Raw genomic sequence first — 62,171 nt, forward strand, 5'->3', positions numbered from 1 at the left:
AACTGAAGAACCAGCTCTAACAGAGCCGAACCAACTGGTTTGGTCCGATTTTTCTGAAAATTTTCGTTTACTCGGTTTAAAAAGTGATAAAATCATTATTTTTGGTTTGGTTTGGTTCATGATTTGGTTTGTTAAAAAAATCAAAAGAAACCCAACTGAACCAATAACAATAAAAATTTAAATAAAATAAACATTGTGAATAGTAATACTCACTGAGGTAGTCTCTCTTTTTATGTAAAGTCAGAGAACACTACAATCCATGTAAGAAGTATTTTCATAGGACTTTTCTGGAATTTAATCAATACATGTTTTGGCAAATAAATATTAATATTCTCAATTTTCTTTTTCATTTAGGACAAATAGTTTTAAAACGTTCCTATCATAACTATAGTTAATTTATTTGAAGTTACCTTTTGTTGAGAAAGAACCACTGTGAGGGGAAAAAAAAACTCGTATAGATTGGCTCGTTTTTTTTCATATAGACACTCTTATTTTTCATTCCTTTATTCAATTCTTGCACCATTTTTCATTTTCAGAAACCAAACAGATTCCAATACTTCAAGTTAAAACATAAAATTTCACAAATTTTCAAAATTAAAATCTCTCGTTAAGAAATGATGAATTGCCAAATACAAAAATGACCAACAAAAGAATATCATCTTTGATCTTAATTGATTATAACAAATAAACTAACTTAAACTGAAAAAATGGATCAACAAAATCTTTCATCACTACAACTTTGGTAATGCACATGTATTTTTCCCTCCTGGTTGTTGTCAAAGTTATGGCCTGAATTATCAACATATCTCCTTCTCAAAATAATAATAATAATAATCAACATATGTCTCTTTTTGTCTACTAAACTTAACCGAAATATTAGCACATACTTAACTACTAACGTATAATATTGTAAGAACATTTAAGTCCTACCATTCTTTGGTAGTAAGAGGGTATTGAAGATGATATGGGAAAAATAGAAAGGAAAGTGTTAGGTAATAGATTGAAGCGGGGGAGAGAAAAGAAATGGAAGGAGGGGTGGCGGTGTGGATAAGAAATATTTGTTCGAGCATGCTTATTTTTCTTTCTTTTTTTAAGGGTTGGTTACATAAATAGCAATCATACCTGAAATATTAGCATATGTAGCACAATGATAAAAATATTGTAGATATAGCCATAGTTTAAAATTTTGATTGAAATCTTGAAATTTTGAGATTTAGATAGGCTTGAAATTTCAGTAGGGGAAATTTCGATTTTCCCCCAATTTCTTGAAATTTCTCGAACTTTTAAAATTTTCATCGATTTTTTTATAATTAGCTACGCTTTTTCCCCTCTCTTACCATAAAAAAATAATAAAAAATAAAATTAAGTTAAAAAAACTCATATTTTTCATTGAATTTTCACATCATTTTACCTCAAACTTGAATGGACGTGAGTTCTTTAATATTCCTCTCAAAGTCTATCCACTTTTAGAGTTTTCTTTTTCTCTATTCTTTTCCATTCTAATGTGTTAGGTTTAATGTTATGCTTTTTATATCTCTCTTAAGTTTAATGTTACGAATTTTCTATCTTTATTATATTATATTAGTTTAATGCTATGATTTTTCACTTTTGTATCTAATTCATTTTATAACAAACAATTTACAATTGTTTCCTATGCAAATATTTCATATTCTTTAGTTTTGTAATTAGTTTTGATATTTGATATTATTTTGTAGTTATTTTTTCATTTATTTTATAAATTTCTGCTATCGCATCGACATTACACAGATATCTTACAATATACATATAAATGTTGTCTTACTCTATAAAAATGATTGTTGAAAATAGTTAATTATAGTCTAATTCAGTCACAATCAAAGCTTTATTACCTAATTATAATAATTTTTATAAAGTTTTCCAAATTTTCCATCATTATCTAGATTGTCAATGATATTTCCACAAAATCGAGATCTCAATATTTCCATCAACATCGATATTTTCAACCTTGAATATAGCACCTATATTTGAAAAGACTAAAAAGCCCAAAGCCCACGAATTATAACCAACCCAGATAAAAAACGAAATTCAAACAAAATTTAAAAAAATAAAAAATGGTCGACCCACAATCTTTAATTACGGGGAAGTTGCATGAATATTTATTTTACAATAAACATTAGAGTTTATGTAATAAGATAAAATATGGATTTTTTATATTAAAGATTTAGCCTAGAAAAAGGAAAAAGACTAAAATGGACATGAGCCCATATAAAACCGTTTGGCCACAATGTAAAGGACTATTTTATTAATTATAAATTTCATTTCAAACCTTCATCTTCTTTCGGAAAACGCGAAAAACACTTCCAACCCTTTCGAGCTCCGACAGTGTCATCTCCTTCCGATTTCAACCTTTCGATTTTGACAATGTTGTCTTCTTCCGCTTCGACAGTACCGTCTTCTTCCCCATTGATTTCGCTCCAAACTTCAAAAGGTACGTTGTTCTTCTTCATTTCTTCGTTTCTTCTTTTTCCTTTTTTCATCTCTTCATCTCTAATGGCAAGAATTTGAAAATGTAGGGCTTCATTCTTCTTCCATTGACAGTTTATATAAGAAGATAAATAGTTATTTCAAATTAGGGCTACATGCATTCTCCATCATTTTTAGGTGTTTCATTCAGTGTTTTATTATGCATTTTGGTCACAGTGTAGTCATCACGGTGTAGTCATCACAACGTAATCATCATAGACTAATAGTCATCAAAATGTTGATTATCTGTAGATTATTTGTAATGTTGATTGTGATTTGCTAGTTTTCCGAGGAATATGTTGATAGTTTATTGTTGACTGTGCTTGATTACTGATTATGTGAAGATTAGTACTATGTTTCGTTGTGATTTGTTGATGTTTCAGTAAATATTATGCTAATTTAGTTATTTATTGTTGTTTAACTAATGCTTTAAGGAATATGTTAACAGTTCATTGATAGTTGGATTTATCTATCAACAAACTATCACTGATGGATGCTATCATTTATGCTAATTTAGTTCCTTGTACTATGATTTGATGATTGCTTATTCATAGGAAAAGTATCTATTACTATTATTGCTATCAATGATATGAATGTAATGGTTCCACGTGTTTGTTTTTAGGATAGAAGTTATCACTGATACTTTAGGGAATATGTTGGCAGTTCATTGATAGTTTGTCGATGGATTTATCTATCAACAGACTATCACTAATAGATGTTATCATTGATGCTAATTTAGTTCCCTGTACTGTGATTTGATGATTGTTTATTCCTAGGAAAAGTATCTATCACTATTATTGCTATCAATTATATGAATGTAATGGTTCCACGTGTTTGTTTTTAGGATAAATTGAGAAAGGAAATAGAAAAACAATGGAAGGATCAACATCTGGGAAAAAACACAAGAAGATCAAGGTCACAATCTAATGATATTTTATAAATTTATATAGATTTTTGGTTGATTTTTTCTTACATTTATGTTATTGTTATATATACAGGAAAATGTATTAATTGTTCCAGAAAGTGAATGGACAAATCCATTAAAAGTCAGCTCCTTCATAAGTTTAGATGTTTTGTCTAACATAGGAAAATTAGATGGGCCATCACTCCAACTATTTAAAGAAGGTCCTTTTGGGTACTTCTTAGATATGAAAATGAAAAGGGTGCCCAACCAACTCATATCACACCTTATTAGAAGGCGATGCACAACTACCAAGCAAAATATATTGGCCTTTCATTTAGAAGGACATATTTCAGAATTTGGCCTTAAGGATTTTTATTTAGTAACATGTTAAAATTGTGATGATTACCCTATAGATGGTATCCATAGTGAACAGGAATCAATGGACAACACAATTAGGAACTTCTTTTTCAAAACAAATACAAAAATTATAAGAATAGAGCTCCAACCTACTTTTAATTTGTCTGGTTCCAATGCCTACATACCCATTGATATAAAGGTCAAACTTGCACACTTGTATTTTCTAGAAAGTTTCCTAATTCCTACACAAGGACATAACAAAGTAAGTTGGAAGCATCTAAAAATGTTGGATGACGAAGAAAGGTTTAGATCTTATCTATGGGGCAGGGTTTCCTTTGAACTAACTATAGAGTTTTTTAAGAAGGTTGTCATCAATAAGCCATCTTCCATTTTCCTCCAAGGATTTCCACTAGCTTTGGTATATTGGGCTTTTGAAATTATACCAAGATTATCTAACCCCCACTATTGGATTTGCACGAAGAATAAAAAGTGAAGACCTAGACTTACTCAATGGGAGTCTCAAGAACCTAATGATTGGCAACACATCAACAACAATATTTTCAAAGCCACTGGTGTAAGTCTTTTATCACTGTTATTTCCTTTATTTATATATCTTATTAGCATGCTATCAAATGATAGAAACTATAACTGATGTTTCAGCTTTTATCGCATAGAAGATACCACTATCAGTGATAGCTTCTATCAGTCATTTGGAACTATTGTGATATCTTCTATCACTGATAGCATGTTATTGTAGATAGAAGCAATCAGTGATTGTTTCTATAAATTAGTTGTATCACTAACATCTTTATTAAACTTTTTTTACTGTTGCTTCATTTGACACAACTGAACAAGAATTGCAATCTAACTATTATGCCTATTTTATGGAGCTGGAAACCAATGAGATGGATATTAAAAAAGACAAAGAAGAAAAACAAATGTCGATCGGGAGAAGAATTGCATCATTACAAGAGGCAATTGAAGAATTAAAAAGAGGACAAGAAGATATTAAGAAGGACATCAATGAAAAGTACAAGGAGATTCTTGATATATTGGGCCACATAAAAGAAGCTATCAGTGATAAACTGAAGGTGGTGAAAAGCAATCTCAAGAATCTCTTGAGAAGAACAAAGTGTCATCATCTAGTATGGAGCTTTTAGATGCAAGTTTGGAAGTTCTAGAGGTAAAACTTGTGATTTTCTTTTTCTGTAAAGAAGTACAATAACAAAAATGATATATGCATGCATGCTGAAATTGACACTGCTAAGGACGAGGAGGCTCAAGATGATCAAGAGAATGACCAACAAGTACAATTGTATGATGATCCTGAAGATGAAGAGGAAGATCAAGAAGAAAAATATAAAGAAGATATGGCGAAAAAGAAGGTAAGTATTAGTTGATTGACGATCTCAATTATAACATCAGCATGCTATCAGTGATATCTGAAATCATTGATAACCAACTATCAGTGCTAACACGCTATCATTGATAGTTTGTTATCAATGATAGTATAAATAATAGGAAGCTTTATCTACTTGACTGATACTGATAGCACATTGATACTGATAGCACATTGATGTCATATTATATTTGATTCCATGATTTCAGGTGATTGAAAAGACTCTTAAAAATAGTCCAAATAAATATCGACCAAAGGTTGTCAACGAAAATATAGAGGACAACAAGAGACCAAAAAGACAAGCAAAACCAACCAATAAAATTTTGGAGAATGCAAAGAAACAAAAAAAAGACAAAAAAAAGGTCTCTCCAAATGTGTCTACCAAGGTATCTCCAAGCAAAGCTATAAGGCAGTCTCCAAGGTGGAATGACGGCGCTCCAAGCTTTGATCTCAAAATATCATAACTTTGATTGACAATAGATAGACTTATTTATTGACAATAGACTTCTGTTTGATAATAGTTTGGAAATTATTTTGACAATATATAGTGATTGTTATGATTTTGGAAATTACATTATTATTTTACAAGATCAATGATAGTTAGATTGAATCAACATGAATCCTTCATAAATGTGATTGATATAGTTGCAACTTTCAATTTATTTTAGGGGTTGTTTGGTTGGAGGGAAAAAAGGCGATCGTATAGTATAAATGTGACTAATTCATAAATGTGATTGATATAGTTGCAACTTCGTATAGTATTTTGTTACTTAGTGATCGTGTAGCATAGCTAAGCAATGTTTAGCCGAGCTCAGCGATCATATAGCATTTAGTACACGATCGTGTAACATTTAGTAGATGATTGTCTAGCATTAGGTGGGCGATCATATAACATTTTGTTAATCAACGATCGTGTAACAGAGCTAAGCGATCATGTAGCATTTGGTAGACGATCATATAGCATTTTGTTACTCAGCGTTGTGTAGCAGATCTAAGCGATCGTGTAGCATTTGGTAGGCAATCGTACAAAATTTTGTTACTCAACGTTATGCAGTAGCTAAGCGATTGTGTAGCATTTGGTAGGCGATCGTGTAGCATTGGGTAGGCGATTGTATAGCATTTTGTTACTTAGCATTGTGTAGCAGATCTAAGCGATCATGTAGCATTTGATAGGCGATCGTATAATATTTTGTTACTCAACGTTGTGTAGCATTTGGTAGGCGATCGTGTAGCATTTGGTAGAGATCGTATAACATTTTGTTACTCAGTGTTTAGCAGATCTAAACGATCGTGTAGCATTTGGTAGGCGTTCGTCTGGCATTGGGTAGGCGATCGTATAGCATTTTATTACTCAGCGTTGTGTAGCAGATCTAAGCGATCATGTAGCATTTGGTAGGTTATCGTATAGCTTTGGGTAGGCGATCCTATAACATTTTGTTACTCAGCTTTGTGTAATAGATCTAAGCGACCGTGTAGCATTTGGTAGACGATCGTGTAGCATTTTGTTACTCAGCATTGTGTAGCAGATCTAAGCGATCATCTAGCATTGGGTAGGCGATCGTATAATATTTTGTTACTCAGCGATCGTGTAGATAATTTAAGCGATCGTATAGTATTTGTTACTCAACGATCATGTAGCAGAGCTAAGCGATCGTGTAACATTTAGTTGGTAATCGTGTAGCATTGGGTAGGCGATCGTATAGCATTTTGTTACTTAGTGTTGTGTAGCTGAGTTCAGCGATCGTGTAGCATTTGGTAGGTGATCGTATAGTATTTTGTAAACGATCATTTGGACCTATTAAGCGATCGTCTAGTCTCTGGGTCGATTCTTCAACAGGTTATTCAGTGTTCTTCAACAGAGTTGTTGCATTGATCAAACTTTAAACACAAGCTGCATAGCTTCTATCACTGATAGTATGGTATCAGTAATGCTATACGATCGTGTAGCATTTGGTTGGCGATTCTATCAGTGATAGAATTTATCATAGATGGATTTTCTGCAAAAATGCTTATCTACTACCAGTGATAGAATCTATCACTTAATTGTATTAATTGCTGACATACGCTATTACATGTAGCTTGATATCAATTGTTGTGGCTAAAGGAAAACGAAAGCTTTATAAATAAAAGCATCATATTGACTAAAGAATGGATATATCAACAACAAAGTTTGTTCCACTAACAAAACATTAGTAACAAGGTCTCTAATATATTTATGACTAGGGGTGTTCAAATAACTCGACAACCCGAACAACCCGGACTACCCAACCCAAAATGTAAGGGTTGAGTTTGGTTAGTTTTGTTTTTGGGTTGGGTTGAGTTGAATTTTTCTATTTTTATTGGGTTGAGTTGGGTTGTGGGTTGGCTAAAAAAAATATGAGTTGACCCAACCCAATCCGAATTATATATATATACACACACATTCCCCTTTATTTAAAGTTTGATTTCTTTGTATTGATTAATTTTTGAATTTTTAATATTTTTCTTTTAAAATTGTTATGATATTTGTCTTTGTTTAAAGTTTACAATAAATATCATAGATATTTGGTATTTAGCATCTTAATTTTATGAGATTTTAGTTATTAATCATGTGTTGTATATAAATTTACATATTTTTCATTAAAATTTAAAAAAGAAAAGTTATAACCCGATAACTTAACTTAACCCAACCCAACTCGAATTTTAAGGGTTGGGTTGGGTTGGGTTGGAAACTTTATTTGAATCATTTGGGTTACCAATTAAACCAACCCGAATTTTCGAGTTGATCCAAAAAATACCTTCAACCCAACCCAACCCATGTGCACCCCTATTTATGACAAACATCAATAACAAATTGTCTCACCATCTAATGGTTAAATTGATGACAACAAGCAATAACTACAATCTAATTGACAAATTGGTGAAAAACATTGGTTGTCTCACTATCATTGATAAATTTATGACAAAAATCAATTACAAAATAAGCTTCTTCATTACAAACATCAATTACAAATCAAGCTTCTTCATTAAACAACTGGTAAAAATTTGTGTGTCATACAATTATGGCCACGGCGATGACATCGACTGCACTTCGAGCTCCTTTTCTTTTCACCAATTGGTAATATTCTTTGTTTACGTGGTCATCTAGCCGGACATTTAACTATTGGAGGTAATACATTCACACCAACATCAACAGATCTCCAATCACAATGATTTCCAATATGATAAACTGATCCTTTATAGGTTGATAACAATGTACTGCAAAAATAGTAGTCCGATACAAAAGTATATGTCTAAATTTAGCTCACGAATAACAACACAAGTATGAGCACATGGAATCTCCACCAAATCCCAAACACGACAACTACATGATTTATATGCCAAATTTACCAAAAAGTGATTGTCCCCATCAACTACTTTATATTCTTCATTGTTAATAGGATCAACCTGAAAAATAATATAGTCAATGAAATGTAATCAACTAGGTGGACTAATGGAATGTCACTAAAAACTAAAATATAAACAAAATGTAAGTGATACTATTCCTACCTGAATAAATATTTTCAAGCTATCAGTGAAAACAAAAACTGTTAGTGATAACTTCTATCAATGATAACATGTTATCAATGACAGAAGCTATCACTGATAACGTGTTATTAATGATATTTTCTTATAGTTAAGGTATATGTACCTTGAAGCTTCTTGACCGATTGTGTTGCTCTCGCAACTCATATTTTGCCCAACTAGTCAAAACAGTCTTCATGGATAATGATGATTGACCTTTTTCATAAAATCAATTTTGAAGTATTTCTTTAATATAATCAAGTAATGATGCATCGGAGAACTCTCTAGGCTCTTTCAAAATATTATTCAAGCACTCTGAAATATAGTAGTCATCATATTATACCTTCTTCTCCTAGAATGTGCACGTGCTCACTTCTCAAAACCAACTTTACTGATATATTCCCGAATTGTAGGATATATTGATTCCATCGATTTCATATAAAACTCGAACGTATCAATTGTATAAGTTTTTGCACAACTATAATATATGTCATCAATTAAAGAATTCTTATAAATCAACTTCATATTTTGCAAAAGGTATCGTAGACAAACACAATACTCAACATTTGGAAAAATATTCATAACACCTTTTGGAGGGCTAAAATGCCGATTAGAAATAATGACTAATCCTTCTCGTTCACCAAAACTTGTCTTTGAATTCTCAAAAAACCATCTCCAGGATGCATCATTTTCAGAGTCAACAATACTAAAAGCAAGAGGAAAAATTTGATTGTTACTGTCAATTGTTGAAGTCGTCAAAAGAGTCCCAGTGTATTTACATTTCAAGAACGTCCCATCAATTGATATATTAGGTCTACAATGCTTCCAACCCTCAATTGATGCTCCAATAGCCATATAACAATACTTAAAATGCCCATTTATGTCAGCCTTATAGGCAGAAAATGTACCTAAAAGAAGAAAATAAACAATTAAGCCAGATTACAAAAGGTATATAATTGATTGATGCCTACCACCAATAGCTTCTATCACTGGTTGCAATCCATCACCAATAGCTTCCATAATTTTCATGTTATCAGTGATGGAAGATATCAGTGATAGACTCCAATCAGTGATAGAAGCTATTATTGATAGATCATATAATAAGTCAGAAACAAGAAACCTGGATTCTTTTCTTCTAACTTCATCAAAAACTCTGGAATCAAAGCATATGATTCACGTGCATTGTCTTTAAAAGACTTCATTATTTGCTATTTTTCCCTCCATGCTTTATAATAGCTAATAGTTACTCCAAATTCCTTATGGACTTTATTCACAATATCACTAGGAGTTGAGGTATGAGAAGAAGTAAACCTAAAATCATTTCTCAAACATTCAGCTATTAAGGATGAAGAAACTCGCCTATGACAAGTTTGAATGCTTTTTATAGAACAATCATGAATATCAACAAACTTCCTAAGCATCCACAGAACACTCTGCTTGTAACGGGATGCCCTCACATATCACTGACAACCATCTTGAACACATCGAAATACAATTGCTCTTGAATTTGACGTTACAGTTTTAAATTCAAAATTCTTCTTAACCGTTATCAAGTAAAAACAATTTGATAAAATCTCTTTACTAGCAAACACATCTTTTTCTTTCAAATCACGAACAATATGTATATCCATAATCACTTGGAAATCACCATCATCAATCCTAGGCTTATAAGAAGGAACGGTAGACAAATAATTCTCAACTCCATTAGAAACAACATTAGAAGATACTTCCAAACATGACTACTGGCAAGAGCAACCAAAGAATGTCGTGTATCGTGTTCCTTAACTAAAGCCAAAAACCGAGTTATATCCTTATCTTCACGAATTTGAACTACATTTTGAACCTCATTCATAAAAAAATCTAATAAAACTGAAAGTTCTATGGAAGAAGTAGACACATCCAAACAAAACTCCTTAACTATCAAACCCATAAAATCTTTAAAAACCATTATACAATCTACTAAAATTCCAATAGATTTGTAATTCACATAACAGTGTTTTTCATTCCATATTCCACTATGAAAAACAACTATTGGAATAACCATGTTTTAAAATTTCTGCAAAAGTAAAACAAAATCTCTTGAATAACAATATCATTAGGTTCTAATAGCTATCAAAAGCAAATATAAATCTATCAATATCATTGATACCAATCTAAAACTAGGCATGTCTTTCAATGGATATCAATAAACATTAATGAACAAATAAAAAATTATAGCAACCACACATTCTATCAGTGATAGACATTATCAATGATAGCCACTGATATCTTCCAATACACTGACAGACATTATCAATGATAAACATAGAGTCAATGTAGCTGTAATATCAAACATCAAAATCCACTTATATGTTTATAGAAAGAATATACAGTATCAAATGAAACAGTGAAGAATACAAGCCCTAACTTAATTAATCAATCAAAACTCAAAATATCAACGCAATGAACAAAGCAAAATTTCATGAAAGCACACAAACTCTGCTCACAATCCATTATGTTCACAGTGAGCTGAAGAAATCATTAGGTTCTTGAGAAAAAGAGAAAGAAAGGATTAAATGACCAGAAAACTATGTAGGAAAAATTGAAAACAAAATCGAAAAAACAAGAATGCTAAAAAAAAAAAAAAAAAAAAAAAAAAAAAAAAAAAAAAAAAAAAAAAAAAAACTCCCAATCAAAGATGAAATCGAAAAAAGAAAAATTACAAATTGGAATTGATCGAAGTATCATGTAGCTTCACGAATTGGAATTGTCTGAAGTATCACGGAGCTTCACGAATGGGATTTCATGGAGACTAATTCATCGATATTTCACGGGCAAAAAGGAAAGCAAAAAGTATCACGGAGCTTCATTGATATGATTTCATGGAGATGATTGATATTTCACTGTGAAAGAAGAAGAAGGTCATGAACGACAATGTTCAAAGGAGGACATGAACATGAAAAAGGAAAGTTAATAAAGGGAAAGAGAGGGTAAATTTGGAATTCCAAAAAAAAAAGAAAGGTTGACCGGTCAATGTTTGCTATAATAGCAAATATTAAAAATGTGGTATATATAATCATATTTTTTTCCCATTTGTATTATTCAATACAAATTTCCTTACGATAATAACATTTCAAAACTATTTTATACAAGAATAAGAGTACTCATGCAACTTTTGATAATTCAAATATTTTTGAAACAAGGTACACTAACGATAAGGATATTTTTTAAAGTTTAACAATATTATTGAAACTTATGAAAGTTCAAAGGTAGACTGACCTTTTCTATCCAAAAACTAAGAGCAAAAGTATTTTTTTATAAGAAAAAAACAGTTAAAAACATTTTTGACATTTTTTAAAAATTGAAGGCTATTATTGAAAATTTTAGGTTAACAAAATTGGTCTCTAGATCATAGGACCAAATTTACCATTTAACCGATATAAAAAAAGCATATAACCAAACATTTAAAATTACATAAATATTTTTGAAACAAATACAAAGTTGAAACCTATTTTCTATAATTTACCCTGAAAAGATAAAAAATAATAGGTTTGGATAGTGTTAGGCAAGGATAAAAATATTTATCGACTTGTTGATATATTGGTAAACCGAAAGTTCAATATCTATATTAAATATCGATAGATATCTCCAATATCTTTTATCAATGCTTGCATACATTGAAAAATATCACTTATTTAGTATGATATGAATAAGAATACAGATAACGATATTCATAACTTAATTTGGGAGTAAAAATAACATAATTATTAATGTAAATAAATTTTATAAAATTCTTGATTTACAGAAATATCCGTATGATATATCTAGTTCTATATTTTAATCCGGTGTTGGGAAGATTTGCAATAAGGTTTAAGGGGTGGTTGTTTTAAGGGTTGAGATTGGATGAGTTAGACATCCTAAGCTCAACCCTTATTTGGGACATGGAGTTAGGAAGCCTTGACTTCCTACGTCCATTTCTCATGGGTTTAAATAGTGTCTACTATTCAAACCCATAGGTTACCCTCCTCTCTTTTTTTTCCCTCTAATTTAATCTAGAAAGTATGTCGGCCAACCTCCAGACATCATCTTCGGCGATCACTGTGGCCAACTTTGGTAACCACCTCTGGCGAACGACGCCGACCAGCTCCGACCACCATCTCTATCGAACATCATAGACCAACTTCGGTCGCCACCTCCCACGACCGCCACCGACCAACTCTAGCTGCCACCTTGGTGACTGTCAACTCCAACCATCATCGACCAACCAAACCCCCCCTTCCCACCATCTTCGGCGACCACCACCAACCAACCTTGAAAAACATTAATAAAAAGACTGTTAGTATATAACAAACTAGACAATTTTATATATGAAAACAATTTTAAGAAAAAATTGCAATATATGTATGTTTTTTTTTTTTTGTTTTTTTTTATTTTTTATTTTAATGAGTTTCTATCATAAGTTAATTAAAAATAAAATTTTAAAATATTTTTTTTTTCTAAGTCATTCCAAACACGCCTGCAATTGTATAGTTATATTTATTACTATATATGTTTAAAAGCTTTAATTTAATTTAATAACATTTTGATTTTTTTGTTGGTCAATTTAACTAGTTCGAAGACTTATAATCATTTTCTAAACGTAAATATTTAAAATGTTTAAAATAATTTAGTGATCAAATAAAAATTAAAACTCAAAATTTATGATTTTTATTCCTCGAATTTAATTTGATAAGAAAAAAAGTGTAGTTTTTCAATAATTGATTTTAATATTAGTACTAGTTTATTTCAATTTCAAGTTAGCGTATTATGGTAAAAAAGAATTGATCATTTTCAAATTAGTTAAAGTGACAAAAGTCTCTGATATTTTATCTCAAAATCAAGTAAGATTAATATATAAAATTATTAAAATAATAGATTAAATACAATTATAATTTTAGTCAAAATCTCTATTTTAATTTGTTTAAATATAATTCTAAATTTTTTAGTTTGTTTTTAACTTAACTATATTAACATTGTTAAAATGATAAATTTAAGCTAATATAAAATCTAACTAGTGATTAAATGCAAAAAATATTTCACAAACTAAATATTTATAAATGTACCCTTCATTCTCGAGGGACCTTTAATATTAATATGGTTGTTTTCAAATCTTATTAGAGAAATATTGTTGTTTTGAAACTTATTAGAGAAATATTGTTGTTTTGAGAGTTCGAGGCTAGAAGTCGAGGGTTGAGGATTCGATTAATGTAGAGGTCGAACGTTGAAACTCGACAAACAAAGAAAAAGTTGAAAACAATATGTATATTAGAGTTGTCAAAGGTTGAAGTTTTGACATACATAAGTCAAAACTTCAACCCTCGACAAGGAAGATAAATGGGTGAAGAAAATCTCGCTAATTTTGTGATGATGTATATTAGGATTGTCGAAGGTTGAAGTTTTGACATACATAAATCGAAACTTCAACCCTCGACAAGGAAGATAAGTGGGTGAAGGAAATCTCGCTAATTTTGTGATGATGTATATTAGGATTGTTGAAGGTTGAAGTTTCGACATACATAAGTCGAAACTTCAACCCTCGACAATGAAGATAAGTGGGTGAAGGAAATCTCGCTAATTTTGTGATGATGATCTCGCTTTAGAAGGAAATCTCGCTAATTTTGTGATGAGGATCTCGCTCTATAAGGGAATCACGTTAGAAATGTGGGCTGAATCTCGCTGGTGAGGTGAGCATCGCTAGGAAGACAGTTTGTTAAAGAAATCTTGATCTGAGGATTTCGCTCATGAGAATCTCGCTCATAATTGTTTTCCCTTTATTTACTTTCCATAGAAATATATATACATGACCAGTGAGAAAAAAAAACTAATAATCATTAGTGAAAAAATAACAACAATAACAAAATTTTGTTACAACTAATAACTATAATTGAGTAAGTTTAATGAAAGTGCATATATTAAAATTGGCTATAATTGAATAAGTCTGAAAAAATATGGTCAACCTTGATTTTATTATCAAGTGAATTAAAAAAAGGCGAAATAAGTAAATAGAATAGTAGAGAAGAGTGAGGGTAAATTCACTCAAGATAGGTGTGAGGGTAAAGAATAATGTAAAACTTTATTGATTATAATAAAAAATTTGAATATACAACCGTAGACTCCATGAGGTTGCGAATGATCCGAACCAGGTTCTTGCTATATGTAGTGACAACCAAAGCTATATGGAGGAAATTCATTATATGTACGATATACCTATTGTTCCTCCACCAGCTCCTAGACGTAGAGGACCTGTTCGGGAAGAGGATGAGTTTGATGAGGTTGCACATAATGTGGAAGAGTTGCCCCTGTGATGTAGACGCAGAGTCAAACTGACTATGTTAGTCCGATGATGATGCCAACATCTGGTTCAAGACATTATGACTCAGAGGCTGGTCCTTCGTCTTCATACGTGCATGGACATAATCGGGGTCGTGAAGAGCATAATGAATATTTATATTATAAAGCACCTGCAGAGGTACCAGAGTAACATTAAGAAGAACCCGAGCAACCTCAAGTTCGAAGTCGACGACGACAACTAACTCGAAATCGACGACATCCACCTTGTGGGACACATTGATTTTTGTAATTATTTTTATATAATGAGATATTTAATTTACATTTTTTTATTTCATGAGATATTATTATTTTTTAATTTATTCTTTTTAGAGTTTAAATAAAATAATAAAATATTTTTAGAAATTGTTTTATAAAATGAAAAATTAAAAAAAAAGAAAGGAAGAAAGAAAGAAGAAGGTGAAATGTGATAATTAAAAAAAAAAAAAAAGAAAGGACAAGGTCGAGGTTCAAAATTCAACCTACCTTGGTCGAATTTTGAACCCTTGAGTTATTAAAAGAAAAAAAAATATTTTTACAGATAGTTTGAAAACAACCTTATTTTCCTAAATAGTTTATAAAAGAACAATATCTTTTTAATTTTTTCATTCTCGAGTTACTTAATTGTACACTCAAAATACAGACTTTTTAAATGACTTCCTAAACATGCACTCCAAAATACAATTTTCTTAAATTTAGACTACCTAAATCTCCTAATCTAATTCGGAAGCTTTAACAGATTTAGGATTTCAAACCAGTGCGTCTTAGTGGTTACACTTGTACGTCTCGCTCCACTCCCATTGTTACAAAAGCGACTTTCTTGTTTCGCTGACAGACAAAGTGCAGACTCTATTACGAATTTGTTTCACTGGTCTGTAAAATTTCTCCATTTTATTCTCTCTTTACCCTCTCCTTCCTTTTTTTTCTCTGCCAGGGCGCTCAATTTCAAATGATTTTCTCCTCTTCCCTCCCTCTTACTCTCTCTCCTACTTCCCTTTTCCCCGCCTACTAATTTCTCTGCTGTCTTCTTCCATTTCTGTTGTACATTTCCCCATTTTCTTCCTCCCCTACCAAATGTGGGAGGTTTCAAGAAACCCCATCACTCAATTTCATGCTACTTCTCACTTAAAACCATCCTGCATTTCTTTTTCAGCTTTCTTGTCTCTTGGGGTTTCGTGGGTCGAATCGATCTTCAAGGTTTTGCCCTCTTCATTTCTGTTTACTTGGTAAGTTCTTCGCTTTCGATTCTTTTCCTTATTGGGGTTTAGGGTTTTCTTTTCGCGGGTAAGATTTTATTGACAAATGTTGTTTCTTATTTGAATCACATGGGGTTTAGTCATATACCTGTAATGATCAAGATGTTCCAGTTGATTTTGCATGCATTCTTGTATTTTATACTCTTTTACTGTCTGGTTAAGCATAGCTGCTTTCTACTGCTTACCCTCCTCCTCCACCCTTTTGGCCAAATGGCTTGTCCTGAAGTATTTAGTTTAGCTGGAGACGAGGGGAAAGTAGAAAACCTTTGGTGGAAAATGTAACGATTCTTTAAAACTGACAAGCTATGGAAGTTTATGGTTGATGTAATTCTAACAAATGTAGGCACTTAGTCAAACATAAAGAACATTTCAGTTTTAACTTGGAAAGTTTATGGTTGAATAGAACTTTCTTCTTGTTGCGTAAACAAAATATAAGAACTTCATATATTGAATGGAAATTTGCTTTGCGCTTGATGTTTCAATGCTACAGATTGGCAGTTCTAGAAAATTTCCGAGAACGATCCGGAAGGAGATGTGATGCATACTCGTAGCGTGGAAGGAAACTTATCAATGCTCTATTGACAGATGCAATATTCTTTTTGTGGTTAGGGGCTTTGTTTGCTTTGTGTATTCATGTTTCCTACGGCATAGCAGGCAAGTCTATGCTCTATGACGGGGGTGGTACTTTACGTTAAATCCTTCAGCTTAGAATGTGCAATTATGTTAATGTTTTTGACAAGTGGTTATAAGATGGGCCTCCGTAATGCTCAAGTAAAAAGTCTTGATGTGTTTCTAAAAAATGTAGGCACTTTCGTCTTTTGGATCAGAATAAATATGGCTCCAAATCCTCGCGTTACAAAAGCTTTTCGTGCAATGAAGGAGATTGGGATCAGTGAAGATAAGACAAAACCGGTCTTAAAGAAACTCCTGAAATTGTATGATAAGAACTGGGAACTTATTGAAGAAGAGAACTATAGAGTTCTTGCAGATGCTATATTTGATGAGGAAGAGAGTAAGGTACATTCTACCAAACTCCTTTAATTGTATCTTTTTCCTTTTATGTGCTCTGTTTCAATTTCTCACATATGTTATGTATCATCTTTCAGGTTACAGAGGAGAAGAAAAGTCAGAATTCTCAAGTGTGTACTCATTATCTTGCTTGATGTGAGGTCTTATTCTGACCCTCTTAGCTGTGCTTATATTTGCTGTCTTTGTTTTTGTTAACAATAGGTGGAAGATTTTGGGGAAGATGTTCAGGTGCCTGATGAGCCAGAACGCCCTCTGAAAAGGTTGCGCTTAAGAGGCCAAGAAACCCAGGTGGATGGGATGGCTTTAAAAAAGCCCAAATTGGAAGAGGATGCATTTCCTGAAACTAGTTCCCAACAGCAAATGCAGTTAAGTGGGCCTAAGAGATCTGAAACTGGTCCAAGTTCTTCTCGTCGTGTAGACAAAGGGAAGGAACCTGCATCACCCCGTGTGGTTACAAGAGTGAAAAAATCTAGCTTAGAGAGACCATCTGCTGCTGTGCGTATTAAGGAACCAGGGGCTGAGGCAGGTGTAAAAAATTCCATAGTGAGGGCATCTGGGACTCATGCGTTGCTCAAACCTAAAGATGAGCCAATTACTGATGATGCATTTACAAATGAGTTGCCTATTGCTGCGATTCATCCAGGTCATTAGATACTTTCTTTAGATAATAGATTAACAATAAAAATTGCAGTATGATGTTGTTTGGTCGAACATACTTGTTCTAATTTGAGGCAAGATTTGATAGGTGCAGTTAGAGTTTAATTGAAATTAAAATATATCAAACTGTAGTATGTAATAATCATAATTGAGAAGCTTTAAAATAAGACCTGTGTTTTAGAATATGCAAATTTTATTGCTGTTGTTACTCATCTCAGGAAAGGGAGTAAAACATAAGTTAAATACTGGAATACCTTACATGGTACGAATTTTACAGTGCACATCAGTAATTTGTGCTCAAATTCAATCGTTCAAATCAAACATTGGAATTTAACATTGAAGTTTAAATTGAAGACAGACATAATGAAATACGTGTAAAATTTTAGATGATTGATACATTGTTATAATTGTCGAAAAAGGGTTGGTTTGCCCTAGGGTTTTATTTGTAATTCTCTTATGGGCCTAGGGCTTCCTGTCTGTCTATTTATTTGAGGAGTCTTTCTATATTTCAGGGTAACAAAATAATAAGATTTGATCGTAGTTTTTTCTCCCTGGCCTAGGGTTTTCCACGTAAATTAGTGTGTTTTCTCTCTTCTTCTTTTATTTTTATCATGGTATCAGAGCAAGGGGACGAAACTCTAGGTCATCATTGATGAGTCTCCTTCGACGACCAATTTTGAGATAGCTGACACGATTAAGGAAGCTGTCTAACAATACCTAGAGACCGCCTTACCTCGACTTCTTTAACAAATGAGTGCCGCCGAAACGACAACCCAATCCGTTGACAGACAGATCGGATTGCGCCCAATCAAAGAGAATCGGCGTCCAGATCTGAGCAATGCCCAGCCACCCTTCAGCCGCGGACTCATCGATCTCCCAGGTGCAGATGGTGTTCGGCGGACAGATCCGGTCGCAGCAGCTTTCGCGCACAACCCGGTCGATCTCCCAGCAGTCGATCGCGCACAACCTTCCTCGAATCCAGAACAGATGATGGCGACCAGATCTGTCAATCTTCCAGCAGCTTTCGTGCACAACTCGGTCGATCTCCCAGCAGGCTTTGCGCAACCCAATAGGCTTCGATCGACAGCCCTAGGGGTCGAAGCCGCGGCGACCTTTCTGCTTCGACTAGCTGCGGCTTCGTCGGTGGGTTTTCTGACCAGCGACCTCCGGTGGGGATCGGCCAGTCCTCTCTGACTGCAGTGACGGCGGTCTGGTCGCTTTTCCGATGAACTCTCTGGCAGGTCTGATCGGGGTGTGTTCTGATGAGATTAAAAGCAGACTGTTACTTTACATGGCGATTGCCAAAGAGATCTGGGATGCAGTACAACAGTCGTATTCGCAGAAGCAGAATGCATCCCGCCTTTATACCTTACGCAAACACGTCCATGAATGCAAGCAAGGAGCTATGGACGTCACGTCATACTTCAACAAATTGTCCTTGTTATGGCAAGAAATGGACTTATACCGTGAAATTATCTGGAGATGTACACATGATGGGACGCAGTATTCCAAACTTGAGGAAGCTGATCGAGTGTATGATTTTCTGGCTGGGTTAAATTCGAAATTTGATGGTGTTCGCAGCAGGATCCTGGGCCAACGTCCCACACCGTCACTGAGGGAGGTGTGCTCTGAAATACAACTCGAAGAAGACAGGTCTAGGGCCATGAATATTTCAGTAGTTACGTCTACTGAGGCTACTGCTTTTGCCACCAAGGCATCTGGATCAAACAGTGACAAGAAACCTCCACCTATCTGTGAGCATTGCAAAAAACCATGGCACACGAAAGACCATTATTGGAAGCTTCATTGCAAACCTCCAAATTACAAACGACGTCAGTCACAGGACAAGGTTGGTCCTGGACGGGCTTTGGTCAGCGATTCGGCTAATGACAAGACCTTGACTTTGCCTCAAGCTGACAGTTAGAGTAACTTAAGTGCTGTTGGGGTCAGTGCAATTGCATACTCAGGTACAACTCAATCTTTTGGTTTTATTAGCATTAATGGTAAACGGCCTTGGATTGTGGACTCTGGAGCAACAAATCATCTGACCGGGTCTTTTGATCATTTTATATCATATCACCCGAGTGCCGACAATGAAAAGATTAGAATCGCAGATGGGTCCTTTGCCCCTGTCGTAGGGAAAGGATATCTTTCTCCGTTTGATGGTTTGGTATTGCGTGATGTGCTGCATGTTCCTAAAATTTCGTATAACTTACTTTCTGTTAGTAAAATTACAAGGGACCTGAACTGTCAGACTGTTTTCTCACCAGACATTGTTTTGTTTCAGGATCTGAGCTCGGGGACGACGATTGGCACTGTCCAGCACGATAGGGGGCTCTATTTCCTGGTTGCTGAAACTTCCTTTAAGGATGGTTATAGGACTAGTTTTGTTTCTTTGAATTTCTCTACTGTTGAGACTGATTTTATGTTATGACATTACCGTCTGGGACATCCTAATTTTCAATATATGAAGTATCTTTTTCCGCATTTATTTTATGATATTAATATATCATCCTTACAGTGCGATGTGTGTATCCGGACTAAACAAAGTCGTGTTTCGTTTCACTCTCAACCCTACAAGCTGTCCAAACCGTTCAGTCTTATCCATGTGATGTCTGGGGTCCCTCACCAACTACTACCTCTATAGGCAAATGTGGTTTGTCACCTTTATTGACTATCACACCAGATTAACTTGGGTCTTCCTTTTGACCGATAAGTCTGAGGTGTCCTCTGTTTTTTTATGCGACAGTAGAAACCCAGTTCAACACAAAAATTGCCATTTTACAGAGTGACAACGGGCGTGAATTCATTAATCACTCATTTCGGGACTTCCTGGTATCTAAAGGAATTATCCATCAAAGCTCGTGTGCCTATACTCCCCAACAAAATGGAGTAGCCGAGAGGAAAAATAGGCATCTAGTTGAGGTCGCTCGTTCCCTTATGATATCTACCTCTCTTCCTTCCTATCTGTGGGGCGATGCTATCCTCGCTGCAGCCCACCTTATCAACCGCATGCCTTCCTATGTCTTATCCTTCCATACTCCTCTTGATTGTTTCAAAGAATTGTATCCCAACACTCGGTTAATTCCTGATGTACCTCTGCGGGTGTTTAGATGTGTTGTCTTTGTCCATACCCACGGTCCCAATCGTACGAAATTCACTCCTCGTGCCCAGAAATGTGTCTTTGTTGGGTATCCTCTCCATCAACGTGGGTACAAGTGTTATCATCCCTCGTCTCGGAAGTACTTTGTGTTTATGGATGTCACCTTTCTCGAGGATCAACCGTTTTTCCCGTTAGTCCTCTTCAGGGGGAGCGTACTAGTGAAGAGGCTAGCTGGTCCACGTACTCCATTCCCCTAGAGGTGTTGGCTGAACCTGAACATCCTAGCCCTGTTCTTCCTAATCCTGTTCTTCCCACTAATCAAGTCCCTTGGATAACTTACTACAGGAAGAATCTTAGAAAGGAAACAGTGCTGCCTGTCGCTTCTCCGGCTCCAGTTCATGAGTCTGACTTGGTCTCCGTTCCAGGTATGAATATTCCTGTTTGTGAGACTAATGATTGTGTTGAGACTAATAATTGTATAGTGGACAGAGATATAGAGATTGATGCAAATGATGAGAAAATAGAGGAAATTGAGGAGGATGGAGAAACTGATGGAGAAGACAACACTGAAGAAATAACTCTAGCAAACGAGAATAGTGGAAGGGAAGGTGATTGTGTGGGAAGTCTTTCTAACGAAAGATCCATAGATCAGATGACTAGCTGTAGTAAGGAACGTGAAGAAGAGGAAAACCGTGATGCGTCTCTTGATCTTCCAATTGCCTTGAGAAAAGGGATTAGGTCATGTACAAAGTTCCCTATGCATTGTTACATGACATATAGTAACCTATCTCCTGAGTTCAAGGCTCTTACTACCAGTCTAGATACGGTAATGGTTCCAAGTAATATATGAGTGGCAATGGAAACTCCTGAGTGGAAGGTTGCAGTTATGGAAGAAATGAGAGCTCTAGAGAAAAATGGAACATGGGAACAGGTTGCTCTTCCTGAGGGGGCACAAGACTGTTGGATGTAAATGGGTGTTTACTGTCAAGTACAAATCCGATAGCTCAATTGACAGATACAAGGCGAGACTGGTAGCCAAAGGCTTTACCCAGACCTTTGGTATTGATTACTTTGAGACATTCTCTCTTGTGGCCAAGCTCAATACGATCCGGGTACTGTTATCCGTTGCTGTTAATAAAGATTGGCCTTTGCACCAATTGGATGTGAAGAATGCGTTTCTTAATGGAGAACTCGAAGAAGAAGTCTATATGAGCCCTCCACCCGGCTTCGAACACTAGTTTAACCATCGGGTTTGTAGATTGAAGAAGTCACTGTATGGGTTGAAATAGTTGCTAAGAGCTTGGTTTGACAAATTCACCACGTTTGTTAAAGCTCAGGGGTATGATCAGGGGCACTCAGACCACACGTTGTTTACAAAAAGGTCGAGTTCAGGAAAGACCTCAGTACTTATTGTGTACGTAGATGACATTGTTCTGACCGGTGATGATACTGATGAAATTATGAGACTTAAAACAAAGATGGCTAAAGAATTTGAAATTAAAGATCTGGAAAAATTGCGATACTTCCTTGGGATGGAGGTGGCTCGATCGAAAAAAGGTATCTCTATCTCACAACGAAAGTATACTTTAGATCTCCTCAAAGAAACAGGGATGACTGGGTGTAAACCTGTAGACACCCCTGCAGAGTATAATGCCAAACTGAGTAATGTTAGTAATGGAGCTCCTGTTAGCAAAGAGAGAGATCAGTGATTAGTCGGAAAGTTGATATATTTATCTCACACAAGATCTGATATATCATATGCTGTGAGTGTTGTTAGTCAGTTCATGCAAGCTCCCTATGAGGAACATATGACAGCCGTTGAACGCATCCTACGGTATTTAAAGGGCACTCCTGGTAAAGGTCTTCTGTTCAGGAAGTCTAGTAAATGTGGTATAGAAGCATATACAGATTCAGACTGGGCTGGATCTGCTGTTGATAGAAAGTCTGTGTTTGGATATTGCACGGTTGTCTGGGGCAATCTGGTTACATGGAGAAGTAAGAAACAGGGAGTGGTCGCTCGGAGTAGTGTAGAAGCCGAGTACAGGGCCATGAGTTTGGGGATATGTGAAGAGATCTGGTTGAAGAACGTATTAACAGATCTTCGACAAGACAGTGAGCTTCTAATGAAATTGTTCTGTGACAATAAAGCAACAATAAGTATTGCCAACAATCCGGTCTAGCACGATAGAACCAAACACGTCGAGATTGACAGACATTTTGTTAAAGAAAGACTGGACAATGGGAGTATATGTATTCCCTACATCCCTTCAAATCAGCAGATTGCAGATGTCCTTACAAAGGGGTTGTTAAGACGAAGTTTTGATTACTGTGTCAGCAAGTTGGGTTTGATCGATATTTACGCCCCAACTTGAGGGGGAGTGTCGAAAAAGGGTTGGTTTGCCCTAGGGGTTTATTTGTAATTCTCTTATGGGCCTAGGGCTTCCTGTCTGTCTATTTATTTAAGAAGTCTTTTTGTATTTCAGGGTAACAAAATAATAAAATTTGATCATGTTTTTTTCTCCCTGGTCTAGGGTTTTCCACGTAAATTAGTGTGTTTTCTCTCTTCTTCTTCTTTTATTTTTATAAATAATTAATATAAGTTGTGGTAAAAATCCAGCTACAAAAATAAAAAGGTTAATTTTAAGGTATTATGTAAAGATAAAAGAACCAGTTGAGTAAATGGTAAAAATTACTTCCAAGAATGAACAAAATCTTTAAACTACTGAAGTATGAAGATTGCTAAAAATGAATTGATATTTACCACTGTGAATCCCTCATAAGAATGAGAAGATCATTTTGCTAATGAAATCAATCATTCAAAAGTGATATTCTGTGGAATCTTCAACCTGCAGATTGTTTCTAAATTCTAACTGCTGGATTACTTTCCTTTGTGAAAACTTTAACAGATTCTTCAAGAAAAGAAAACCATTCCATTGCAAATGATTCAGTTAGGAAGGCAGATGGCCAAGTTGCTCAAGGATCATATCCTTCAGATGGAAGTAACAAAGGTGTTGGTATAGAAACCTCATGTAAGAGGATTACAGGCAGTGAGCTTGCAACTGTCATGGAAGAATTACATCCTAACTTAGAGATTGCATCGTCACCCCTGGGAGAGGTAAAAATTTCTTTGTGCTGCGACTCCACTTTTGGACGACCAGATTTCCGTATGCCTAGTCGTGATGCAGTTATAAAATATATGGAGGAAAAATGTCTGCAGTCATATAAAATCATTGACCCCACATTTTCTGTTATGAAACTGTTGAGTGATATGTGTGAGTGCTTCTTGGAATTGGGAACTGATTCTCCTGATGAACGACAGGAAGGTTCAATTAGTAGAGTTCCACTTCTAGATGTAATGGAGAATTCAGATCCAATGGATACTTCAGGGACTGTTGCCAATGAAGAAAATTTGAATCTACCCACTTTTGTGAATGAACCAGTCAGTACCATCTCTGATGGAAAACTTGCACCACACGTTCCTAGTATTGTAGAGTTTTCAAGTGTTTCCAATGACCAGATTATCCATGAGACCTCTAAAAGCAGCAAAGAAATACCAAATGGTCATTCTGAAGATGAAGCCAGAAAGGAGTTTGATAATCTTGAGCCTGCAAATCCACACAATTTGATGGTTGTTTCACAGAGTCAACAAGCTACTGATGAATTAAGCTTCTCTCATGACGTGGATGATATAACCAAGGGAGAAGAAAGGGTTCAAGTTTCTTGGGTGAATGAAATTAATAAAGAGCATCCACCATTCTTTCACTATATACCTCGCAGTCTAATTTTCCAAAGCGCTTTTGTAAATTTCTCTCTCTCTCTGATTGGTAATGATAATTGTTGCCAGTCTTGTTTTGGAAATTGCCTTACATCTTCTGTCCCTTGTGCTTGTGCACGGGTAACCGGGGGGGATAAGTATGCATACACAGCAGAAGGTCTTGTTAAGGAAGATTTTCTGGAAGAGTGGATCTCTCTTGCTCGTGAATCTCAAGGTAACCACCAGTTCTATTGCAAAGAGTGTCCTCTTGAAAGATCAAAGAATGATGATTGTTTAGAACCCTGCAAAGGCCACTTAGAGAGGAAGCTTATAAAAGAATGTTGGAGTAAATGTGGTTGCAATAAGCATTGTGGTAATAGAGTGGTGCAGCGAGGAATAACTTGCAAATTGCAGGTACAGTTCAAATCATACCTCTCGTTCTCTCTCTCCCGCCCTCCCCTCCACTTTCTACGTCTGTCTCTATGTAGAAACAGATAATATGCACGTCTTTGGCTATAGCATATATTTGAAAATTATTTCTGTTTCAGGTGTTTTATACTTCAGAAGGAAAAGGATGGGGCCTTCGAACCCTTGAAGACCTACCTAAAGGCTCTTTTGTTTGTGAATATGCCGGAGAAATATTAACCATTTCAGAAATGTATCATAGAAAGTTGCAAAGCACCAAAAATGGGGAGCATACCAACCCAGTATTATTAGATGGCTTTTGGAATAAAGTGGGGCCTTTCAAGGAGGAAAAAGCTCTCTGCTTGGATGCAACAAACTTTGGGAATGTTGCCAGATTTATCAATCACAGGTATTTGATTAAACTTCATAGAATTGAAGCTTCCTTTGTCTCCTACTTTCCTCCATGTTACCCACGTATCTACTATTTGGTGCTGATTTTACTTTCTATACCCTTTGTACTATTTTAAAAAATATATATATTTAAATTTTTATGGGAACTGTAACTTCTTTGTTCATCGCTCCCTTTGTCATTACTCTTGAAATCTTCATTTTTCGATTTTCGTCTTTTCTTTTTGTGTTAACTTCATTGAGATATTTCTGTAATAGTGTTTACTGATTAATCTGATTTCTGGTATCATATCTGTTAAATAACAAAACTCGTTGAAGACAATTACCTAATGAACCTTGAGGTATTCTTGGAGCTCATGTTAGAGCTAATTTGTGAGAAGGAATGGATTCAGATGAAGGAATTTGCTCTCCCTTTAATGATTGGAGTTATAACACTGATGAGGGTTTGAAACTTGAATAGATTGTTCCTGTCTGTGATGTTGATGTTTCTGGCTTTGTAATCTCCTTTCTAGTATTCAAGATACAAATTAGTTGGCTATGATTTGTATTCTAATATCACTAGATCAATAGCACAGGTTAGATGTGAGTTGTGGTTATTGGCGTCCCTTGGGAAGTTTTGTGACTATTTGAGTTATCTGTGTTCATTCCAAATTCAGAAGGTTTCAGCGTATTATGCTGTAATAAGATTGTGTCAATGTCATAGCCTTCAAGTAGTAAAGATGAATAGTTGATACAAGGATCTGATGTATGGAAGTTCTATTTATGAAGAGACGTGGGGAAAAACAGTAAAAGGCCTTGGACTCACTAATGTTTCATGGCTTGGACACTCTTGGGGCTCTCGGGTTGGAGTTTCAAGTGATCTATATGATTATGTGTTTATCCCTAGTTTAGAACCTGATGAACATTTAGAGGTCTGGATATTAAAAGGGAGTATATATAATGGGTGCCAGAACAAAACACAAATCTCTCTTAATGAACATTGTGTATGAGCTGGCTGAGTGAAAAAAAGGTTAAGGTTTTCCAGAAGTGCCAATACCAAGCTGAAACATATCTATAGTCCTTTTTTTTTTTATTTTATTTTTTTGTAACAAAGATAGTTATGCTATCCTAGTGTATGTATTTCTGAAACTGTCGCTGTAGCTCATGCAAAAACCTGTTCTGTTAGGCAGGCGTTTGTATATTCTGATCTAGTTATTACATAATCTAATTTATCTCTCTTTTCAAATTTATCAGATGCTTTGATGCAAACTTGGTTGACGTTGCAGTTGAGATAGAGACTCCGGATCATCATAATTATCACGTATCGTCTCTCGCAAGTTTTGCCTTTTCTTTATCATTTTTGTGTCAGCCGTTCTTTCTCTACCATAGTGATCAACCTTTTTTTCTTTTTCTTGTTTTTTTCCTCCTCTTCTTTTTCTTTTTTTCTTTTTTTTTTTTTTTTTTTTTTTTTTTCTGGAACAAGAAATTAACTACCATAGCGATCATCTTATTCAGTTCCTTCCGTCTTTGCAGCTTGCCTTATTCACTACAAGAAAAATAGATGCCATGGAAGAGCTAACTTGGGTCAGTGGATATTATATATAATCATTGTTTGGGTTTATTTGTTTGCATAAATTTTTATGACTTGGTGGACTTTTACCAATCATGTCCTTATAACTGAGGCCTTACGTAGAAGACATCACAATGAGAGATACCTAATTGAGGTGATAAACTGTGTCTTGGCTGCAAGAGTTTCCGCATTGGTTATATTGTGGTATCTCTCATTGTGACATGTTCTAACTAGGCTTATGAACCCATTTTCTATGCATATTAGGCTTATAGATGGGAAAGCAATGAGACAATAAACCGTGTCTTGGCTGCAAGAGTTTCTGCATGAGTTATAGTATAACAACGTACCCGTTCTTCCTATTGCTTTCATGGACCTTTATATATATCTCTGTATATATGTGTGTATTTTGATAAGAAACAGAGAAATAAATTAATCACAAAAGAAAGGAGCACAACCTAAGGGCAGGGGTAGAGGAAACCCCCTCCCAGAAAAAAAAAGGAAAAAAACTAGACGATAAGAGCCTTCCAGTTGTTGATAATCATAAGAAGGCTTTAATTACAAAAGTGTTCGGTGTAATTTGTGTACCACCAAGAGGCTGTATGCTGAACAGAAGGCCAAAAAGAATCAAAAGAATTAGACTTATCTACAAAAGTTCTACTATTCCTCTTGTTCCAAAGACACAACAAAAGAGCACGCGTTGCATATCTCCAAAGGATTTCACATTTATCACCAAAACGTGGCACCATTAAGACCATCAAACATCTAGTTGTCAATCTTTTTAGGAAGACAAGTAGCCAGCTCAAATGTGTTAAAAAGGAGACTCCACCTTTTCGTGACAAACTCACACGGTAAGAATAAGTGATCCAAATCCTCCGCCTCTTTAAGACAGAGGAAGCATATGAAAAGGGAGAGGGATGATCTAGGAAACTTCTGTTGGAGCTTCTCATGAGTATTTAGACTTCTCAAAACAAGGGACCACAGGAAAAAATTTACCTTCTTGGGGATCCTAAGCTTCCACACTAGGTCAACCATCGGGAATTTACAATTCGAAGCCCCTTTTGTCAGATTTAGGAAAGTAGACTTAGTAGAAAATTTGCCCGAGGAGTCAATCTTCCACCGTAAGCTTTCCCTACTTCCATTTACCACCCATGAATTCAACGGTTGCAAGAGGGCCATGGAACTGTCAATTTCTCTGTCAAAAGAGATTTTTCCTCAACCCCAAATCCCAAGCTTGGTTCGACTGATTCCAACAAGCAGCCACAACATTTTTTTAGAGATAGCATAGATGTCTTGGTATAAGGTAGCAAGAGATGGAGAAGTACACCACCCATCTTCCCAAAACCTAATGTTTCTGCCATCTCCCACAATGAACTCAACAAAATTCAAAAAGTTCTCATTCTGTTGCATGATCCCAACCCATAATCTAAACTTTCTCTTCTATCTAGGCATAAGGGAACTCCAACCACAATCAAAAACCCCATAAATAGTGCTTATTACCCACCTCCACATAGCGTTCTCCTCGTGGCAAAACCTCCAAAGCCACTTCATCAAGAGGGCACAATTTTTCTGGCACAAAGTGCCAATTCTGAGCCCCCCCCCAATAGATTGTAGGGAGGGAGGTCCTATCCAGCCGACAAGGTGGGTAGCCGGTTTGCAAAGCCCCCCATTCCACACAAAGGCTCCAATAATCTTCTCCACCCGATTAATAGAACTCACTGAGGCAAGCATAAGGTAGAGGAAGTAACACGGTAAACGATTGAGAATTGACTTAGCCAAAGTAAGCCTACCACCTTTTGAAAGAACCAGCCCCCTCCACTTATCGATCTTCTTCAGGAACTTCTCCTCAAGAGCCTCCCATCCCTCAATGGGGGGAACCCCAAATAGTTGAAGGAAAGATTTTCCATTTTACACCTAAGAGATGAAGCCCAAGAAACAGTCTCCTCCCGGCTAAGATTAATCCTAATCAAGGAAGTTTTAGAGACATTTAGTGAAAGGCTCGATCCAGAAGAAAAATGTTCACAATTGACCACCAAGTCCTAATGTTTCCATCATCCCAAAAGCAAAACATCAAGGTATCGTCTGCATACTGCAAATGAGTGACTTCAACCGAAGGTTTTCCAAAGAAGAAGCCTCTATTCAATCTTTTTTCCCGACAATATCGAACCAAATTGCTGAAAGCATCCCCCAGAATTGTGAAAAGGAAGGGCGAAAAGGGAACCCCCCCGCCCCCCGCTGAAGGCCTCTCTCTGCCTTAATCTTCCCGTAGGTCTTCCATTTATGATAGCCGAGAAGTTAGTTGAGGAAAGGCAGCCCCATATCCAATTCCTCCATCTGTTTCTGAAACCCTTAAGCTAAAGGATTGCATTCAAGAAGGCTTAGTCGACTTTATCATATGCCTTCTCAAGATCAAGGTTCAGAAGAGCTCCCTTCTTACCACCTAACTTCCATTCCTCAAGAGACTCTGTCAAGATCACATTGAGAATTTGTCTTCCTTCCATAAATGCCATTTGGGAGTCATGAATAATTAAAGGAAGGATTTTCTTCAATCTATTGGCAAGCACCTTGGAGGTGATTTTGTAAAGAGAGGTCACCAGACTTATTGGTCTCTACTCGCAGACTCTAGTCGCTTTCTTCTTCTTAGGGATAAGGCTAATGTAGGTCTCATTGTAGCACTTGTTAATAGTGCTGTTTTTAAGAAACTCCTGGAACACTCCTAATAAGTCGCCTTTCAGAATGTTCCAAGTAGGGGTGAGCATCGGTTGGGATTCGGTTTTGGACTCAAACCGATGCCGATCATTGACTTATCGGTTTCCATCGGTTGGTTCTATTCGATTTTGGAGCTAGTGAACACGCTGTCCGTCCGACCACTCCGACGACCGGTTGGTTTTGATCGGTTTCGTGTAGCCGGTGAACTAACCGAACAAAATTTTGGTTGCCTTCATGTAGTCAATAAACTGAACAAAAAAAAAAGTGTTGATGGAGAAAAAAGAAAGAAAAGGAGAGAAAAAAAGTAAAGACGGAGAAAGAAAATGGGAAGAGAAACTGAGAAAGAAAAAAGGAGAAAATAAGGGGGAGAGAAAGGATAGGATTAGGATAAAAAAGAAGAAGATAGGAAGGAAGAAAAGAAGAATATGGACTATGGAGACGTTGGAAGGAGAGGGGAGTTGAAAGGATAGGAGTATAGAAACATTTTTAAAAAAAATTAGTAATGATAATTGGCACATTAGAAAGTGGAAAGACTACGAGATATATATATAAATAATCCTAATTTACGAACATTGGGAAGCGTGAAAGACCATTTGGTCTTTCTCAATGTACATTCATTAATGCATGCAACTGTATGGAATGGAAGGAAGCATTTGTTGTTTTTTTCTTTCCTTTTTATTTATTTATTTATTTTTTGTCGATTTGGTCGATGCAACACCTATTGGCTTGGTGACTGATAGGTTATCGGTTTTGCTATGTGTAAAACTGACTCCGACCATATATAATATTAGGTTGCTCGATCGAAGATAGTTCGGTCGGTTTTAGTCGGTTGACTCGGTTTATTGGTTCATGATTCTCATCCCTAGTTCCAAGACTTTTTATAAAACTCCTCAGTCATACCGTTTGGCCCAGACGACTTAAGGTTTCCCAAGTCATGAACTGCGACCCTAATTTTAGCTTCATCAAAGGGTTTTTCCAGAGCCAAGCTCGTTTGGGAGTTCATAGGGTTCCAATCCAACCCTTCAACAATAAATCGAGTGCTGTCCTCCTTCTTGTATAACTGTTGTAAAAAGCAATCACTTCGCCAACAATATCCTCCTCCCTGAGGAGAACGTTCCCCTTACTGTTTTCAAGCATAGAAATTACATTTTTGTTTCTTCGAGCTGACGTCATCTATGAAGAAAACTAGAGTTCTCATCCCCTTTTTGTAACCACTGAAGTTTACTTTTATGAGCCTAGGCACAATTCTCTTCAGTAACAATTTCTGCAAGAGCAGCCTTACAATTATCACTTTTATCAAGGCTCTCAAACTTTTTAAATAAAGTCTTCTTGGCTGCTTAAGTTACCGAAAACCTCCTTATTCCAGCTTTTTAAGATACCCTTTAGACCTCTCAATTTTTCCATAAAATCATAACCCGACCATCCCTCCACCTTCAAGCTATTCCACCAATTTTCCATGTTACTGCTAAACGAATGGTGTCCCAGCCACGTATTTTCAAATCTAAACGGAGTAGGAGCCCAAGACTGAGTTTCGAAGAAGGATCGGGAAATGGTCCGACGTAATATGCTGGAGCCTATCAGCCAACACATTACAAAAGAAATCCCTTCATGGCTTCATCACAAGGAATCTGTCTATCTTAGAAGCAGTAAACCTAGTCCTCGATCTGGACCAAGAGAAGGATCCATTTCTCAACGGGACTTCAACTAAGTCCATCTCTTCGATCAAAGTATTGAAAGTTTTCATAATTTTGGTAATGCATCCTTTGACACTTTTCTCATTAACCCATCTAACAACATTAAAATCACCACCTATGCACCAAAAGTCGTTACACAACTCGTAAAGATCAGAAATCTCCTGCCAGAAGTCATCTCTTTTTTTGTAGGAGCAAGGCCCATAGACCCCTGTAATCCACCCGTTAAAGTAAAAAACGGAGTTAAAATGATGGAAATAGAGAATAGACCTTGGATGGAGTCGATCACCAAAATAGTATCTTATTTCCACATCACTAGAATCCCATCAAACGAGCCTATAGCATCCAAGGCCACCTAGCCAATACGACAACTGCTCCAAACCGATTTCACGAAACTTTTATCAATTTTGCTAAGTTTAGTTTCCTAAAGAATGACCACATCCGGATTGAATCCAACTATAGTCTCCTTAACCAGACTCTTTTGGGGCCGCATTAATACCCCAAGCATCCATGAAAAAACTAACATGGATAAACCGAGGGGCCCTGATTGCTATCACTTCTCAATACTACTGGTGCTCTTTCTCAACTGCTAAGCAACGCTTTGACTTCTCTAGTCGTCTTTTTATTAGAGGCCCTATTTTTTTTCTAGAAATAGCTCTTATACATAGGTTGTATTCTAATAGCAATTCCACTATCTCCTTACTTAGGGGAAAAGGCTTTTGTTGAGTCGCACTTGGCTCAATTTCCATTTCACTTTCAATCTCGGCAATGTCCGCTTGCATCTTGAGGGAATTGCTTCACTTCTAACACTATCCATCTGACGATCTTCTTCCTCTATTCTTTTCTCGTTTTCCCTTGGAAAAAGCAAGTTTTGGTAATCCTCAGGGAGATCAATTTCCTGATCCTCCAAAGGGGAGAAGGGATTTTCTGTTGTCAAACTTATTGGGCTCGATTGGGAAGTGTTCGACGGGTGCTCAGAACCCAAGGTACTTTGGTGGTCGAGCATCTTCTTTGTGCTTTCGTTCGTTGATTCAACTGTGGACTGAACTTTTCCTCATTTGAGGAAAGTAAACCCTTGATTCTCCGCTGTGAATTTAATCTCCTTTTTCCCATGGGCTCTGGGTCCGTGTCCACCATGTTTTTTGAAATTTAAGCCTTGGGCTTTTCAAATCGGCAGTTGGCTCTTCATCTAATTGATGGGCTTGGCCCAATACTAAGACTTCACTTTTGGACGTTTCCCTACACGAGTCTAACATACCTCGGAGAAAAAAGGGGTTTTTTTCATACTGCTTCAGAGAAGTATCTGCCCCCTGCTCTGAGTCGTTCACATCAATCGTTGGGCACTCCTCTTTGTTCTCCATGCGCCAGATGTCCACTGGATTTGGATCCGAGTCTCCGGGTCCTCTGTAAAATCTCTTTGCCTCCTCCGACGAGAAGGTTCCATGGATTTTGGAAACTCTATCAGCAAGTTTGCATCCTGGAACATAACCACTTGAGCAAGAAATTCTTCACTGCCATTTTTAATTCTAACTTCTGCTGGAATCAACCCACAATAGTTTCCTTTGACTTTAATGGCCACTTCAAGGCATTCAATGAGGCTGGAGTTCTCACAAGCAAATTCCACGAAGCCACCAAAGAGCTCACCAACCGCCATAAAGACTTTCTCACTCCATAAATGCAGGGGAAAATTCTGAAGTCTCACCCACCCTCCATATGAGGGAACAACATTCATTCGACTATGTTTTTTGTAATCCCATCGTTTCGTTTTCAGCGTGATTGGGCCAAAGGTCACTCAACCTTGATTTAAGGCAAGAAGTCTGGCCATTTCACTATCAGGGCATTTCATGAGAGCTTTATCAGGAAGAAACGGGTTAATGATGAACTTTTGTTGCATTTGAAGTTGAATCATTTCTAATATTCTGCTCCAGTCATCGTGGAAATCCCTCTTTGCGACTATGCTAGTGTCATCCTAGCAAATCTTTCTTACCTCTTTTTTCCACTGTCTTCGTTCTCTTTCAGTGACCATTTGTTCACGCTCATCCTCCCCTTCACGGTGGGCCCTGTCATCCTTGTTCAGTGCCTGTGATCTAGCATTGGCATAAGATCGATCTCTTCTGCTATCGTCTCTGTGGTCTTTCACATTCTCTTCTCCATTCAAAAAATCTACCAGGAGTCATCTGAATGATGCCCAGCCTTTAAAATATTCCCTGAGGGGACATCGATGTTACTTTTTCTTCTCGAATTGAGGATCTGAGTAATTTCGAGGAAACTTCCCCTCTTGTTTGTAGTCTTCTGAACCCAGATAAAACCACCATTGCAGTCGGATTTTCGAAAGAACTTTTGCGGTTTCGAAGTGATTAGAACTTCTTCCAATGAATCAACCAGCCAAACTATCAACACTTCTTCCCATGTGATGGAGAACTTTCCGTTGAGGCGTGATTCCGTAAACCCTGAAAATTCTTCCCTTGCTGTGTTGATCGAACTGACAACTAAAGGATTTTTTTTCTATCTTTATCGTTAGTTTCCTTGTGGCATTATTCAAGGTTTTAAACCATCTTCATGTAGTTTCGTTCCCACACCCCAGAGAAGTTCCATAGGTATTTCGTTGTACACAGGCTTTCTCTCTTTAGCGTTGTATTCTTCCTTGATAAAAGTAACTAAACTAGAAGATCCCAGATAAAAAAAAATTTCTTTCCACAGTTTCTATTGAATTTGAAAAACAAACACCTCAATATTAACGTCAAGTTCTGCACTTCAGAACTCTGAACTGTATGAGAGACAGCCTGTTGATCTATATATATTTATTTATTTATTTCTTTCCAAAATGTCAATGAAACAAAAAATTACGATTAATCTGCAGCACAGGGAAAAAACAACATATTACCAATTCAAGAAGCAAACCACAATCAATTTGCTTGATCTAAGAGCTAAATGAGCCAAAAATCTTTTGCTAGAACTTAAAACCACCAAAAAAAAAAAAAAAAAACCTGGCAATGCAAACCAAAACCACACAACAAAAACACTTTGAATAGATAATTTTTTTCAGATTTTTTTAGCTAGAAACAAATTTCATAGATGAATGAAATACAAGTGTATTAACCCCAAACATCCAATGGTGGATTACATAGAAGTTCACCAGTTAAAAATTAAAGAAGATAAACTATAATCTGTAAAAGCATGTTTATTTTTACATGAATGCAGAGCACTGGAATGAAAAACAGAAAATCCATAAAATAATCAAAGGTATAGGAAGTGTCTCCATGCATCAATTCCTTTCTCCCAAAAAAAAAAAACCAGTGAAAGACTCGATTGAGAGCCATCCATAAGATTTTCTGTGCACTAGGGAAAGAAGATCAAAGATGTTATTAGGCATGGTCAGTGGCCAACCAAAAGCATCCATATTAGTCACCCAATATTTTGAAGCAAAGGAGCAGTGAACTGGTCCTCTAGATAGATAGGGATGTGTTGGAAGACGTTTTCAACAAGAAGGAAAAAAGGGAAGAAGAGAAGAAAACAGATTCTTCAGAAATATTGGGGATAAGATACTATATTTGTCTATAAATTTAGTATGATATAGTTTGATTTTTTACTTCATTAATTTAAAGAAAACAGTACTTTTAGCTTCGATGGAAGTAGGCATGTGTTCGTGAGATTTTATGTAATTGTCCTTTTGGCAAATTTTGGATTGGCCTCCTTTTTTAATGATTAGTTGTAGGTCTGGGTGTTTCCCTTTTTGTTGGGCTGTTTTTTGTATGCCTGTTATTTCATTTTCATTGAGCTGGTTTTCTTGTTTGGAAAAATGTGGATGGAGGGTTATTTTGTTGGAGAACAATATTTATGAACGTGTAATTTAATTTAATTCTTTTTAATAATGAACATATTAGTTAGTAATAAATTAAGAAAGCAACTACTTGGTTTTAAGCGAAGTTTAAAGTACAGGGCACTGAAGAAAGCATCTATTTAAGCATTTCTTGATGTATATTATGGTTATAACTTACAGATTTACCTCTCGGTTAATCTAGCTTCTTTGTCTACTTGGTGCATGCGGTAGTATAGTCATTCTCATTTCCTTTGAACTGTATATTTTCTTAACGAATGATGTTGCAGATTTGGTCGTTACTAAGTGGTGCTTAAAGTGCTTGTTTAGAATTTTTTCTTGGCACGTGATGTGATTCCTTGGACCATTCAAAGGGGCGTTACTGATATTTTGCTTTACCTGTAGGATTACGGCATTGATTTTGATGACCTCGATCATCATGTTAAGCCATTTCTCTGTCAATGTGGCAGCAAATTCTGCAGAAATATGAAACGATCTACTAGTAGGTTCTTGCTTTTCTTGCCCAGATTTTCCACTCTTATCTTGATAGAATTGGCGCATCCTTGTTTATTACCATGTGAACCTTGTTTCTTAATATTTCATGCCGATGTCATCGGCCTGATAATCTTGTCTATTTTCATGAACATATTGCTTCTTTAGTTCTGGAGATAAATTTTGTACTGTCCTACTTTTTCCATCCTTTTGGGGAACTATAAATTAAAATAAATGTGATATAATTCCTCCATAAATTAATACAATTGTTGCATTTAGTAGTTTATCTTTTTTTTATGCTACTATTCTGATGAATAAAAATCTTGATTAAAACGGATCAAACTGACTAATCTTCTTAAACACCAAAACTTTATGAGATCCTTTATAGCCTAGGTAGATGACGCCATCGGATCAACCATTATGGGATTCAAACATTAAAAATCTCTAGTGCTATGCAAAGTTATGACTTAAGAGTAGATGATCGTGCTTTATCTATGCATTTTATGGTGATTAGTAAATGTAAGTTTATAGTTTGCTGCACAATGTTGCCTCAAATGTTGAAAATTTAGTCGGTCCATGTGCTATACATCATCGTCTTGTTTTTCTTTTGATGCTTAGTGTTAATTTGTTCCATTATTGCTTTTGTTTTTGTACGATTTCTTTAAAGATCTCTTGTGTATGTCCGTGTGAGTGTGTGATTATTTTATATGCAAGTATATTTGAGCTGTGCTTATTGTGACATTCACAAACCAATGGACGCTTACCTGACTTACCTGTAGTTTCACTCTAAATTTTGCTGTGCTGACTCAGGATGACTCTATTTTACTCAGGATCTAAATCAGCATCAAGTACAAGATGAAGTGTGGGATGATGGGGCTAGTTTCTGTTTTGAATATCATGCAAAGATGAAGTTATTAGGAAGTATTGAAACCACAATGAATTTGGTTCAGCTGACTACTGTCTAATTTAGTTTTGAAGACTATGGTTCGGTTCGGGTAGTAAAGCTGAGGATCGATCGTGGATTCACATTATGTTTTTTTGCTGTTAGTTTGTGTATTACTACAATAATGTTCATAGATCTTTCATATCTGGCCATGATATTTAGTGGTGTTGAAAGTTTTGAAGAATGTAGTTGATATGATCTGGATCTGGTTGCTGCTGTTCTTGTTGGTAAAGGTGAATGAACATTTTGTTTTTGAGCTATTTTAAAAAATTTAGATAGACCGTGATAGATAGACTATTATATCTGTCTATCAACAATTGCGATAGACTGATATTTTATCATCTTTTGTAAATATTTTTACCAGTTTTATCATTTAAAATTATTATTATTTTTTTGTTTTTATGTTGACATAATTATCATTCATTATTGTCATATGAGAGTTTTGGATTGATAAAAAAAATGTTTCTAGGTGAAATGCCTGAATCTTTCCTTCAAGATTATGTTTATTTTCAAACTCATTTTAGAATCATTTGACCTAGGTATATTAGGGGTGATACCAAAACATGGAAACAAAGTCATGATTAATGAAGTTTTTTGTGCTATTAAAGATGTATTTGGTAGCACGAAATTGGATGTCAATTAAAAATTTGTCCTATATGTTTTTTATAAAATATTTTAATTTTAGACAATAACAATGATAATTAAGACTTCATTTGATAACAATTTTGACTTCTTTTCCTAACAATTTGGTTTTTAAAAAAAAAAAATGAAGGGAGGGAATCGAGAGGAGGTGAATTGAAAGTCAAACTATATTTATTTGGCAAAATCACATTTAAATTGGCCTTAAAATGTGGATATGTTTAGTTATAAGTGATTTTAATAACTTGTTAAGTCATTCTAAAGTCGATGTTGTATATCCCTTAGAAGAAACATTAAACTATTTATTGAACCATCATAGAACATAGATTGATCAGTAAATAAAAGACATTGAGTTTTCTTAAAGCGATAAGAGAAAATGTGTTCAATCTATGTGGTTACCTACTTAGGTTTATAAACTAAAGCCATTTATAGGAAGAATTGAACATGGGGCCTCTTTATTGGGACCCAAATAAAAATTAACTCCAAATTTGAAAATAAATAAATTTTGGCATTTTGCTTATGTCAACACTATGAGAAATTACTACTTTATCCTCAAATGTATTTTTTTTTCCATTTTTCTTCGTTTTGCAGTTGCCCGATTGTGGAAAAAAATATGCGTTTTTTTCCCTTTTATGCGTTCGTCTTCTTTTTCTCTTTTGCATTCTTATTCTTCCGCATCTTGGTGGTTCTGCACCATTGTTTTCTTCATCATCTTCTTCTTCCATTTTTTTTTTTACGTTCTTCTTTTGCTTCCTTTTTTCTTCTATATTTTTTTCTTCTTCGTTTGGTAGTTTTTTCTCCCCCTTCTTCTCTATAGGTTTTTTTACGAATAAAAAAAAAAGGTGGAGTTGTGTCTGATGAGAAACTGGAGGAAGGAACGAGAATCGAGAGTGAAAAGTGAGAAGAAGAATCTGAACAAAGAAAAAAAATCGAAGAAAAAATTTGCAGTTGTGTCTGATGGAGAACTATAGGAAGAAATGAGAATTCAAGGGCAAGAAGCAAGAGGAAGATCCTAAACAGACGAAAAAAGTTGGACAAAAAATTGCACTTGTGTCTGATGAGGAGCTAGAGAAAGGAGTGAAAAGCTCGAGTGAGAATTGAAACAAAAGAAAAAAATTGAAGAAAAATTTGTAGTTGTATCTGATGAGGAACTAAAGGAAGGAGCGAGAAACTAGAGCGAGAAAGAGGCTCTTACACGCATTTTGAGGCTAAATTGATATTTCACATTTGGCTGATACGAGCAAAAGACTATTTTTATTCGTTTTTTTAACCTTAGGCCCATTTGGGCCCTTGAAAAGAGGCCATCCATACGAAAGTCCGACTTTATTAGCGCATAGATCAAAATGAAAGGATGTTAAATTGAATCTAATGGCAGTATACAAACTAAAATAAATCAAATTTGAAATTATGTTAACAAAATAATAATGTTTAGATAAATATAAGAGAAAAATATCTTTTTGGTCTCTCTGTTTTGAAGAATAAATGCATTTAGTCCCTAATGTTTCAAATTGATCAATTTGATTCATGAGTTTTTAGGAATAGGTTTAAAAAGTTAATTTCTAAATAAAACCTTTAAATTTAATATTATTAAAAAAACTATTGATGCTTACAAGGCAAAATGACATGGAAAACACTTTCTTTTTCACTCATTTCTCTTATTCTCTCTCCTCCATCTTCCTCTTATCTCTCCCATCTCCATTACTAAATTATTATTTTTTTTTTCTCAAAGCATCATAATGGAAAACCCTAAAGAGATGCCCTCTTCCTTTATTCTACATCCCACGTTTCTTTCTCTCACTTACTCCTCTCTTAAAATCAGAAAATGAGGGCTCTTATGAAGGATTACAACAAATCCTCTTGCTCACCGTCAAAGGAAGAGGAATGGACTCCACCAACAAACCGGTGGTATATTATTATTCATTATTCTTTCATCTGTACAATCTATTACAATTGCGGCCATTAAATGTATGTGGTCCCCCCTTTATCTTGTCCTTTTTTGTAGCCTAGGGCTCCCCACTTTTTGTATAAATTCACACCTCTACAATTGTAAATTTACATATTGAAAATATATTGAAAAAGGGAATTCCGTCAGACTGCTTTCCTATCTTCTATTTTCCTCTGTAGCTCTGTTATAGGCTTTTTTGGCAGGTTGACTCGGTATTAGAGTCCTGGCCAATGTCTCTTCAAGTACTCCCAATGGCAATAACTCATTCACTAACCGTACTTATAGCAGTCCTCAATTGAACCAACTTTTGAACCAAATCACAACGATCAAACTAGATCGAAGCAATTTTTTGCTTTGAAAGAACTTGACTCTCCCCATTCTGAGAAACTATCGACTGGAAGGACACTTAACTGGGGAGGATGTTTGTCCTCCCATGATGACTGAGCAAGTAGCAGCCGAATTAGTCGCTAATCTGATCGCCAGAATCATTGTGTAAGCCGAATCACAACAAGAAGTTGGGTATGGAGCATCAAGCTCCTCTTCCATTTCTTCTGTCACGGTAAATCCTCTATAACAGTCTTGGGCAGCCATTAACCAACTTTTATAGGGGTGACTTTATAACTCCATGACCATGGAGGTTGCAACACTAGTTATGGGTCATGAAAGTGCCCAAAGTCTGTGGAATGCTATTCAGGAGCTCTTTGGAATCCAATCTCGCTCTGAGGAAGACTATATCCACCAGGTATTTCAAACCACTCGTAAGGGTTCAATGAAAATGTGTGATTATCTATGAACTATGAAAAATCATGCAGATAATTTGGAGCTATTAGGGATGATGCCCTAAACTCTCGTTGGGTATTGTAGTTTGTAAACACAGTTTTGAACAAACACTTATGATGTAATAATATATGATATTTTTCTTCACTTTTGTCTATGAACATTGGATGTTTTAATTGCTTTACCACAAACTAATAAACTAAGATCTCTGATTGTCGTTTGTAACTTAAGCATCTATGTGGAGACATACAAGTGGATCATGTCTTAAGTGATAACCAAAATGGTCCGTAGTATACGAATATAGGAGAGAAACCTTATCTTGGTAACGCTACGGATACGACCCGCTTTGTAGAATAGTTACAAGTGTTGTGACTTGCTATAGATAGTCTGATCCAGATCATTCATGTGGAGACATGCGAACGGGGGCGTCCTATACAAAGGAGTTTGTATAAGACCGGACTACGAAGTGTTATAGTCTCGTTATATAACGTTGTTCATGATAGAGACTTCACTTCACTAGGATGACCATAGGTAACATGGCCTTAATCCTGAGTGAGTTGGGAACTCTTACCTTTGAGGGTGGTCCTTTGATTTGCATGGGTGCGATGAAGGAACTCTTAAACAAGAGTATCCATGAGCGTGATTAGATTTTTCCTATTTCATTTTGACCGAATTACCACACATACATTTTAACAAACATTTATGCACTAATTATAGGCATACTTTGACAAATAAAATACAATATATTGAGTAAACGTATCAGTTGAAGACTATCTTCACTTAAACTCAATCCAGCAGAACCAACTCTTCTACGGTCAAAATCGCCCAGCAACCAATCGCCTACCAACATGATCGTCTACACGAACGGTAGTGCACGAACAAACACGATCGAGGACGACACCACCACTTGAAGCCCTTGATATTATCGGAGTGAGAATCCAAAGAGTGGACTTTGATAGAATTGGTAGAGGGAGGAGGAAAGGACGATCGTATAGAACGACAAGCAAGTGAGAGATAGTAGGTGACTATCGTATAGTCGGGTGCTTGTCGCTTAGAGAAAGGTACATGATCATGTAGGTTTTACTAAGTGATCGTCTAGCAATTAGTATGCGATCGTTTAGAAAAGCTCGGTGCACTAAGCGATCGTTTAGAGAAGGTGAGCAATTGTTTAGAGAACGCGTGCGATCGTTTAGGCGATAGGCGCTATCGTATAGGCTCTAAACGAAGCGACCGTGAAGTTTACACATTGTGAGCGATTTTTTCGAACTCTTTACAAAATGAAAACAATTCTCATTTTATTCTACAGTTACAATAACCGAAATTGATCTTCCCACTATCACACGATTCAGGAGAAATTTCTGGTCAATTATCACATAACCAACCAATTAATTAATAAATGAATATAATTATATTATATTATTAACCTATAATTTGATATCATATATCTACTATAGTAATTTCTCCTCTACTTGATATAAATCATATTTATATCTAATTTCTTACAAAATAATGTATCTCATATATTTAGTCAATTATATCATATATAATTAACAAGATCAATTTTATCATATATAATCGAATTTCCTCTTGTTAATCTGAAAATTTCAAATTGACCTAAAAACTGATTCTCGACTTTATCCAAGCTACCGAGGGGACCTTATGGACCTGTGGTTCGAAGCTCCAACGGTACGTGAATAGCTGACTAAACTCTTTAGTCACGAGATCCACCATCCGTTAACTGCCAGACATTCTACTAAAGACCAACAGCTGAACTCTCCTTACCACAGATAAATTTCTGTGTCCATCAGATATAACCAATCATGAGTACGATGACCCTTCATAGATGCTCGTAAGTACACCTGGGCCAATTTACCGCTTTGCCTCTGTAGTTTCATTTCACTCTTTAAGTACCACTAATTCCACTAATGAACAATACAACATAGTCCAACTATGTGTAAACACCTCTCTGACCAAGAGAAAGTGTGTGACGCCACATCGTTCAAGCCCTGGAATTAGCCCTTGAGGGAGCTATCTATCTACTTGTCCCTGCTTTGGGGAAGGAGTGAATTCCATCTTGTGTAGCTGAGTTCCCAGCTCCCAAATTAGACGAATTCCCAAAATGATAGGTTTGAGTCGGCGACCTGGTCACTCGCACCCATATAAATCAAAGGACTGCCCTCAATGGCAGGAGTTCCCAACTCACTCAGAATTGAGGTCATGTTACCTATGGTCATCCTAGTGAAGTGAAGTCTCTGTCATGAACGATGTTATATAACGAGACCTTAACACTTCGTGGTTAGATCTTATAAAAACTCTTTGTATAGGACGAACCCGATCGCATGTCCCCTACAAGAATGATCAGGATCATACCATCTGTGACAAGTCACAACACTTGTGACCATTTCACAAAGCGGGCCGCATCCGTAGCGTTACCAGGATAAGGTTTCCCTCCTATATTCATATACTACATACCATTTTGGTTATCACTTAAGACATGATCCACTTGTATGTCACCACATACATGCTTAAGTTACATATAGATAACCAGGGATTTTAGGTTTATTGGTTTGTGGTAAAACAAATAAAACAAACAACTGAGCAGAATCAAGAAGTGAAGTAAAATATCATATATTATACATCACAAGTGTTCGTACAAACTATTTACAAATTACAGGACATGAGACTTTAGGGCATCAACCCCAACAATCTCCCACTTGTCCTAAAGCGAAGTGGGGTGTACATAAAACTCAAAACAATAAACTAGTGCATAAAATCCCAGTACAAAAAAATCTCCCACTTGCCCTAGTCCAGCCGCGGGGGATCCTGTAGAACCATGCTTTGAAGGTAACCTTTAAACACTGTAGCCATGAGAGCCTTCGTAAAGGGGTTAGCAACATTGTGTTCCGAAGTGATCTTCATGACGATCACGTCCCTTCGATGCACTATCTCGCAGATCAGATGATACTTACGCTCTATGTGTTTGTCGCGCCTATGACTCTTTGGCTTCTTGAAGTTTGCCACTGCCCCACTATTGTCACAATAAGGGGTAATGGGTCTAGACATATATGGAACAACTTCCAGTTTTGTCAAGAACTTTCTGAGCCAAACAACTTTCTTAGCAGCTTCACAAGCCCCTATGTACTCCTCCTCCATAGTGGAGTCGGCGATGCACCCTTGCTTAGTGCTTCGCCACACTACAACTCCTTTATTAAGAGTAAAGACTGTCCTTGACGTGAACTTGCGAGAGTCTTTATCAGTCTAAAAATCAGAATCCGTGTATCCAGTAAGGATCAAATCCCTAGATCCATACACGAGCATGTAGTCCCTCGTTCTCTGAAGATATTTGAGGATGTTCTTCACTGCGGTCCAGTGACCCTGGCCTGGGTTAGACTGATACCTACTGACTATGCCCACAACGTAGAAGATGTCTGAATGAGTACAGAGCATCGTGTACATCAAACTGCCAACGACAGATGCATATGGGACCTGTCTCATCTCCTCAACCTTTTGAGGCGTCATAAGACACATGTTCTTAGACAAAGTGACTCTATGCCTGAATGGCAGTAGGCCCCCCTTGGAGTTCTGTATCGAGTACTTGAGCAACATCTTGTCAATGTACGATACCTGAGACAGTGCTAGCACTTTGTTCTTACGATCCCAAAAGATCTGTATGCATAGAACAAACTGAGCCTTTCCCAAATCTTTCATTTGGAATTGGATCATTAGCCAATTCTTAACTGGAGTCGGTAGACCTACATCATTTCCAATGAGTAGTATATCGTTTACATAAAACACTAAGAATACTACTGAAGTGTTGATGAACTTTTTGTAGACACAAAGTTCATCAACATTCTGGTCAAAGCCATATGACTTGATCGCAGTATCAACTCGTATGTTCCAAGTTCGAGATGCCTATTTCAGCCCATAAATGGACCGATTCAGTTTGCAAACCTTTTACTCTTGACCTTGGGCTATGAATCCCTCGGGTTGCACCATATAAATGGTCTCCTCAAGATTGCCATTCAGAAAGGTTGTCTTGACGTCCATTTGTCAGATCTCATAATTATAATAAGTTGCAATGGATAGGAGGATGCAGATTGACTTTAACATGGAAACAGGCGAGAAAGTCTCCTCATGGTCGACTCCCTCTACCTAGGTATAACCTTTTGCCACAAGTCGAGCCTTGAAGGTTAGCACCTTCCCATCACCACCCCGTTTGCGCTTGTAGATCCATTACAACCTATAGGTCTTACCCCATCAAGCTGATCTATAAGATCCCATACTGAGTTAAAGTACATCAACTCCATCTCGAGATCCATGGATTTGACCCATTCATCCTGGTCTACATCCTCCATTGCCTTCTGATAAGACAACAGATCTTCAACGTCACCATATGCTACCATAGCAAGTATTTCTGTGAAACCCAGATAGCGAACGTGTGGGTTTGCAACCCTCCCACTGCATCGAGGTTCCTTCAACTCTTGAGGTGGAACCGACCTACTAGATGAATTACCATCAACAACTCTTGCTGATGAAGCAGACTCTTCAACAACCCTTGTTGAAGTTTCAGTAGTTTCATTGGAAAGCTCACATAACACGACTTTACTTCGTGGACTGTACTCCCTAATATGACCCTCCTCAAGGAAAGTATTGTTCATGGAAACAAACACCCTATTTTCAGACGGATCATAAAAATAACCCCCTCGTGTACCCTTAGGGTATCTTACAAAGAGGCATAACATCGACTATGGTTCCAACTTCTTGGGATTTTCTTCAAGCACATGTGCAGGACAACCCCAAATGCGGAAGTGACGTAAACTAGTTTTATGTCCGTTCCACAACTCCAGAGGTGTTCTTACAACACTCTTGGAGGGAACATAGTTGAGTATGTATACCGCAGTCTCCACTGTGAAACCCCAAAACGAGTCCATTAAGGAAGCGTAACTCATCATCGAATGAAACATGTCCAACAAGGTTCTATTTCTCCTCTCCGCTACACCATTTTGCTGAGGTGTACTCGGTGCTGAGAGTTGGGAAACGGTTCCATGGTCTATCAAATAGTCCTGGAATGTCGAGTCCAAAAACTCTCCACCTCGATCCGATTGAAATGTTTTAATCCATTTATCCAATGGGTTTTCAACTTCAGCCTTGAACTCTTTGAACTTTTCAAAGGATTCAGACTTCCGTTGTATAAGATAAACATACCCATACCTAGAGTAATCATCAATAAAACTGATAAAATACTCATAGCAACCTCGAGCTCGCACATTCATAGGACCACAAAGGTCAGAATGTACTAACTCAAGAGGCTCTTTGACTCGATAACTTTTTCTAGTAAAAGGTCGTTTAGTCATCTTACCCTCGAGCCAAGATTCACACACTGGTAAAGAATTTTATTTTAACTCACTTAGAAGTTCATTCTTCACCAATCTTTCAATCCTATTGTGATTGATGTGCCCTAATAGAAGGTTCCAAAGTTAGGCATTTTATTTTGGAGAAATACGTTGATGTTTAGTTAGAGTTACGATAATTTTAAATAATTATGTGTTATGGAGGGAACTAATGGCTAACGGCTTTAGCACATACAAGTTATTTTCCAAATGGCTGTACAAATATTAGCACCATCTTTATGAATAAATGCTTTGTCCACATTAAATGAAATAGTGTATTTACATTGTAATAAGCACTTTACAGAAATAAGGTTTCTCTTAAGTTCAAGAACAATATATACGTCATTCAAAATTAGAAACTTATTCTATAAAGACAATTGGATCCCTCCCACTGCCACAGCTGAAATGACATGCCCGGTGCCTACTCGCATCGTCATCTCACCAACCTCCAGCTGTTGCCAGGATCTAATCCCCTGAAAAGAAGAACAAACATGATTAGTGACGCCCGAATCAATTATCCAGGCAGAATCATCATTCTTCACTAAACAAGTTTCAAGTACAAGTAAATCATATTTACCTTTATCGGCCTTCGCCTTAGCCTTAGCGGCCTTCTTTTCATTTAGCTAACAAGGACAGTTCCTCTTCTAGTGTCCATCCTGGTTGCAGTCGAAACATGTTCTCTTTTCAACAAGCGATAGACGCCTTCTTGAGGGGATAGGTGGCAGGTTAGCAGGGTTCTTCCATTTTCCTGTACCACTCTTCTTCTTCTTCCCCTTTGTAGAGTTAGAAGTAGAAGATGCATACTTCATTCTTGAAGTCGAACCTCTATGGAACGTCCTGGAGGATGAAGTAACATTTGCCTCAGCCTTCTTCCTCTCCTTACTATTCAGTAAAGATTGGTAGGCCTGCAACTCGTTGAGGAGAGTTGTAAGGTTGTATTTCACTTTGGTAAGAATCACATTACTAACAAAGTGCAGGAAGCTCTCTGGCAAATAATGCAGGATTATGCTAACGTGGCTGCCCTCATCGATGGTAGATCCATTCAACTTCGCCACATTGAAGTGGACCATCATGTTAAGTACATGTTCACGAACAAAGGTGCCTTCTTCCATTTTGAAGTTGAATATATACTTAAGAGTCTCGTGCATAAACTGTTTAGATGGTTGTCCAAACATTCCCCATAGGGACTCCATGATCTCACGCTGATACCATGGGCTCATGCTTCTTGGCCAAGTCTTCAGAAAGACTTGCCAAGATATAGGCTCGGGCCTTCTTATTCGCTTGTGTCCATTGTTCGTATGCCTTTTGAACATTTCGAGCGGCACTGGGAGCTGGAATAGGAGGACAGACCTCCATAAAAGCAAACATGAGATTCTCGATAATCAGTATTGTCGTGATCATGTGTTTTCATGTTGAAAAGTTATCGCCAGTTAATTTCTCAGCACTAAGTAATGCTAAAGTGGTTGTGGCCATTTTTCAAAAGATTTTTGCTGAAAAACGAACAAAACTTTTATTAGATTTTTCTAAACCAGATTTTAACCAATTAATTTTGCAAAACAGTTTCAAGTACCCTAAGTGAAAGACTTCTATTTTGCAATGATGCCTCAACGAGGCAGGACAAATGTTACCGGTGAGGTGATCAGATGCCCCTTCACTGGGATGAGACCTTATCAACCATTAGGTAGAACCAACTCTTGGAACTAGACCTAACAACTACCATTTATTTGGTCCAGAACTGTTAACCTTTAACAATTCCACGTAAGTGTGAATCCTCATTTTCGGTGCCAGAGCCTGGCCTAATGAGCCCACCGTAGGGAAGAAGCAGATTAGGACAAGAGAATAAGTAACCTTATCCTCTTACAGGAGACCAAATAAAGAAACACGCAAAACTGCCACCCTATAGAGGGACATTCCCAGGGTGCCTCGAGGCGACACGCAGAAACTTTATTCAATCCAACGAGGGTGATCGAGGGATATGCTGCCGCACTTCCCGCTCCCACTTACTATGAACACTCTTTCCATCCACCTTGATATTGACCTACCCAAACACCATCCTTTAAGGGGACAATCCTAGGGTGCCACGAGGTTGAGGGTAGATCTCAGGTATGGACTATATAGAAGAAACTAGAGATTTCCACGGGGCGGGGCCGGGGATGCCATTCCCCATCCCCATCCCCACTCCCCATTTCATTCCCCATCCCTGTGGAATTCTCCATGGGGATCGGGGGGATTCCCCGCGGGGAATTTGCAGGGATCGGGTTCCTTGCGGGGAATTTTTCTCCGTTACTTTTTTTTTTGTAAAATTAATTTAAATCACTAATGTGAATAACTTTATCACTAAATTGTTTATTATGGTTAGTTTTATATGAAAATTTGAATTTAAAGATAAATTACTCAAATTTTGGCCTAAAAAAGCTAACTATTTTTTTTAGTAGAAAGAAATAAATATAAATCAAATTATTCACATATATAATCTGAATTTAAACATTCAATTTAAACATATTCATTATCTTTCCCAATAAATAATCAAATTTGAAATTTAAATGTAATATTTATATAATAATAATAATAATATAACATTAGATAACTATACTAAATATATATGTAAAAGCTAATCAGGGCAGGGATGGGGAACGGGGCGGGGGGCGGGGGCGGGGATGGGGATGGGGAATACATTCCCCGTCCCCGTCCCCGTTTAGCTTACGGAGAATTTTTTTTCCCTACTCCCTCCCCCATTCCCCGCCTAATCGGGGAATCCCCGACCCGTTCAAGGCGAGGGACCCACGGGGCCCCGTCCCCGTGGGGAAATTAGACATATCTAGGAGAAATGTGAAAGGTTTAAGTGAAGCATCATATGTCCCAATTACCTCTCACTAAATGTTTTACCTAAGAGTTCGTTAACTTAGACAATCCGGCTACTGATTTTAGTCTAAGTCATCTTTTTAAGTTTGCTCATAAACAACTTTTGTCTCTGAAATATGAACAAGTTCAAGTAGACACATTTAAACACTTTAATGGATTGTCCTTAACTTGCATGCATGCATCAAATCTATCTAATTCACTTTTCCAAATAGGTTCCCATTTAGGGGTGTTACATTTTCGTCAACTTAAATACCCAAGCCTAGACAGAAATTGCCTTAGACAAAAGGTCCCTTAAGATAGATTTGCTACACTTTAACCTTTTATTTGTCAATTTAATCCTATTAAACTTATGAAAAGATTAAAGCCTAAGGGTTGTTAATCATATTAGAACTGTGATCTTAGGTCTATGTCATCCAAGTTTTAAACATTTTAAAACCACGAATTAAACCTAAGTGAGTATGCATGTCTTTTTTATTGCTTTTAGTTCTAATTTCTCTTTAACCATTAAAAGAAATAACTAAAAACACATTGCACACAACTAGGTGTTTATAACGCTTATAAAGAAACCTATGTATCATGTTTCATGCAATGTCCGGTCATTACTATAAATAACTTTTATATATGCATAATAACCAAGCAAACATGCTTTCCATACACTATAACAATTATAATATAAAGATGATGCATGTCATTGCTTTTATGCATTCATAAATATAACTCTTATATTATATGATGCATGAGCATGCTCTTACATATTAAATCATGCTTCTCTAAATATAACATTTACAATAAAGAGATGATGCATGACCAATGCATAACCTAAGGTGGGATTTACTATATGTGCATACCATATGACATATAAAAAACCATACATCTCATGTAAAAAACCAAGGATTAATGGACCGGGATGAACCTTTATAAAAATCGGAATGAAATAACTCTTATCTATTACATTTTCCTTCGAGAAAATCGGTTCACAGGCAAACCAGGTCTTGAACTGCAAGGAAAAACTCCATCGTTTAGTAAACGTCGCAGTTAAACAATCGCTTAGCGCACACTAGACGATAGTGCAAAAAGCTAAACAATCGCTTAGACAACAATGAGGCTGCGAAGCCTGATCGTCTAGGCGATCGCTTAATAGGGTGAAAGGTAAATGATTTACTGTGCGTTACTCCATGATCGTTTAGTCAGTTTCTAAGCGATGAAACTTGCTGAGCTAAACGATCGTCTAGTGCACGCATGCGTTAAACGATACCCGAGCATCCGATACTCAAAATCGCTTACCCCATCGTCTACACGACCCGATCAACCCTCGATCGTTTTCTTCCTCGAAGAACAATAACCCTTGCTCCAAACTTCTTCACGAACGACTCAAGACTCAAACTGACTTTAAATTACAGACTTGATACAATTAATTATGCCAAAAAACGCAAGGGCCTTTACAATTAACCAAAAATGTAAAAGAATTAATCAAACCGAGGTTACATCCCAAAAAACTTCATTAATCCGCACATCCACAAACAATTTAACAATTAAATAGAGAGCAGATATGCACCTACCGTGAATGTATATACAATTTGTTTTATCAATGAAATTTGAATATCAGAACCTAACTCTAATACCAATTGAAGGAACTCTTAAACAAGAGTATCCATGAGCGTGTTTGGATCTTTCCTATTTCATTATGACCGAATTACCACACATACATTCTAACAAACATCTATGCATTTTAACATTGATTATAGGCATGCTTTGACAAATAAAATACAATAGATTGAGTAAACGTACCAGTTGAAGACTATCTTCATTTGAACTCAATCCAGCGGAAGCGACTCCTCTACAGTCCAAAATCACCCAGCAACCAGTCGCCTAACAGCACGATCGTCTACACGAACGACAGTGCACGAACAAACACGACTGGCGACGACACCACCACTTGAAGCCCTTGATATTCTCGGAGTGAGAATCCAAAAAGGTACACGATTGTGTAGGTTTTACTAAACGATCGTCTAGCAATTAGTAAGCGATCATTTAAAAAAGCTCGGCGCGCTAAGGATCGTTTAAAGAAGGTGAGCGATCGTTTAGAGAACGCATGCGATCGTTTAGTACGTGGGTTTGCGATATTTTAGGTGATAGGCACTATCGTATAGGCTCTCAACTAAGCGATCGTGAAGTTTCCCCATTGTGAACGATTTTTTCAAACTCTTCACAAAATGAAAAAAATTCTCATTTTATTCTACAGTTACAATAATCGAAATTGATCTTCCCATCATCGCACGATTCAAGAGAAATTTTTGGTCAATTATCACATAACCGACCAATTAATTAATAAATGAATATAATCATATTATATTCTTAACTTATAGTTTGATATCATATATCTACTATAGTAATTTTTCCTCTACTTGATATAAATCATATTTATATCTAATTTCCTCCAAAATAATGTATCTCATACATTTAGTCAATTATATCATATATAATTAACAAGTTCAATTATATCATATATAATCGAACTTCCTCTTGTCAATTTGAACATTTCAAACTAACCCAAAAACTGATTCTCGACTTTATCCAAGCTACCGAGGGGGCCTTATGGACCCGTGGTTTGAAGCTCCAATGGTACGTGAATAGCTGACTAAACTCTTTAGTCACGAGATCCACCATCCGTTAACTGCCAAGCATTTCAATAAAGACCAACAGTTGAACTCTTCTTACCACAGATATATTTATTTGTCCATCGGATATAACCAATCATGAGTATGATGACCCTTCACAGATGCTCGTAAGTACAATTGGGCCAATTTATCATTTTGTCCCTGTATTTACATCTTATTCCTTAAGTACCACTGATTTCTCTAATGAACAATACAACATAGTCCAACACTTATCGGGCCAAGAGAAGGTGTGTGGCACCACATCGTTTAATTCCTGGAATCAGCTCTTAAGGGAGCTATCTATCTACTTGCCCCTACTTCGGAGAAGGAATGAATTCCATCTTGTGTAGCTGAGTTCCCAGCTCTCAGATCAGATGAATCCTCAAAATGGTAGGTTTGAGTCGGCGACTTGGCCACTCACACCCATACAAATCAAAGAACCGCCCTCAATGGTAGGAGTTCCCAACTTACTCAGGATTGAGGTCATGTTACCTGTGGTCATCCTAGTGAAGTGAAGGCTCTGTCATGAACGGTGTTATACAACGAGACCTTAACACTTCTTGGTCAGGTCTTATACAAACTCTTTGTATAGGACACCCCCGCTTGCATGTCCCTTACACGAATGATCAGGATCAGATCATTTGTGACAAGTCACAACACTTGTGACCATTCCACAAAGCGGGCCGCATCCGTAGCGTTACTAGGATAAGGTTTCCCTCCTATATCCATATACTACAGACCATTTTGGTTATCACTTAAGGCATGATTAGCTTATATGTCACCACATACATGCTTAAGTTACATACAGATAACTAGGGATTTTAGGTTTATTGGTTTGTGGTAAAGCAAATAAAACAAACAATTGAGCAAAATCAAGAAGCGAAGTAAAATATCTTATATCATACATCACAAGCATTCGTACAAACTATAGGACACGAGATTTTATGGCATCAACCCCAACATACGAGTGGCCAGATCGCCGACTCAAACCTCTCACTTTGGGGATTCATCTGATTTGGTAGCTAGGAATTCAACTATACAAGATGGAATTCACTTCTTTCCTGAAGTAGGGGTAAGAAGATAGATTTCTCCCTTAAGGGTTAATTCTGGGGCTTGAACAATGTGGCGCCACACACCTTCTCATGGCCCGAGAGATGTCCACACATAGTAGGACTATGTTGTATTGTTCATTAGAGGGATTAGTTGTACTTAAGGAGTTAGATGTAATTATAGGGGTAAAACGGTAAATTGGCTCAACTGTACTTACGAGCATCTGTGAAGGGTTATCGTACTGTTGACTGGTTATATCTGATGGATATAGAAATATATTTGTGGTGAAAAGAGTGCAGCTGTCGGCCTTTATTGGAATGCCTGAAAATTAACGGATGGTGGATCTCGTGGCTAAAGAGTTTAGTCAGCTATTCACATACTGTTGAAGTTTAAAGCCACAGGTCCATAAGGTCCTCTTGGTAGCTCAATGGATTCAAGTTGAGAATCATTTTTTGGGTCAGTTTGTAGTGTTCAAATTGACAAGAGGGAGTTTGATTATATATGATATGATTAAATTGATCAATTATATATGATATAGTTGACATAATGTATGAGATACATTAATTGGAGGAAAAGGATATAAATATGATTTATATCTAGTGGAGGTGAAAATGACTATGGTTTATATGTTGCATATGATGTGATATTAAAACTATAGGTTATAAATATAATATGATTATATTTATTTATAATTAAACAATTATGAGATAATTGTTGGTGGTTTTTTCTCTATAACTATATGTGATAGTGGGAGGTTGCATTCAGTTTTCATAACTGAAGGATAAAATGAAAATAGTTTTCATTTTTTAAGGAGATCAGATAATTGTTTCAAGATTTGTACACTGCCCATCGTCTAGCTAACGAGAGCATACACGATAGCTCAAGTTTTACTAAACAATTGTGTACACGTGCAGTCGACCTAAACGATTGTATAGTTTTTTCTTAATGATCGCACGCAAAAGCGAGTTTTCCTAATGATCATCTAAATGATCAATCCTGATTTACTAAACGATCGTGCACCTGTTTCTTAACGACCAAGCACCTGTCTATATGATAGACTCTAAATCTTTCCCACTTGCTTGGTCGTTGTAAATGATCGTAGTTTCCTCCTTCTCTCTACCAAATCCAACAGAGCCTATACCTCCTGGATTCTCACTCCGAGAATATCATGTTTATTGAATGGTAGTGTCCTCCTTACTGCTTGTTCGTGTAGAAGACTGTGTGATGGTGAGCGACAGCGAGAGTTTCTGATATTGACTAGAGCGACAGATCAAGGGAAGGAAAGTTCTTTAAAGGTAAGTCTCTTGTCCTTTGTTATTTACCTATTAAAAGCATGTCATAGTTTGTTAGTAGATGCATAACTTGTTATATGTTTGTGAATACGGTATTTCTGTCACAATGAATTTTGAACGATCTTGCTTCCACTCATAAGCATGTGTGATAGAGAGGCTGAAAAAGGGAGAGCATGAGATTTTCCATATTTATACGCTTCACAAAAGTTTTAACTTCGTTGACTTTCACTGGAAGTTTACATTTCTTAGCTACATCATTCATAACTTGTAAAGAGAGGTGTCCAAGTCGTCTATTCAAAATTTCCTTGGACATACAACATTAACACTAATACGTTGAACAACAGTAGAACAAGCCATTACTTTTACCATCCGACCTCAAGCAAGGATCGACAGCCTGAGACACTGCCAGTGGCTCTCATTGACTTTAATCTGTATAGTCCATCATTGAGTTCCCCATTTAGCACCACCTTGCCTGTATAGGTATCCTTAACAAGACAACAGTTATCATGAAATTCAACATACATTTTGTTATCTTGTGCTAGTTTAGAAACTTTAATAAGATTTTTAGCTATTTTAGGAACACATAACACATTTTCCAGATTTATCAAACCATTTCGTGTAACTAAGGAGCATGAACCAATATGAGAGATAGGAAGAGCACAGTCGTTACCTACAGTAACTTTTTCAGTACCTCCATATCCAGATGAGTATGTCATATTGTTTAGGTCCCCAATCACATGATTTGAAGCTCCACTATCTACATGCCATCCAAGATCAGCAACTGACTCGGAAGTGGCCACAAATGGATTGTTTGTTTTAGCTTCCATGAGAGCTTGATTTGTAGGCTGATGTTGACCATCAAAAGTTTGCTTAGGATTCTGATTTCGACTGTTTTGTGCTCCATTTTGACTTGGAGAGAAACATTTGTTCAACAATATGTAGCAAGTAAGGGTAGTATGCCTTTGTTTAAAGCACACTTGGCAGGTAGGTCTGTTATTACTACCATTCCAGCGACCCCTACCTCGACCACGTCTATTTCCTCTCTATTCATTGTTTAGAAATGGAGGACGAGAATTAGTAGTACTTTGTTGCTTGTTTCCACTAAAATTGGATCCATGACTAGTTGTAAGATTAATAGAAGAAGAGGTGCTGCCAAGGGAGATCGATTTGCTGGTATGCAGCAACTCAAGATGTTTATCAAAGTTCAGTAGTTTAGAGTGTATATCAGACCATTTTGTATCAACTCTTCCTTGGATTGTGACCACAATGGGGTTGTATTATTCATCCAGTCCTATCAAAACCTGTGACACTAATGATCAAAGTGAAGCAGGGTTTCCAGCAAGCTCTTGAAGGAACTCTTATCAAAGAGTAGCTCTGAGCGGAAGCGAGATCGTTCCAAACTCATTGCGACAAAATTACCACATTCATAATCAAACAGACTAGATATGCATTTAACGACAAATTACAAATATGCTTTGAACTTTAACAACAACAAGAAAACAAGAAACATACCAGTTGAAGAACCCTTCTTCATAAAAAACTCGTTCTCGTCCAAGGACCGCTCCTCTCGCTCTTGCTGAGAATGTCAAAGCTATCGTCCACCAAATCGTCTACCCACAAACGAACTTCTCACGAACTTGGCAGCAAGAATGACACCACCACTTGGAACCCTCAATATTCTCAGAGTGAGAATCCAGAAGATGTGGGCTCTGTTGGATTTGGTAGAGGTTAGGAGGAATAGACAATCGTATACCACGACCAAGCAAGTGGGAGAAGTCGGGTGTCTATCATATAGACAATGCTTGATCGTTTAGGAAGAGGTACATGATCGTTTAGTAAAAGGGGCAAGATCGGATAGACGATCGTTTAGTAAGACACTCGGGCGCACGATTGTTGAGAAAGAGCTAGACGCTCATTTAGCAAATCCTATGCGATCGTTTAGTAAACCACGCGCGTGTATACGATCGTTTAAAAACTTTGAGCTATCATGTAGACTCTCGGTTTGCTATGCGATAGGCAGTATACACTCGGTGAGCGAATGTCTGATATTTGCAAAATGAAAATAATTTTTATTTTATCCTTCAGTTACGAAAACTGGATGCAACCTCCCACTATCTCATTCGGTTACGGAGAAAAAGTCGGGCAACAATTATCCTATAATTGTTAAAATTAAATAATAAATATAATCATATTATATTCATTAATCTATGGTTTAATATCACATCAAATGCAACATATGAACCATAGTCTTTTCTCCTCCACTAGATATAAATCATATTTATATCCATTTCCTCCAATTAATATATCTCATACATTATGTCAACTATATCATATATAATTGATCAGTTCAATCATATGATATATAATCGAACTCCCTCTTGTCAATTTGAACACTTCAAACTGACCCAAAAACTGATTCTCAAGTTATCCTTCAGTTACGAAAACTGGATGCAACCTCCCACTATCTCATTCGGTTACGGAGAAAAAGTCGGGCAACAATTATCCTATAATTGTTAAAATTAAATAATAAATATAATCATATTATATTCATTAATCTATGGTTTAATATCACATCAAATGCAACATATGAACCATAGTCTTTTCTCCTCCACTAGATATAAATCATATTTATATCCATTTCCTCCAATTAATATATCTCATACATTATGTCAACCATATCATATATAATTGATCAGTTCAATCATATGATATATAATCGAACTCCCTCTTGTCAATTTGAACACTTCAAACTGACCCAAAAACTGATTCTCAAGTTAAATCAATTGAGCTACCAAGGGGACCTTATGAACCTATGGCTCGAAACTCTAACAGTACGCGAATAGCTGACTAAACTCTTTAGCCACGAGATCCACCATCCGTTAACTGCCAGGCATTCCACAAAAGATCGACAGCTACCCTCTTCTCAACACATATATATTTTTGTATCCATTTGATATAACCAATCAACAGAACGATAACCCTTCACAGATGCTCGTAAGTACAGCTGGGCCAATTTACCGTTTTGCCCCTATAGTTACATCTAACTCCTTACGTACCACTGTCCCTTTAATGAACAATACAATATAGTCCTACTATGTGTGGACACCTCTCGAGCCATAAGAAGATGTGTGGCACCACATCGTTCAAGTCCCGGAATTAGCCCTTAAGGGAGCAATTTATCTAGTTACCCCTGCTTCGGGGAAGGAGTGAATTCCATCTTGTGTAGCTGAGTTCCCAACTCCCAAATCAGACGAATCTCCAAAGTGGTAGGTTTGAGTCAGCGATCTGACCATTCGCACCCATGCAAATCAAAGGATAACCGTTAAAGGCAGGTGTTCCCAACTCACTCAGAATTGAGGTCATGTTACCTATGGTCATCCTAGTGAAGTGAAGTATCTGTCATGAATGATGTTATATAATGAGACTATAACATTTCGTGGTCCAGTCTTATACAAACTCCTCTGTAGAGGACGCCCCTGCTCACATGTCTCCACATGAATGATCAGGATCAAACCATCTGTAGTAAATCACAACACTTGTAACTATTCTACAAAGCGGGCCGCATTAGTAGCGTTACCAAGATAAGGTTTCCCTCCTATATTCGTATACTACAGACTATTTTGGTTATCACTTAAGATATGATCTACTTGTATGTCTCCATATACATGCTTAAGTTACAGACGACAACCAGAGATCTTAGTTTATTAGTTTGTGGTAAAGCAATTAAAACGTTCAATGTTCATAGACAAAAGTGAAGAAAAATATCATATGTTATTACATCACAAGCGTGTGTTCAAAACTGTGTTTATAAACTACAAGACCCAAAGAGAGTGTAGGGTATCATCCTTGACAATCTTCCACTTGTTCTAAAGCGAGTGGGGTGTAGAAACAACTAACAACTAATACAAAACAATAAACTAGGGCACTAAGGCCAAGTACAAAAATATCTCCCACTTGCCCTAGTCCAGCCGCAGACGGTCCTGTAGACCCATGCTCTGAAAGTGACCCTCAAACGGGTCAGCAACATTGTGCTCTGAAGCGATCTTCGTGAATATCACGTCCCCTCGATGCACTATTTCACGGATGAGATGATACTTTCGCTCTATATGTTTGTCGCGCTTGTGACTACTGAGCTCCCTGGAATTCGCCACAGAACCACTATTGTCACAATAGAAGGTAATGGACTTAGATATATCTGGAACAACTTTTAGATCAGTTAGGAACAATTTGAGCCAAACGGCCTCCTTAGCAGCTTCACAAGCCATTACATACTCGATCTCCGTCATGGAGTCAGCGATACACCCCTGCTTTGTTCTTCGCCACACTACTGCTCCTCCATTAAGAGTAAAAATTAACCCTAAAGTGGACTTCCTAGAGTCCTTATCAGTCTGAAAGTCAGAATCTGAGTATCCAGTAAGGATCAAATCCATAGTTCCATACACGAGCATGTAGTCCCTCGTTCTTCGAAGATACTTGAGGATGTTCTTAACTGCGGTCCAGTGACCCTGGCCTGGGTTAGACTGATACCTACTGACTATTCCCACAACATAGTAGATGTCTGGTCTAGTACAGAGCATCGCGTACATCAAACTGCCAATGGAAGATGCTTATGGAACCCATCTCATCTTCTCAACCTCTTGAGGCATCTTAGGACACATTTCCTTAGACAAAGTAACTCAATGCCTGAATGGCAGTAAGCCCGTTTCCTCTTGTAGATCCATTTGCAACTTATAGGTCTAACCCTATCATGCTGATTTACAAGATCCCAAAATGAGTTGAAGTATATCGACTCCATCTCGAGATCCATGGCGTTGACCCATTCACCCCGATCAACATCCTCCATTGCCTTCTGATAAGACAACGAATCCTCTGGTCGCCATCAGCTACCATAGACAGGATTTTTGTGAAACCCATATAGCAAACAGATGGGTTCGAAACCCTCCCATTGTGTCGAGGTTCCTTCAACTCTTAAGGTGGAACCAATCTACCATGAACTACCATCAATAACTCTTGTTGATGAAGCAGTCCCTTCAACAACTATTGTTGAAGTTTCAGTAGTTTCGTTGGAAAGCTCATGTAACACGATCTTACTACGTGGACTGTGCCCCCTAATATAATTCTACTTCAGGAAGGTAGTGTTCTAGACAAAAACACTTTGTTTTTCGTTGGATCATAAAATTAACCCCCTCGTGTACCTTTGTGGTAGCCTACAAAGAGGCACAACCTCGACCGTGGTTCCAATTTCTTTGGATTAGCCTCAAGCACATATGCTAGACAACCCCATATGCGGAAGTGACGTAAACTAGCTTTACGCCCATTCCACAACTCCAAAGGTGTTCTTGCAACATTCTTGGAAGGAACACAGTTGAGTATATACACTTCAGTCTCCACTGCAAAACCCCAAAATGAGTCTGATAAGGAAGCGTAACTTATCATCGACCAAACCATGTCCAACAAGTTTTTGTTTCTCCTCTCTGCTACACCATTCTACCGAGATGTACTTGACGCTGAGAGTTGGAAAATGATTCCATGTTCTATCAAATAGTCCTGGAATCCAGAATCCAAAAGCTCTCTACTTCGATCCGATTGAAGTGTCTTAATCCGTCTATCCAATGCATTTTCAACTTCAGTCTTGAACTCTCTGAACTTTTCAAAGGATTCAGACTTCCGTTGCATCAAATAAACATACCCATATCTTGAGTAATCATCAGTAAAGGTGATGAAATACTCATAGCCTTCCCTAACTGGCACATTCATCGGACCACAGAGGTTAGAATGCACTAACTCTAGAGGTTCTTTGGTTCGATAACCTTTTCGAGTAAAAGGTCTTTTAGTCATCTTACCCTCAAGGCAAGATTCACACACCGGTAAAGAATTTTCCTCTAACTTGCTTAGAAGATCATTCTTCACCAACCTCTCGATCCTATTGAGATTGATGTGTCTTAATCGAAGGTGCCAAAGTTTGGGCATTTTCTTTTGGAGAAACCTATTGACGTTTATTTTGAGTTACGATAGTTTTAAACATCTCTATGTTATGGAGGGAACTTGTAGCTAACGGCCTTAGCACATACAAGTTATTTTCCAGAATTGCTGTACAAATTTCAACTCCATCTTTATGAATAAAAACTTTATTCAAATGAAATTCAAGTGTATATTTACACTGTAATAAGCACTTTACAGAAATTAAGTTCCTTTTCAACTTAGGAACTACAAATACATCATGTAAAACAAGAAATTTCTTCTATAAAGTCAACTAGACTCCTCCCACTGCCACAACTGAGACGACGTACCCAGTGCCTACTCGCATCGTCATCTCACCAACCTCCAGTTACAGTTGGGATCTAATCTCTTGAAAAAAAGAGTAAACATGATTAGCACCCGGATCAATAATCCAGGCAGAATCATCATTCTCTAGTAAACAAGTTTCCAAAACTAGTAAATCATATTTACCTTGTTTTGCTTTAGCCTTGGCCGCTTTCTTCTCCTTAAGCCAGCAAGGACAATTCCTCTTCCAGTGTCTGTCTTGGTTGTAGTGGAAACACTTTCCCTTGTCAACCAGTGTCGGACGTCGACCCTGTTGGGCGAAAAGCTGTGGGTTAACAAGTGCCTTCCTCTTCCCCTTACCACCCTTATTCTTTTTCCACTTTCTAGTGAATGGAATAGAAGGTTCAGACTTCGTTCTTGAGGTCGAACTTGTATTGAACGTCTTTGAAGATGAAGCAACATTTGCCTCACCTCCTTTCTTCTCCTTACTTTTCAGTAAGGATTGGAATGTCTACAACTCGTTGAGGAGAGTTGTAACCGTATAGTCCACTTTGTTAAGAATCACATTACTAACAAATTGCAGGAAGCTATCCAGCAACGAATGTAGGATTATGCTAACCTGGCTGCCCTCATCAATCCTAGACCCATTCATCTCCGCCACATTGAAGTGGACCATCATATTAAGCACATGTTCTCGAACAGAGATATCTTCCTCCATTTTGAAGTTGAAGATGCATTTAAGAGCCTCGTGCTTGAGCTGTCCAGACGGTTGTCCGAACATCCCCCACAGGGACTCCATGATTTCATGCGCTGAGACCATGGGCTTATGCTTCTAGGCGAAAACGTCGTTAAGACTGGCCAAGATATAGGCTTGGGCCTTTTCATTCGCCCGTGTTCAACGCTCGTAGTCCTCCCGAACATTTTGAGTGGTGTTAAGAGGTGGAATAGGAGGACAATCCTCCGTAAGAACGAACATGAGATCATCGATGATAAGTATTGTTGTGATCGTGTGTTTCCAACTAGCATAATTCTTGCCAGTTAGTTTGTCGGCGCTAAGTAAAGCTATTGTGGTTGTAGCCATTTAAAATGTTGCTGAAAAATGAACAAACTTATTAGTTTTAGAAAAATAGTTACCAAGTACCCTAAGTGAAAAAGACTTCTATTTTGCAATGATGCCCCAGTGAGGTAGGACAAACGTCATCAGTGGGGTGATAAAAAAGGAACAAACTTATTAGTTTTAGAAAAATAGTTACCAAGTACCCTAAGTGAAAAAGACTTCTATTTTGCAATGATGCCCCAGCGAGGTAGGACAAACGTCATCGATGAGGTGATCAGATGCCCCTTCACTGGGATGAGAGACTCTTTTTTATTAGATAGAACCAACTCTTGGAACTACAATAGTCACCGTTCGTTCGGTCCAGAACTGTTAACCCTTAACAATTTCGTGTAAGTGTAACCCCTCATTTCCTGCCCCAAAGTCCCATCCTAATGCGCCCACCATAGGAAAAAGGTAGATTAGGATAAGAAACTAAACGATCTTATCCTATACAGGAGATCAAATAAAGAAACGTGCAAAATTGCCATTCTATAAGGGGACACTCCCAGGGTACCTCGAGGCGATGCACAAGAACTTTATCCAACCTAACGAGAGAGACCATGGGATATGCTGTCGCACGTCTTGCTCCCACTTACTATGAACATTCTCTCAATCCACCTTGATATTGACCTACCCAAACACCATCCTTTAGGGGGACACTCCCAGGGTGCCACAAGGTCGAGGATAGATCTCACAGTGTGGACAATAAATGAAGAAATGCAAGAGGTTTAAATGAAGTATCAGATACCCCAAGTATCTCCCCTTAAATGTTCTACCTAGGGGTTCATTAACTTAGACCATTTGGCTACTGATTTTAATCTAAGTCAGTTTAATTTGCCCAAAAACAACTTTTGTATTTGAAATTAAACAAGTTCAAGTAGTCAGATTAAAATTTTTAATGGATTGTCCTCAAATTTGCATGCATGCATCAAATCTATCTAATTCACCTTTTCAGGTAGGTTCCCAGGTAGGGTTGTTCCGTTTTCGTCACCTTAAATACCCCAACCTAGACAGAATCCGCCTTAGACAAAAGATCCCTTATAGGTAGATTTGCTAACTTTAACCTTTTATTAGTCAATTTAATCCTATTTAACTGATTAAAAGATTAAAGCCTAGGTTGCTAATCTTATTAGAACCATGATCTTAGGTTTATCTTCACCAAGTTTTAAAACACTTTTAAAACCATGATTCAAACCTAAGTTCGCATGCATGTCTTTCTTATAGATTTTAGTTCTAATTTTCTTATAACCCTTATTAAAGAAACAACTAAAACGATACACATTGCCACACAACTAGGTATTTATAACACTTATAAATTTAGTTATGTGTCATGCTTCAT

General features: G+C 36.9%; 2 protein-coding genes across 8 annotated transcripts; both read left to right on the top strand.

Annotated features, from left to right (window-relative positions):
• The first annotated feature begins 15,784 nt into the window (after positions 1-15,784).
• LOC120067079 (putative inactive histone-lysine N-methyltransferase SUVR2) lies at positions 15,785-37,120 on the top strand. 7 transcript variants are annotated; one of them, XM_090308021.1, is made up of 13 exons: positions 15,799-15,921; positions 16,204-16,276; positions 16,797-16,960; positions 17,112-17,323; positions 17,413-17,445; positions 17,537-17,978; positions 24,002-24,210; positions 24,415-25,263; positions 25,398-25,663; positions 26,896-26,962; positions 27,175-27,225; positions 35,831-35,927; positions 36,748-37,120. In XM_090308021.1, the coding sequence occupies exons 4-13, from the start codon at positions 17,141-17,143 to the stop codon at positions 36,774-36,776; spliced, it is 2,226 nt and encodes a 741-aa protein (XP_090164147.1). In that variant the 5' UTR covers positions 15,799-15,921; positions 16,204-16,276; positions 16,797-16,960; positions 17,112-17,140; the 3' UTR covers positions 36,777-37,120. The 7 variants fall into 7 exon arrangements, with proteins under 7 accessions (XP_090164145.1, XP_090164147.1, XP_038874397.2 ...); XM_090308019.1 differs by having other exon boundaries at positions 15,785-15,921; positions 24,002-25,263; XM_039018469.2 differs by having other exon boundaries at positions 15,835-15,921; positions 16,797-16,987; positions 24,002-25,263.
• On the top strand, positions 18,614-20,476 carry LOC150032224 (uncharacterized). Its single transcript, XM_090308023.1, has 2 exons — positions 18,614-19,959; positions 20,280-20,476. The coding sequence occupies exon 1, from the start codon at positions 19,218-19,220 to the stop codon at positions 19,914-19,916; it is 699 nt and encodes a 232-aa protein (XP_090164149.1). The 5' UTR covers positions 18,614-19,217; the 3' UTR covers positions 19,917-19,959; positions 20,280-20,476.
• Positions 37,121-62,171: the final 25,051 nt, after the last annotated feature.

The sequence above is a fragment of the Benincasa hispida genome, chromosome 12 (assembly GCF_027475165.1).
Source record: "Benincasa hispida cultivar pf3 chromosome 12, pf3_genome.v1.1, whole genome shotgun sequence".
Taxonomy (NCBI): Eukaryota; Viridiplantae; Streptophyta; class Magnoliopsida; order Cucurbitales; family Cucurbitaceae; genus Benincasa; species Benincasa hispida.

What these genes read in the sequence shown, in the direction of transcription:
- LOC120067079 (XM_039018469.2), top strand. An exon ending in AGAAAAGTCAGAATTCTCAA is followed by an intron (nt 17,446 to 17,536) that starts GTGTGTACTCAT and finishes TGTTAACAATAG; the next exon opens with GTGGAAGATTTTGGGGAAGA. An exon ending in AAATATGAAACGATCTACTA is followed by an intron (nt 35,928 to 36,747) that starts GTAGGTTCTTGC and finishes TATTTTACTCAG; the next exon opens with GATCTAAATCAGCATCAAGT.
- LOC150032224 (XM_090308023.1), top strand. Translation starts at nt 19,218, where the DNA reads ATGAACTCTCTGGCAGGTCTGATCGGGGTGTGTTCTGATGAGATTAAA.